This window comes from Pleurodeles waltl, chromosome 1_2 (genome assembly GCF_031143425.1).
Source record: "Pleurodeles waltl isolate 20211129_DDA chromosome 1_2, aPleWal1.hap1.20221129, whole genome shotgun sequence".
Lineage (NCBI taxonomy): Eukaryota > Metazoa > Chordata > Amphibia > Caudata > Salamandridae > Pleurodeles > Pleurodeles waltl.
Genome location: NC_090437.1, coordinates 635,708,891 through 635,780,979, shown reverse-complemented (window position 1 = coordinate 635,780,979; position 72,089 = coordinate 635,708,891).

Below are 72,089 nucleotides of genomic sequence, written 5' to 3'. Positions count from 1 at the left end.
GCCCCAATAATATTGGGGATATGCCCCATTGCATAGAATCTGGCCTTCACAGTGGCCAATCTTCCACCAGGGGGAAAGCTATGGAGCTGCACCTGTGTTTTACCAGACAAGACTCTTGCCAGCACGATTGAGAACATTGGCTGTGACCTTCCTGCTGCCAAGTCACTTGGAAAGAACCTGTCACCAGGAAATGGAGCACTTATAGCACTTGCACAAGAAGGGGGATCCCAGTCCGAGGACGGATAGCAGATATTAGGCAGGCTCCAACTGGGCATTCAGCTCTGTGATTGACGCCCTGTCCAGTCTATAGGTGAGGATAATGTGCCTGTCCTCCAGTGTAGATACATCCACCAGGGGTCTGTACACAGGGGTTTGTCTCCACCTCCTATTCATCCACAGCAGTAGGTACCTAAGAGACAAAAGAGTGAGTAGGCTGTCACAATTTGAACAGCTAAACAACAACATTAGTCCACGTGGTGCACTTATATATTGGGACAGTGTAAATGTCGAAGTATGTGCCTATTTATCCTGTGACGCAGTAACTGTCGATAAGCCTGTTCCCCCCCCTGAAAGGGTGACCGGCTGTCCTGTATGGAGGGACAGGTGGAAGTGAGGTACTTCTGTTGACGTTGGGTGTCGTGGTGGTAGGTGGTCTTGCACCGCCGCGCAATTCCTCGTTGGATAATATTGGGCCCTATGGAGTACAGTGGCCAATGGGGATGTACGCCGGTGGTGACGGTGTATACCGCCGTGGACGTGACCGCCATTTTATGACTCAATCCTCACTTGTTTCCTAACCATCAACAGGAGAAGACCTACACTGTGTGTGCTGCTGTGACCTGTGTCTGGAGCCTACCATGGCCCGTGTGACCGGGGAAAGGCCCCCAGCCTTCACTTCAGAGGAGTTGGAGCGGCTGGTGGATGGGGTCCTACCCCAGTACGGATAGCTGTATGGGCCTCCAGACCAACAGGTGAGTACACTTTGGGAATGATGTATGTGGCATGGATGCAATGAGATGTGTGTGAAGGCATTGTGTAAGAGTTGGTGGGGGGCGGGGGGAATTGTCTGTTGGCAGTGTACATGTTGTGAGATGGCCTATGTGTGTGCCAATGGTGATGGAATCAGGTATGGTGGGCCATTTATGTGACATGCTGGACTGTTTGTTTAATGGAGTTCTCCTGTATGTATCACCTCTGTAGGTCAGCCCCCATCGAAAGAAGGGATTATGGCATGGAGTACCCAGTGTCGGAAACGGTGGGAGGACCTGGGACGCTGGGCACAGAAGACTGCAGAGGCCCAGCTGGGGATGGCCTCACAACGAGGAAGGGGTGTCCGTCAGACCCTGACCCCCCTGAAGGCCCGCATACTTTCAGCATCCTACCCTGAGCTCGATGGGCGCTTGAGGGAATCACAGCAGCCACAAGGGGGTGAGTACAGTGGGTCTCATTACATATTTTGGCTGGTGGGGTTGGTATCTGGGTGGTGGATGTCTATTAGTGGGTACCCCTAAGGCCAGGCCAGGCCAGACATTGCAGCGTGGGTCATCTCTAGGGTAATGGTTGCATGGCAAAAACAGGTAACCTACCTTGTCAGTAGTCCATTCCAGGCATGGCATCGTGGGTCCTATGTGTGCTGCAGTTGGCAGTGGGTGGTCCTCCTCTTGCCTTAGTGACTAGCTATATCCCTGGTAGTGTAATGCATAGTGCTTAGGCCTGTTCCCTGTGTGACAGTGATATGCATGCCAATGGTGGTGTTGGTGCAGTCATTGACCAAGTGTATCCTTTGTCTCCCCCCCTTTCTTGTTTTGTCATCCTGTCCTTGTGTGCATTAGCATTATCTGGCGGAGGACCAAAGGCACTGGTGACAGAGGGAGCTGCATCCCACAGGACCCTAGAGGCAGAGTCCACCAACGACGATGGAACCAGTGGGACGGAGGGCAAGGGGAGCACCACAGCAGACACTGGAGGAAAGAACACAGACTCTGATACCTCCTCCGATGGGACCTCCGTGGTAGTGGCGGACACCTCTGTGACCACCCCAGGTGCAGGTACAGCCACCACCCCCTACACCAGCACCCCCCACCCAGTAGCCCCTCAGCGAGTTTCCGGTGCCTGCTCACCCAGGAGGGTTGGCAGTTCCTTCGCCCCAGGCACCTCAGGCCCTGCCCTAGTGAGCCCTGCTGCCCTGAGTGAGGAGGCTATTGACCTCCTGAGATCCATCTCTGTAGGGCAGTCAAACATTGTGAATTTCATCCAGGGAATGGCATCTCAGATGCTGCAGTGCAATGCATTCCTGGAGGGCATTCAAGGTGGATTGGTGACCCAACAGGGATCGATTCAGGCTCTGGCCTCCTCTCTGATGGCAGCCATTGTCCCTGTTTCTACCGTTCCCCCTTCCACTTCCCATTCTCCTCAACCCCCACCCATCCCAGGCACACATACAGACGAGCATGCGCGCAAGATAACACCAAAGAGTGGCGCAGGCAAATTCAAGCACCACACTTCATCCCACAAGCACTCACGCAAACATAACACCATCCACTGCCTCCACTGTCTCCCCCTCCTCCTCCTCCACCACCTCCCTCCCAGTCATGTCCACACTTACACCTGCATCAACATCCACTACCAGTATCACCACAACAAGCAGAACACACACCTCACTGGTAGACACCTCCACATCAGCCATGCCCGTGTGCCCTCTGTCCTCTCCCACCCTGTCTGTCTCCCCCTCTTAAAGAACACAAACACAAGCATTCACACACCCAACAGCCATCCACCTCACATCAGCGTACTGCCCATGCATTAAAGTCCAGTAGACATACATCTCTAACAACCACTCCCTCGTCCCCCATTTCCATTAGTCCTCCCTCCTCCCACCCACTGTACCTAAAAAGTTTTTCCTTTCCCAAATTGACCTCTTCCCTACCCCTCACCCCCGTCCGTCCCGTATGGGCAGGGTTCCAAGGACACAGCCCAGCACCTCAGCCAAACAGTTCACGGGGACAGTGGTAGCACCACCTACTCGTGGTGTTAAGGATACCACACCTCCATCAAAGAAGGGCAAGGAGCTAGCACCACCAGGGAAGAAGGGAAGGGGCCTGTACCACCTGTAAAGAAGGGGAAGGAGCCTGCACCACCAGGCAGAGAGCAGAAGAGCCCATCCACCCCTGCCAGGAAGGGTAAGGGATCCACTCCCCATGTACTGGAGGAGGCGAACCGCTCTACGCCAGTGGAGGCTGTCAGGCTGACACCTCCACCACCACCAGCTGTCACAGGGCCCCCACCTCCAGCTGAGGAAGTGCAGCCATCAGAAAGTGCAGAGGCTGCCCATGAGGATACTCCATCCACCACCACACTGCAGCCATCACCGCAAGCGGACGTCGTGTAGGCCCCACTCCAGGGGCTGCTGTGTTAGTTGCCCTCTCCAGAACCAGGGTGGAAATCACCCACTCCAGAGACTGTGGACTTGCACTCCCCACGGAGCGCAATGGGCATGTTGCCCCCTCCAGAACCAGTGAGGAAGTCACCCACTCCAGAAACAGTTTTCTTGCACTCCCCAAGACAGAGCAATGGGCACGGAGCCCCCTCCAGTACCAGTGGGGAAATTCCAAGTTAGACCTTGGACTTTGCCCTGTGGCCTTGGGTGCCCTTATGATTTTGGACTGGGCATTGGCCCTTTATGTACATCTGTGAATTTGGTTGGTTCGTGTGGTTGGTTTTGCTATGCTAATAGATTGTCAGTACTTCAGCAATCTGGTCTGTGTTTTACTATGCCATGTGTCGTGTGCCATTGGTTTACGTTTGCAGCTGGCTGTGTGTATGGTGTGTGTATGTCAGGTGTGTGTTGTGCGTGTGTGTGTGTCACTCTCGTTTTCTCCCACCCTCCCTTGTGTGCCAGGCAGCTGTACTCATCGTCGTCATCTTCGTCGGCGTTGCTGTTTTAGGTGTAGCATTACGTAGAAGATCATGGGGAAAACTTGCAGTTCGGGTTCCAAGGCGGTGTAGTTCTTCCCTGTTTCTCCAATGGTGAGTCCTTTCACTTCTGAGCTCTGTTTCCGCTAGGCTTTTGTTGGTGTTGGTACTGCCCCGGAAAAGGTGGAGGTTTGCTGTGTCAATATGGTGGGTGGTACTTTGTCTTCCACCTGGCTGTTGCCGGCTACCGCTGTGGTGAGTGTTGTTTCCGCCCTGGCAGTTGGTGTGACACACTGGCTGTCTATGGGAGTTATCACCACTGTAGGAGGCTGGCCTGGCTTGTAGTGGGTACCAGAGGTACTTAAACCTTGTGCCAGGTCCAGTTATCCCTTATTAGTGTAGAAGAGGTGTTTCTAGCAGCTTAGACTGATAGAAGGTAGCTATGGCAAAGCAGATTAGGCTGAACTAGGAGACATGCAAAGCTCCTACTATACCACTTGTATCATATGCACAATATCATAAGAAAACACTATACACAGAGTTACTAAAAATAAAGGTACTTTATTTTTATGACATTATGCCAAAAGTATTTCAGTGAGTACCCTCAGTAAAAAGGTAAGTAACATACACAAGTTATATGTACACAAACCAAAATTAGGTAAGTAAGAGCAAGAAAAGTAATGCAAACAGTGTAGAATTACAATAGGTTGCAATAGGAGCACATAGGTATAGGAGCAACACAAACCATATACTCCAAAAGTGGAATGCGAACCACAAATGGACCCCAGACCTATGTGAGCTTGTAGAGGGTCAATGGGACTGTAAAAAGACAATGAGGGTTAGAAAAATACCCCACCCCAAGACCCTGTAAAGAAGGAGTAAAGTGCACCTACTACCCCCAGAGAGCATAATAGTCATGATAGGGGGATTCTGCAGGAAGAAAAAGACCAGCAATGCACTGACAATGGATTTCCAGACCTGAGTACCTGTAAGACAAGGGGACCAAGTCCAATAGTCGCGACAGTGTCCAGGGGGGCAGGAGCCCAGGAAACCCCAGATGAAGGTGCAAGGAAGCTGCCTCCAGTTGGAAGAAGCTTGGAGTTCTGCAAGAAAGAAGAGGACTAGGGACTTCTCCTTTGGAAGACGGATGTCCCACGTCGCGTTGAAGCTTGCAGAGGTATTCCCACGCAGAAAGACCGCAAACAAGCCTTGCTAGCTGCAAGGGTTGCAGTAGAAGTTTTTGGGAGCTGCTGAGGACCAGGAAGGACCAGGATGTCGCCTTGTGGAGGAGGAGACAGAGGGGGTGCTCAGCAACTCAGAGAGCCCTCACAGAAGCAGGCAGCACCCGCAGAAGTACCCCAACAGGCACTTAGAAGAAGAGTGAACCAGAGTCCACGTGAAGTTACAAAAGGGGGTTCCACAATGTTGGAGGACAACTCAGAAGGTTGTGCACTACAGGACGGAGTGCTGGGGACCCAGGCTTGGCTGTGCATGAAGAAAATCCTGGAAGAGTGCACAGGAGCCGGAGCAGTTGCAAATCACGCGGTACACAGCTTTGCAGTCTAGCGTGGGGAGGCAAGGACTTACCTCCACCAAACCTGGAGTGAAGAGTCACTGGACTATGGGAGTCACTTGGACAGAGTTGCTGTGTTCCAGGGACCAAACTCATCAGGATGAGAGGGGACCCAGAGGACCAGTGATGCAGTCTTTTGGTGACTGCGTTAGCAGGGGGAAGATTCCGTCGACCCACTGGAGATTTCTTCGGAGCTTCTGGTGCAGGGTGAAGACAGGCTACCCCCAGAGCATTCACCACCTGGAAACAGTCGAGAAAGCCAGCAGGATTAGGCGCTACAATGTTGCTGGTAGTCATCTTGCTACTTTGTTGCGGTTTTGCAGGCGTCCTGGAGCAGTCAGCGGTCAATCCTTGGTAGTAGGTGAAGAGGGAGATGCAGAGGAACTCTGGGGAGCTCTTGCATTCGTTATCTGAAGAATTCCCCAAAGCAGAGACCCTAAATAGCCAGAAAAGGAGGTTTGGCTACCAAGTTAGGAGGATTGGCTACCAAGAGAGGTAAGAGCCTATCAGAAGGATCCTCTGATGTCACCTGCTGGCACTGGCCACTCAGAGCAGTCCAGTGTGCCCCCAACACCTCTGTTTCCAAGATGGCAGAGGTCTGGGACACACTGGAGGAGCTCTGGGCACCTCCTCTGGGAGGTACTGGTCAGGGAAGTGGTCACTCCCCTTTCCTTTGTCCAGTTTCACGCCAAAGCAGGGCTGGGGGATCCCTGAACCGGTGTAGACTGGCTTATGCAGAGATGGGCACCATCTGTGCCCATCAAAGCATTTCCAGAGGCTGGGGGAGCCTACTCCTCCCCAGCCCTTCACACCTATTTCCAAAGGGAGAGGGTGTTACACCCTCTCTCAGAGGAAATCCTTTGTTCTGCCTTCCTGGGCCAGGGCTGCCCGGACCCCAGGTGGGCAGAAACCTGTCTGAGGGGTTGGCAGCAGCTGCAGTGGAGATCCCGGAAAGGCACTTTGGCAGTAGCCGGGTTCTGTGCTAGAGACCCGGGGGATCATGGAATTGTCCCCCAATACCAGAATGGTATTGGGGTGATAATTCCATGATCTTAGACATGTTACATGGCTATGTTCGGAGTTACCATTGTGACGCTATACATAGGTAGTGACCTATATATAGTGCACATGTGTAATGGTGTCCCCGCACTCACAAAGTCCCGGGAATTTGCCTTGAACGATGTGGAGGCACCTTGGCTAGTGCCAGGGTGCCCACACACTAAGTAACTTTGCACCCAACCTTCACCAGGTGAAGGTTAGACATATAGGTGACTTATAAGTTACTTATGTGCAGTGGTAAATGGCTGTGAAATAACGTGGACGTTATTTCACGCAGGCTGCAGTGGCAGGCCTGTGTAAGAATTGTCAGAGCTCCCTATGGGTGGCAAAAGAAATGCTGCAGCCCATAGGGATCTCCTGGAACCCCAATACCCTGGGTACCTCAGTACCATATACAAGGGAATGATATGGGTGTACCAGTAAGCCAATGTGAATTGGTAAATTTAGTCACTAGCCTGTTAGTGACAAATTTGGAAAGCAGAGCGAGCATAACCACTGAGGTTCTGGTTAGCAGAGCCTCAGTGGGACAGTTAGGCATCACACATGGAACACATACAGGGCACATACTTATGAGCACTGGGGCCCTGTCTGGCAGGGTCCCAGTGACACATAGACTAAAACAACATATATACAGTGAAATATGGGGGTAACATGCCAGGCAAGATGGTACTTTCCTACAACCACCATGGTCATAATTTGGCGGAACTTACTGCCAGCCACTTTATCACTCACTGCCAGGGTCATAATGAGGGCCAGAAACGGGTGCTCCAGGTGGGGTGGGCCTCCGCTGTTAATGAACAAACACAACCCTGTAAGGTGTCAAATCCAGGAACCATGGGACACTTCAACTGTCTTTATTTAGCTTGCAAGAGTAAAGGGTGACTCATTTCTGAAGCTACTGTGCCTTACAATGCCTAAAATGTACATGGAAATGGAAGTGTCTTTCAAAAAAGGTCAATAATGAAGGACAAGGCAAATTGCAAAAAAGTTCTGAAAAGAAATGGTTAGATTAAGGATGAAAAGTTTAGGTACAAGAAACACCATCCCTAATAAAGATCTGGACAGGAACTGGCGCAGGCTGCAGAGGGTTCAAATGCTTCCTTAAAATTCAGTTTCAAGTTAAAGCGAAACAAATACATCTGAAGGTGGTGATGACCCCCTACAAGCAATCACTCTTCAACAGTGCTGCAATGCACATTCCACTTGTTTCTTTATTCTTTTATAGGTCCCATACAGGAAAGTGGATCACAAGAAGAGGAAGTGATTCTCAAGAATAGGACCTGCCATCTTTGAATAGAATTATTTCTATTTAAGAAATTGCACAGGTGGCCATCTGCGAACTGGCAGAAAGACAGCAGAGGAAAGGCCATGTCCCCAATGCAAGTCTTGGAGAGGGATTCCAATATGCAAGCCTGTGAGAAAGTAATTCTTTTGGCCCTGATTACCCCATTGTTTTGACTGATACTGGTGGGTTCTTACTCTGACTGTGCCACTGTGCCTGTGGTTCTGCTAACCAGACCTAGGGCCAGTTCTCCATTTAAAAGGTACATGTTAATCAGGCATAGTTACAATTGACATGACGACCTACCTGTAAGTCCCTAGTATATGGTAGGGTATGTAGGTTTAGACGGCTAGTAGATTTAATGGACTCAAGTGTGAGCTGCTGTATGACCTGCTGTCACTTTAAAAACCAGTCCTGCCTTTCAGGCTACTTTTAAACTAAATGTAAATGCAAATTCAACTTTGGAATTAAAGGTACTTCCAAAATCCTAAACCACCTTATTTTCATCACCCCTAAGGTTTACCCTAGGTGCCCCAGGGATAGGTTTCTTGTACCTGTAAGCAGGGACTTTGTAAAATATGTTTTATATGCCCTGATGAGGTAAAACATGCAAATTACATTTTTCCCCATTGTAGTATATTAGCTCCATAGGCTAACATCGGAATACTTTATTAAAGTAAAATTATTTTCATCACCCCTAAGGTTTACCCTAGGTGCCCCAGGGATAGGTTTCTTGTACCTGTAAGCAGGGACTTTATAAAATATGTTTTATATGCCCTGATGAGGTAAAACATGCAAATTACATTTTTCCCCATTGTAGTATATTAGCTCCATAGGCTAACATCGGAATACTTTATTAAAGTAAAATTATTGATAGGAAAGAGCTAAAATGCATTCAAAGACTTGAAATGATACTTAGAATACGTATAAATCTAGCAAATTGCCACTGTTAGATTTATTATAACTATAACAGGAAAGAAGGTATAAAACTTGCTTTTCTGATGATCCAAAATCCTCCCTTCCAGCAGTCCTTCTCTGATTTGCCACCCTCTGTCAGGCTGAGCCAAGCTGCCTTAATGAGGTATGAAGTGGCCAGCATTGAGACAAAGGGATATCTGGTGTGAGGAGATCTGCAAGCTGGAGGGAAAAATGCAGGAAGGGGGCTAGGTAACCAAACTGTTCTTCGAAGAGGGAATGACAGTTAGGACAGGACAGCGGCTCACCACTTAGTTCCTCCACCCCAGCCAGATGGAAGCCCCAGTAATTAGATTAGCAGACGCGATGGAAGGGGAGTGCTAGGGAAACCTATCCACACCAATGGGACAACTTAGTTAGATTTTAACCTCCAGGTGAGAGTTTCTCCATTTTGGATTTTGATGGAATAGTACTTTCTGGGAGAATATGCCACATATTGTTGTGGGCCATTGGAGACCCAAAGGAGAACTTCTGGAAGAAGATCCATAAGTTTGGAGAAGATTGGAGAACTTTTGGTGAAAAGCTCCATAAGGTGACCAACCCGTCGATGAGAGTCAAGTGGGCAACGTTGAACCGCTAGCCTGAAATCCAAATTACCCCATTGAAGCTCTGAAATTTTCATCATCAACAAGACTTTCAGGAGTTGACCAAGGTATTGTGCTGGATCAAGCCGTCATCATAGACTCGCAACCTGCCCTGATGAGGAGCCTCACCTGACAATCACCTGACAGACCCCCAAGAAGTGGTTGATGGTTTCCTAGCCGACAGCAGTCCCAGCGGCCTCAATCTGCTGGCTCACAGTTTTTCTCCCACACACCCTACCCCCACATGCTTGTGCCCTTGGCACCCTCTCCAACTGGGTCATGGTCCCTCAGTGTCTGGAGTGTCAAGTTGCACCTCGGGATCCAGAACTGGGGGGCACAAGATGGTGGAAACTGTGCTAAGTACACAGGTTGGAGGGGCGCATCGTTGGCTGGGATGTTGAAGCAACAGGGCTGGAAGTTGATGTTGCGGGCACAGTGCGATTCACTGTTGCCATCTGACCGGATGCCTGGATGGGCCAGGACCTTCCTCCATGTCCACAACTCCAGGAGTATTGTTGTAACTGAGGGCTTCATCAAGGTGGGGTAGTGGTAGACTCGTCTGTGACATCCATGTGCCCAGTGAAAGCTTGACCTGTTGATGAAGAATGTACATTGTTACTGGTTGAATTATGGCAACAACCTCAAAAGGTTTTGTATTACAGTAAGCAAAGACATTGGAAATAGTTAAGTTGTAGGTTATCCTACTGTGTCAAGTTTCCATGGTATTGGGTTATTTGGCATGACGTGTGAAGCATGCCTAAACTATTTGATTCAAGCAGCTCATGGGATGTGAAGATCAATTGCACTTTGGAGGATGGATTGAACATGACATCTTACCACTAGTGAAGCCAACACAGTGGAGAGGCAATATATGGCTTTGACCATTTGGAGGCCTAGTTGAGTGGAATGCAGGCAAACATAAGACTTTGTTGTATATGTGACTGGAGTCATCATGTACACAGTGTTGTGTTAACGTGTCTGCTGCTGATACCATCTAGTGATGCAGCTTGAGGCATTAGGAATATTTGTTGTACACACTTAGGGCCATATTTATACTTTTTGACGCAAAACTGCGCTATCGCAGTTTTGCGCCAAAAAAATTTGCGCCAGCTAACGCCATTCTGAAGCGCCATGCGGGCGCCGTATTTATTGAATGGCGTTAGCCGGCGCTAGCAGACCGGCGCTGCCTGGTGTGCGTGGAAAAAAACCACGTACACCAGGCAGCGCCGGCGTTGGGGAAAATGGCGTTAGGGCGTCTTAAAATGGGGCAAGTCAGGTAGAGGCAAAAAAATCGCCTCCACCCGATTTGCGCCATTTTTAACGACGCCCAGACGCCATTTACATGACTCCTGTCTTAGTAAAGACAGGAGTCATGCCCCCTTGCCCAAAGGCCATGCCCAGGGGACTTATGTCCCCTGGGCATGGTCTTCGGGCATTGTGGCATGTAGGGGGGCACAAATCAGGCCCCCCTATGCCAATGTTTTTTTTTTTTTAAATAAAAAATTATACTTACCTGAACTTACCTGAATGTCCCTAGGATGGGTCCCTCCATCCTTGGGTGTCCTCCTGGGGTGGGCAAGGGTGGCAGGGGGGGTCCCTGGTGGCATGGGAGGGCCGCTGTGGGCTCATTTTGAGCCCACAGGTCCCTTAACGCCTGCCCTGACCCAGGCGTTAAAAAGAGGCGCAAATGCGGGGTTTTTTGCCCCGCCCACTCCCGGGCGTGATTTTTGCCCGGGAGTATAAATACGACGCATTTGCGTCGCAGTCATTTTTTTAGACGGGAACGCCTACCTTGCATCTCATTAACGGAAGGAAGGCGTTCACGCAAAAAAATTACGCTCATTCCTCATACTTTGGCGCTAGACGCGTCTAACGCCAAAGTATAAATATGCCGTTGGTTTTGCGCCGAATTTGCGTCGAAAAAAACGACGCAAATTCGGCGCAAACGGAGTATAAATATGCCCCTTAGGCTCTCATTATGACTTTGGCGGTCTTTTCAGAAGACCGTTGCGGTGGCGTCTGCCAAAAGATTGCCATGTAGGCAGTAATCTGACTGCCGTATTACGACTCACACCGTGAAGACCACCAAAACACTGCCACAAATTTGACCCCGACAGGAGGGCGGGAAAGAGGTGGTCCCACCACCAGCGCCGCCAGCCTCACACTATTCCACCCACCAGATTATGAGCCACAAATCACCACAGCAGTTCTTTCACAGTGGTGGTGCGAACTGCTGCCCTCAGAACCCACAACTGTCAGAACACACCACCACATTGGTCAGTTTGAATATCCCACACCTGACACACATACTCACACAGACATACCTACTCACTGCAGTATATAACACCCCCCCACACAACCCACAATCTTTTGCTACAAAACGGATTTCCACATACACAGAGAGCAGGCAAATATACTCATATAGCACCATTACACCATAGGCACAGATGCACATCTCACCCAGCACACACAACACAACTGCACTACCAACACAAAACACCCATAGCAAGAACACACATACACACCACAAGCGTCCATCACCCACTATGCACCACCAACACCCCATCAATCACCCTAGACTGCAACCTTACACACAATACCCCTACCCCCCAACACAACCACTACCATGTCCCTACAAAAGCACCCATGGTTCACAGACGAGGAGTTGAGGGTCATGGTAGATAAAGTTGTCAGGGTAGGGCCACAACTGTTTGGAGCACATGTCCAGCAAACCTCGATAGCCAGAAAAATTGAGTTGTTGCAGAGAATAGTCGACATGGTCAACTCAGTAGGCAACCATCCACGCACAAGGGCGACCTTAGGGGGAAGGTGTGTTCCATGGCATCACAACCAGATCGCCGAGCAAAAGACTGGCGGTAAGCCCTCACCTTCTCCCCCACAGTTCACATCTTGGGAGGAGAAGGTCTTGGACATTCTGCATCCTGAGGGCCTGACTGGAATACCTGGTGGACTGCACTCTGGTAAGTACCCACAACTTCCATGTCACACAATTGTCATGTCCTGCATGCTTCCTCGCTGTCCAAATACTCCCCAGTGTACTGCATGTCTCACTACACATCACACCTATCCGCCTAATGCCCCTCTCCTGCATGCCACACCACCCAGCCCAACTGCCCACACAGCCCTTGGCAAAGGCATGGATAGCATTGGCTAATACTATCACTACGACTCCCACAATTCACTAGCCCATCTATGTGAATACCTGGAATGTGCACATCACATCCTTTGAATGCATAATTATTATTGGACTAGCTATACCAACTAGATAGTATGACTGAGGACCACTACATGACAATAACAGCAAAGCAGTGGCACAACACAGTACCTAACAAGGCTAAACACATCTATAGCACTGTGACCAATCCAATTGGCCACTAATTGGGATCCACAACCCAGAAATTAACCCACCCTGGCATGGAAGGTAAGATGGCAGACTTCATGCACATGCACAACAAGCTCATACAGGACAAATAACCTTGCATATTCACATACCCCTCTCCCACTGGGACACCCTGCTGCAATGTCCAGCCATTTACTCTCAGAACTAGCAAGCCTGCATATGCACTAGCTAACAGTGCAGAACAGTCATGTGAACTATCAGACACTACCATACCCATCCACGCAGCCAGAGATACTAAACCTGAATGACACCATCCTAAATGGAGTATGGTACACATGTCACAGACCTACCATCAATGGTATGCTGTGCAGCATATGTCGTTGTCATTGCTGGGAATCATGTCAAGCCACTGTATGCATATGATAAAGAGATAACCAAACATAAGTTCAATATTTAACTCCCTCTCTCACTCCATCCACAGGTACCCCTTCCAGTGACACCATGGAGAGGATACCAGAGACTGCCAGCCTTTTCCAGGATTAAGGCTCTGGTGAGGACAACATGCCTGGATGTCAGATAAACACTGACAAGCAACCTGGCCCATCTGGGGCACCTGGTAAGTCTACGACTCCCTCCCTCACCCTGCCCACATCAATCCCCCCCAACCCCGTGGCTTCAACATCACAGCCAACCCTTTTTCCCCAAACCTGTGTCCCAAGGACTGTTTAAACAATTGTGTGCCCCACAGTACAGGGACCTGAGTTGGCCACTCACACCCCAGACAATAAAGGTCCTGCAGACACTGGGAGTGGGCACACTGTGCCAGGAGCAGAGGCACATGGGGGTAGGGGGCTTGGAGGAAAACAGTGGGCCAAAAGATGGGACCACCAAGGGACCAAGGGAGCATACCAACAATCCCAGGACAAGATGGGTCAGATCATCACCATGTTGGTGGAAAACCAAAGGCTGTAGAGGGAATACCGCCAGGAGGTCTTGCATCAGTGACAGGCACACAGTGCCACCATGGCTTCCAATGCAGGGGTGCTGAGGGATATCATCACCACCTTGCGTGCTTCCTCCACAGACCATCAGGCCCCTACTGCTAGCAACCTAACATCTGAGCCATCCCCATCAGCAGGCAGCTATTGGATTGGAGGCCCTGCCAGGGGAACCACAGCCCTCAGACATCCCTCATTCTATAGCTGTAGAACCCCCCCAAACATGGATGTCCATCCAGATATCCTGCCGGAGCAGATGCTAAGACCCAACCCACTGCCAGGAAGTGACCCTCACCTGATTTGTCTCCGTTGTGTACCACTGAAACACCCTGTTGACTTTTAAATGACATAACTCCATCTAGCCATTGGCACATGGACTTCAGCCCTGTGCAGCCAACAGATGTACCACCTACTCTGATTATTCCATCTACCACGACCTCACTCATCACATGTTGGACAACGTATGCACTGTAATTGTTGTCACAAAATCATGATATGCACAATAAACACCAATGGAACACATTTACTGTATATGTTTCTCCATTACTGCATCAACAAATGTCATGATTGCTAAATGTAATCTGGTTATGTCCCCCTACATCCAACAGGCAGTGTAATGGACAGCAGAGGGAGCGAATCCTCAACAGGAGACACAGTGCAACAGATATGTTCCAGGACAGATGTCAGACAGACCAAACTCCAGCCCACACAAGAGTATAGTCAGTATTCAAACCTTCAGGGTGGAAGCCATGGAGCCACACAAAACACATATGCAGCACATAGATGTTGTGACCAGTGTAGAATACTTCCTAAGCAAGGGCACCAGATATTACCTATACATCACCAGTCACAGAATAATCATCATAAATCACTGTAGTGTCCATCTGTCATATACAACACTGAATTCTCAAATAATTTAGCAATTGCTAGTGACTATGAATGACTCAAGTCATTTGTAGCCGAGACACATATGTCAATACCACAGTCAGTGGGTGGAGTGACATGAGAACAGGAGAATGCAGCAAACATAGCTCAATACTGGTCTGTACATTGGAGATGTGAATCTAGGAAACTTCAGTTGGTACACTTGTTAAAGTTGAGACACTTTTGCTGCGTACCTTACAATCTATCAGTCAGCTCCCCCAACACACACATAGGGATAGGACCCCATTACATCCCCACTGATCAGTCAACTCAGGAGGACTATTGTCAGCAAATCATTTGGATAAACAACAATTCCTAACCCACATTCACCATACCTGTATGTAACTGGAAGTACTGATTGATGAGCTCAGTCCTAGAGTCAGCGGCACCTTCCTCCTCATCACTTGCCGTGTTAGCATTACCAGCCACTGGTCAAGCTGCCTCACCCTCATCAGCTAGCAATGGTATCTGAGACCTCAGGGCTAGACAGTGGAGCATGCAGCAAGCAACTATGATTTGGCATACCTTCTGGGCTAGTAGAGGAGGGCACCTCCAGATAGGTCCAGGCACCTGAATCTGGCCTTCAGGAGGCTAAATGTTCTATTGATTACACGCCTCGTACTCCCGTGGGCCTCATCAAAACTAAGTTCCCACTCCATGGCAGAGTACCTCACTGGTGTTAACAGCCAGGGACGGTTAGGATATCCAGAGTCACCTGTGTGAAAAAATGTAGGACCAGTGAAATAGCAGGTACAGCCATAGGAAATAATGTGGTGACAGGTGCTGCAACAGTGAAACACCTTCAAATGCATCCATATCAATGAGCCAGGCCCCCTCTGTATGTAGTCATGCCATCATTTGTAAGACATTGCTGTTTCTTAACCCCTTCTGTGCCATGGAAGTAATGGTTACGTCCACCGGCAGAGTGCTCCTGTACAGAGGACGTAACCGTTATGTCCTCGGCACTGAGCTCAGAGGGAGTGCTAGAGCTCCATCTGTGGGATTCTCTCCAACCCCCAAACTCTCCCAACCCCCCCAGTGATGTCTGATGACATCAGCTCGCATTCGCTCACCAACCTCATCAGAGGCCACTTCCCCATCGTGCTGGAAGCACAGCTTCCAGTGCGATCGGAAGAGAAATGCTCTGCATTTCTCTTCCGATCATGTGATGGGGGCCTGAGAGGCTTCAAAGGGAAGGAAAGGATTTTTCTTCCCTTTGATGTCTCTCAGAGCATTTCAGAAGCCGGATCGTAAAGCAATACGGCTTCTGAAATGCCCACTATACACCAGGGATTTTTCTGGAACTAGAAATTGGCATACGGGGAGCGACCTCTTGGGCAAGGGTTACTTCCCATAGGGACAATTTTTTTCAAGGCCTTTTCTGCCCCCCTGGGGGAGATCGGCCTATTGTAATTAGGCTGATCTGTCCCCAGAGGGGGCAGAAACCGCTAGGCGCCAGGGATCATTTTTTTGTTGTTTTTTTTGTTTTTTAGAGGTGGGGAGCAACCCCTTAGGCAAGGGTCGCTCCCCTGGGGGGGCAAGTTGTATTTAGACCATTTCGCAGATCGGCCAATTTTTTTAGGCCACTAGGCACCCGGGATTTTTTTTTTGTGCCAAATTCACGCAAGGGCAGCGACCCCTTAGGCAAGGGTTGTTCCCCGGGGTGGGCACATTTATTTTAGGCCATTTATGCCCCCCCAGGAGCAGATTGGCCTATTGTAATTAGGCCGATCAGCCCCAGGGGGGGGGCAGAAACCTCTAGGCGCCAGGGATCTTTTTTTTTTTTTTTTTTTTTTTAGGTGGGAAGCAGCGTATTTCTATTAGGCCGGTCTGCCCCTGGGGGGGGCAGAAACCACTTAGGCACCAGGGAGTGGTGAGTGTGTATGTGTGTGTTTTCTCTAGTGGGGCAGCCCCTTGGGTAAGGGTCGCTCCCCATGTGGGCACATTACTGTTGGCCATAGATAGGCCTATTTTTGGAAGGGCCATCTGCCCCCGGGGGGGGGGGCAGAAAGCCCACCAGAAACCAGGGAAGTTTTTTTCCAAAATAAGAGGGTGGGGTTACGGCCATACTCTCATCCCAAATAAATGGGGCCAAAGCTGTTCTGCCCACCAGTGGGCAGATGGGGCAATTACCCCTGATCCACACCCCGGGGACAGAAAGTCTACTAGATGCCAGGGAATTAAAAAGAAAACAGTGGGGTGCTGGCTACCAACCACTATGGGCCTGGTTATGGCCCCGCCCCAACTGAAGGGGGTAACAGTCTTTCAACTCTCACCGCACTCTAAAACGTCTTATCCCACAGCAAGCAAGAAGACATTTGATTTTTGGGGGTTTTGGTTTTACATCTGGGCCATGAGAGCTTGGCTAGCTCTCAAAATCGTCCTACTTGGAATGGTGAGGGCTGCACTTTATGGACTTTGGGATGCTGCCATGTAGAAAAATCCACAATACCTAGACACATCTGAAAACTAAACGTCTGGGTGATTCCAGGGTGGTTTGTTTCACATGCACCCGCACAATTTTCTTACCCACAATGCCCTGCAAACCTCCAACTTTGCTGGAAATCCCACATTTTTCCCACATTTAGGTGATGAAACCTTCCGGAATCTGCAGGAATCCACAAAGTTCCTACCACCCAGCATTCTCTCATCTATATCGATAAAAATTCTGCTGCACTTGTCAGCCTAAACATTTTTTTTTCAAACTGCCCTTTTGGACCCACTTTGGTTCCCCCTCAATTTCAACATGTGTTTGTCACTTCCCTGTCACAAGCACTTGGCCCACCTACACAAATGAGGTATAATTTTTACCAGGAGACTGAGGGGAACATTGGGTGGTATGAAATTTTTCCCTGTGCGGTGAGCCACACGGAAATGTAGGAAAATGTGACTTTTTAGCTAAATTTGAGGTTTCCGGAGGATTCTGGGTAAGAAAACATTGGGGGATCCACGCAAGTCACACCTCCCTGGACTCTCTAGGGGGTCTAGTTTTCAGAAATGTCTGGGTTTGGTAGGTTTCCCTAGATGGCTGCTGAGCCCAGGACCAAAAACGCTGGTGTTCCCCCCCACCCCCCAGAAAAACAGGTAGTTTTGTATTTGATAATTTTGATGTGTCCAGATAGTGTTTTGAGGCATTTCCTTTCGCGAGAACTAGGCCTACACCCACAAGTGAGGTACAATTTTTATCAGGAGACTTGGGGGAACACTGTGTGGCTCCTCTCTGATTCCAGAACGTTCTGTCACAGAAATGGGATTAAAAAAAAATTTTGGGCCAAATATTGAGGTTTGCAAAGGATTCTGGATAACAGAACCTGGTCAGAGTCCCACAAGTCACCCCATCTTGGAGTCTAGTTTTCAAAACTGTGCAGGTGTGCTAGGTTTCCCTAGGTGCCGGCTGAGCTAGAGGCCAAAATCCACAGCTGGGCACTTTGCAAAAAACAGCTCTGTTTTCTTTGTGAAAATGTGATGTGTCCAAGTTGTGTTTTGGGGCGTTTCATGTGGCGGGCACCAGGCCTACCCACGCAAGTGAGGTAACATTTATATCGGGAGACTTGGGGGAACACAGAACAGCAAAACAGGTGTTATTGCCCCTTGTCTTTCTCTAAAATGTTTCCTTCTAAATGTAAGACAGTGTGTGAAAAAAAGACATCTATTTGAGAAATGCCCTGTAATTCCATGCTAGTATGGGCACCCCAGAATTCAGACATGTGCAAATAACCACTGCTTCTCAACACCTTATTTTGTCGCCATTTTGTAAATACAAAGGTATTCTTGATACCTATTTTTCACTTTTTATATTTCAGCAAATTAATTGCTGTATACCCTGTATGGAATGAAAACCCATTGTAAGGTGCAGCTCATTTATTGGCTCTGGGTACCTAGGGTTCTTGATGAACCTATAAGCCCTATATATCCCTGCAACCAGAAGAGTCCAGCTGACTTAACGATATAATGATTTAAAAAATATGGCATCGCAGGATAACGTTACAGAGTAAAACGTGGAGAAAAATTGATGGTTTTTTTCACCTCAATTTCAATGTTCTTTTATTTCAGCTGTTATTTTCTGTAGGAAACACTTGAAGGATCCACACAAATGACCCCTTGCTGAATTCAGAATTTTGTCTACACTACAGACATGTTTACCTTTCTGGGATTCAGCATTGATTTCTAACCCAGTTCTATCACTAACTGGAAGGAGGTTGAAAGCACAAAAAATAGTAAAAATGGGCTATGTCCCAGTAAAATGTCAAAATTGTGTTGAAAAATTGGGTTTTGTAATTCAAGACTGCCTGTTCCTGAAAGCTGGGAAGATGGTGATTTTACCAACGCAAACCCTTTGTTGATGCCATTTTCAGAGAAAAAAACACAAGTTTTCTTTTGCAGCCCTTTTTTCCCATTTAGTTTTAAAACAAAATTTTTGCTGTATTTTGGCTCATTGCTTGGTCTCCTTCAGGGAAACCCACAAAGTCCTGGTACCTCTAGAATCCCTAGGATGGTGGAAAAAATTATGCAAATTTGGCATGGATAGCTTATGTAGAGAAGAAAAATGAAGGCCTAAGCGCTAACTGCCCCAAATACCGAAAAAAGGCTTGGCACAGGAGGTGAAGACCCCTGGCAGCAAAAGGTTGGCTATGACCTGTGAGATGTACTGGTCTGCCAAAAACATCACTTGAATATTTGTGGAGTGGTAGTTCTTCCTTTTCCTATACATCTGCTCATTGGCACTGGAAGGACCAGGGCAATCTGGATGCCATCAATGGCCCCTTTCACATGATGGTTATGTCCCATATAATAAAAGTCTGCCTTCACATAGGCCAACTCTGCACATTGGGGGAACCATAAGGAGCTGTCCAGATGTTTCAACAATGCACATAGTAAATCCTTCAACACAAGACTGACCATCGGTTGTGACATCCCTACTGTCAAGCCCACTGTATTCTGAAAGGAGCCTGTGGGAAAACAAGTGTAGCACTGACAGGACTTGTACTGTGGGAGGGATGCAACAGGGATTGCTTATGGCTGGTAAGAGATCATGCTCCAACTGTGTGAAGAGATCCATGATGGTCTGATGATTCAGATGAGAGGTCTGGATGATATGTCTGTCCTCCATGGTTGCAAGATCGACTAGTGGACGTTACAGTGTCGGTTGCTCAATCTCCTCATGGCAGTATACCTAGGTAGAAAGGAGGGAATGTACGTTTGAGAAATGCACTTTACATATATATAAGCAGAAAATGTCAAAATAGCACATACCTAACACGGTAGGACATGCGTAGCACTACTGACATATACTATAATGGGCATTCCGAAGCATTTTGAACACCATCCTTGCAGCACAATGCTGAACCTGTAAGTCATATAGGACACATATAACATGTGTAATGTACCATATGTGACTGACTGAGCTGTCTTGCACTGATCATTAGGATAGTAATGGGATATACCAATATAGTGCCACCGCCTATGTGCCTCCGAGTAACTAACCATGCCCATCAACAGATATACTGCCACATCAGGTCACTGTGTCATGTATGTCACATGTCTTTGCACTACCATGATGGTATAACATAGGCCTACTCCGCCATTTGGCTGGATATGTGTAACGCGCACATATTTTGGCACATCAATGCAAGATATGGGCACAAACTGGGGCCAATGGTGATGACCACCAGCAGTGACGGTCCCGTACCGTGGCCGCCATTTTCTGCTTTCTTGCTCACTTGACTCCTGACACTGTTGCTAGCAAGACTTCCACAACCTGAGCTGCTGTGTACTGTCTCTGGGAGCCATCATGCCACACCCTGCAGGTGACAGGGCCCCAGCCTTCATCCCAGAAGATCTGGAGAAGTTTGTAGAAGGGGTCCTACCCCTGTATGCACAGCTATATGGTGCACCAGAGGAGCAGATGAGCCCAATGCCATAGTCATGTGTGATAGAGGTGTATGTGACGGTGAACCGGTTAGGGAGTATATGCATGCAGAGGGCATGACGTGAAGGCGTGTGAGCAGAGAGGTATGTGTGGGCACTTGCTGAGTCCAATGTGTATAGGCCACTCCTGTTGGTATAGCGCCAGTGTACATGATTTTCATCTTTTGTCAGTGTCATCCATGCAGATGAACGCCTATCAGAAGAAAATAATCTGGAATGCCATCACCAAGCAAGTGCGGACCCTGGGGGTCCACAGCCTGCGGAACACACATTGTCGCAAGTGGTGGGAGGACCTGAGACACTGGGCCCGGAAGACCACGAAGGCCCAACTGGGGATGTCCTCCCAACACAGGAGGGGTGACCATCGAAATTTGACCCCCCTAATCGCCTGCATTTTGTGGGTGGCCTTCCCTGAGGTGGATGGGCATTTGAGGGCAGCACAGCAGCCAGAAGGGGGTGAGTACTGACTGTATCTTGGGACATGACTCAGGTTGTATGGGATAAGCTGCCTCACTGTAGCTTATGTGACAATGTAGTCAATGTTGAATGTATGTAGAGTAGTGGGAGCAAGTAGTAACCACCCGGCCTGAGTATAAGTTGTAGATGTGGTTTGATGGTTGCTGTCAATGGATGTACATCTCCCATATCAAGACATCTCCATGTCTGCATTGTAGAGATGGTCTAATGACATTGGCACATATGTGACTTCATCCAGCCTTTACTATGGATGTGAGCTTGTGTTTCACCCTACCCATTGAGTATGACCTGCTCCATCCATATGCATTTAAGCATTTGTGGCTCCAAGGTGTCAGTCCACTCCCAACTCTATAGCACACCTGTGTAAGCAACTGCATGACTCACGTTTTATCACAGGGACTATATACATCAAGTACAGGTAATGGTATTGACTCCATGTGAGGCAGCTGTTACATTTCAGATATGGCCTGTTTAGGACTGGACTAATGGCTTGATAGTTGTATCCCCATATATTGGTCATCTGCCCTCTATAGTGTATGTGAAGGTTGCTAATGTAGGATCATTTGAAATGTACCTTTGATTTGGTCTGATTGCAACCATCATGCATTTCTAAGCGCTAGACCTGTGGGGATGAAAGCTTGAACCCAATGGGATAGTACTCGAGGTGGTAAGTGCCTAAGCAGACCTTATCAATGTCAATATGAAATGTAAATGCCATGTATGCCAAAGCCCTTGCAATTACAGTGCAACATAGGTTAGTTGCTGCCTACATCATGTCTCAATGGTTACTTGGGAGGACATCTCATGAAGTGGGACAATGGGGGTCATTACAACATTGGCAGTAAAAGCCGCTTACCGCCGTGCAGAAGACCGCCAACACACCGCCATGGCCGCGGAAATCCGCCACAGCTATTATGACCCACAGCTCGGAATCCGCCAAAATCCAGACACCCACACAAGTCCGCCACACCAAAGGTCAGTGATAAACTGGCAAAAACAAAACCTCCACCGTCACGCCAACAGAAATCCGCCCACACTATCACAACCCACAAATCCACGCAGCGGTCTTTCAACCGCGGTATTCCATTGGCGGTACACACCGCCGCGCTCAAAATACACACACTCTCACAAAACACAGCCACATTGGACAAGTCCAAATACACACACCTGATACACATACGCACACCACTCTCACACACCCAATACAATATAAAACACCCACCCACATCACCCACAAACCCCTACTACCAAAGATTCCGAAAGAAGGCCAGAGAGAGACACCACAAACAACTACCAAGGATCCACAGGCATAAAATACCATCACCAACACCCACACACAGCCCCGTACTGCTCCGCTGAGGAGGCTGGTGAGTATCGGAGAATTCCTCCAGGGCGGCAGTCATCAGTGACGGGGTCTCGGCCTTCTCACTCATCACAAATGCAGTGTAGTGCCGCTTGCCTTCGGCTGACTCTGCCCTCTGTGAGGGCGTTCTTTATTAGCCCTTGTCTGCTCCATGATTCACATCTGGTTAGAGAACCGCCACTCGGCTGGAGCTGGCCCTGTCTCCGCCTACAATTTGAGTTTACCTTTACATAGATCACAGAGCAAAACCCACTCTTGGCGTGTTTACTACTTTTGTTACGTTGCATGTTGATTACAGTGTAGCCGAACTGTTATCGTTATATGATGTTTTTTGTACACTGTTGAAAGAGGAATGGTTGTGAATAGGGTAGAATGGACAGATCACCGACTTCTGCACCAAGACATAGGTTGCTAATGAACGACGCAGCATTTTATTGCAGTCTGTTTTCACTGGCAAGTTTGTAATTTTATTAATCAGATTTCCTCTGTTTCTTAAATAACACCTCCCTGTAGCGTATCATCTGCTTATTGTCCATCTTCTCCGTTGCTCTCACCCAGCTTCTTCCCTCCATTCATCAATTTCGACCCACCGTATACCGGACACCTCTTTATGGGCTTTTAACCATGCCCATGTCACACACATCAGTTTGGTTGGATCGTGGGCTTGTTTGTTTAGCTGAAGTCATTAAGCACTTCACACTGCGGTGCGCATACGGACAGTCGGACCCAGGCAGAACTTTGCCAGGCCTGTGATGTCAGCAGCCCTTCACTTAAGGAGCAAAGCTGAGGCTAAAAATACATTCACGTGCAAATAATAGGTGTTTCCATGCACAGGAGTTAAAAAAGTTTGCCTCCTTCCATAATCGCATTTCCCACAACGTAAAGAAACACTCTGAAGAAGCAGATGTTAAACTGTCATTTTGAATTTTCTTTCCTTTGGTATTTTCCTGTATACAGTGCTATTTCTAAGTATACATTGTGGGGGTCATTACAACATTGGCGGTAAAAGCCGCTTACCGCCGTGCAGAAGACCGCCAACACACCGCCGCGGTCGCGGAATTCCGCCATGGTCATTATGACCCACAGCTCGGAATCCGCAAAATTGAGACACCCACACAAGTCCACTACACCAAAGTTCAGTGATAAACTGGTGATAACAAAACGTCCACCGTCACACCAACAGGAATATGCCCACACTATCACGACCCACAAATCCACGAGGTGGTCTTTCAACCGCGGTATTCCATTAGCGGTACACACCACTGCCCTCAAAATACGCACACTCTTACAAAACACAGCCACATTGGACAAGTCCAAATACACACACCTGATACACATATGCACACCACTCCCACACACACAATACAATATAAAACACACACCCACATCACCCACAAACCCCTACTACCAAAGATTCCGAAAGAAGGCCTGAGAGAGACACCACAAACAACTACCAAGCATCCACAGGCACAAAATACCATCACCAACAGAACGTCCACGCACCTCACACAACACACCACTACATATCAGCACATCTATCATCACACACACCACCCCGCACATCACCCACACCACCCCATGGCACGGCAAAGACACCCCAGGTTCTCTGAGGAGGAGCTCAGGGTCATGGTGGAGGAAATCGTCCGGGTAGAGCCACAGCTATTCGGAGCACAGGTGCACCACATCTCCATAGCTAGGAAGATGGAGCTATGGCGAAGAATAGTGGACAGGGTCAACGCAGTGGGACAGCATCCAAGAAATCGGGATGACATGAGGAAGAGGTGGAACGACCTACGGGGGAAGGTGCATACCGTGGTCTCAAGACACCACCTTGCGGTTCAGCGGACTGGCGGCGGACCCCCACCGCCTCCCCCACAACTAATAACATGCGAGGAGCAGGTCTTGGTGATTCTGCATCCTGAGGGCCTCACAGGAGTAGATGGAGGAATGGACTCTGGTAAGTCAAATCTTAACTATTACATCCCCTACCCTACCTGCATGCCATCACATACCCCCATCCTCACCCTCACCCCCATCACTCCAACTCCTCACAAATGTCCCAATATCACAAACCACCCATCCCAAAACCAAGCCCTGCATGCAACACCAAAGCATGGACACCCATCACCAAAGCATGGCCACTGCACATACCCATACACCCCATAAACCACCATCACACAAGGTCCCACACAAGAATGCAAGCACTGGGGTACATTGCACACCATGGCACACACAGATGTAATAAACATCCTTTTATACCCCTGCAGGACCCCTACCCAATGTTATCGGACAGGAGGGTCCACACATGTCCACACCACCAACAGAAGAGGCCCACAGTGATGACGGCAGCTCTGTCCAACATGATCTAGATGACCAGCCCGGCCCATCGGGGACCTCTGGACAGTCGGTTCCCCTCACACAGTCACAGGCCACTACAGACCTTTCTCCCTCTGGAAACACCAGCACAGCACCCACCCAGCGGGCCCATAACTCAGTCCCCAGGACACGTCAATCAGCAGTGTGTCCACCACTACAGGGAACCCAAGCTAACCCACCACCCCAACAACAACAGGGACCGGGGGGCAGTGGTAGTGGGCACACGGTCCAGGGGACGGAGGCACAGGAACACAGGGGAACTGGGAGGGCTGCTGTGCGACAGGGGGAGGACTGGCCAAGGGAACACACTCTCCACGAGGCCCTCTCCTCCATCATGGGAGCCTACCACCACTCCCAGGAGACGATGGCAACGGTGCTGGCCAAGTTTCAGGAGACCCAACGGCTGTAGGAGGAACAGTATTTGGGCTTCAGGGAGGAACTCTGAACCATCAATTCCACCCTGGGCACCATCGTAGGGGTGCTGAAGGAAGTACTCAACACCAGGAGGGACACTGTGGCACAACAAGGGGCCCGTGACACTAGCATGGACGATGAACTGCCCATCACCTCCGCCGGCGCTAGTGGACAGGACGCCCCGCCACAGGACCACCACACCAGCACCCTACCCCCTGCAGAGGGAGAACCACCCTGCAAACGGTCCCTGAGATCCAGGACAAAGACAGAGAATGATGCCAAGACCCCCGCCAAGAAATGAGACCACCCTGAATGTTATCTTTCTGTCCTACTTTGGCACCCTGTCCATCTTCAAACTGCTCCAGCTCCACTTCCTATGCCCATTTGGGCAATGCACCTGTGACACTAATAGACCGGACTCTGCCATGGACATTCCTCCACCATACCCCCTCACCATTTTACAACCCCCTCCAATATTGAGCACTTCAATAAACACCCTTGAAGCACAAAACAATCTGGAGTCAGTCTGTGATTTCGAAATTGTGTATTAGCAATTACAGTGACAAAATGCTTTTTCAAATGTAATGTCAACATACCTATGTCACACAGCTCTAGTCCATGAGGAAACAAAGCAGATGTCACACAGTGGGACACACATCTGTGAAATCGTAAGGGAAAGTGACAACTCAGTGACCATACACTGGGTGAAAACGACAGACAGTAGCGAGGTAGTAGTGTTAAAGTACATGTAGTAGGCAGGTCTGTACTCTTACCTGTGTCTCACTGGAAATATTGCAGGATCACCCAGCTCCTGTTGTTCATGTCTTCTTCTTCTGCTTCCTCGTCTTCACTGTCCACAGGCTCCACAGCTGCAACAACACTGCCATCTGGACCATCCTCCTGCAGAAAAGGCACCTGTCATCGCAAAGCTAAGTTGTGAAGCACACAGCAGGCCACGATGATCTGGCACACCTTCCTTGGTGAGTAGAATAGGGATCCACCTGTCATATGGAGGCACCGGAACCTGGCCTTCAGGAGGCCGAAGGTCCGTTCTATTATCTGCCGAGTTGGCCCATGGGCCTCATTGTAGCGTTCCTCTGCCCTTGTCCTGGGATTCCTCTCTGGGGTCAGTAGCCATGACAGGTTGGGGTAACCAGTAGACACACACTAACCTGTAGGGATATCCCCAGACCTAGACAACCATTCTCACTGTCTTGCTTCCAGGTGCTCACCTAATAGCCACACACGGTGCCTCTGGAGTTGTCCCATCACATAAGGGATGCTGCTATTCCGCAGGATGTAGGCGTCATCCACTGAGCCAGGGAACTTGGCATTCAAATGGGAGATGTACTGGTTTGCCAAACACACCATCTGCACATTCATGGAATGATAACTCTTCCGGTTTCTGTACCCCTGTTCACTCCTGCGGGGGGGGGACCAAAGCCACATGTGTCCCATCAATGGCACCTATGATGTTGGGGATATGTCCCAGGGCATAGAAATCACCTTTCACTGTAGGCAAATCCTCCACCTGAGGGAAAACGATGTAGCTCCGCATGTGTTTCATCAGGGCAGACAACACTCTAGACAACACGTTGGAAAACATAGGCTGGGACATCCCTGATGCTATGGCCACTGTAGTTTGAAAAGACCCACTTGCTAGGAAATGGAGTACTGACAGCACCTGCACTTGAGTGGGGATTCCTGTGGGATGGCGGATAGCTGACATCAGGTCTGGCTCCAGCTGGGTACACAGTTCATGGATTGTGGTACGGTCAAGCCTGTAGGTGATGATCACATGTCTTTCCTCCATTGTCGACAGGTCCACTAGTGGTCTGTACACCGTAGGATGCCGCCATCTCCTCACATGTCCCAGCGGACAGTGCCTATGAAGGACAACAGCGAGCACAGAGCCAACCAACTTAGAGGTATGTACACACAGCTTACACAGAACACGAATCATAATCCGAAAAGTGGCCTGTATGTGTGTTGAGGCTAGGCCTAGGTATGTGTGACACAGTTAAAAATGAAGCCATGTGGGCCCCTGAAATGGCGGCTGCCTGACCCATAAAGTGGGACAATAGGATGTGAGGTAACTGCGCTAGCGTTGTACACTGTAGCGGTAGGCGGTCGAAGACCGCAGCGCAATGCTGCATTGGTTAACATTGGACGCTATGGGTCCCAGGAGCCAATGACGATGTACGCTGCTGACGTGACCGCCATTTTATATCTGTTCAATCACTCGATACCTGATCTTCGACAGTAGAGGACCTACACTGCAAGTGCTGCTGTGACCTTGGTCTGAAAGAGACAATGGCTCGAGTGTCTGGGAAAAGGGCCCCTGCCTTCACATCGGAGAAGTTGGAGAGACTCGTGGATGGGGTCCTCCCCCAGTACACGCTACTCTATGGTCCTCCAGACAAACAGGTAAGTACACTGGGAGCATGCTGTATGGGCTATGCCTGTGTGGAGTAGGGTGGATGAAAGATGGGGGGGCGAGAATGAGGCATGCATGAAACGACGATGAATGCATGTGCCACATGGCAAGGGTAGGGATGGGGGCCAATGACTGTAAGGATGTAGTTGGTAATAAAATTTCTCTTCCCCCTGTAATAATCATGTAGGTCAGCGCCCACCAGAAAAAAGATATTTGGCGTGACATCGCCAAGGACGTCCGGACCTTGGGGGTCTACCACAGACGGAGCACCCACTGCCGGAAAAGATGGGAGGACATTCGCCGCTGGAGCAAGAAGACGGCGGAGGCCCAGCTGGGGATGGCCTCCCAATATGGGAGGGGTGCCCATTGCACCATGACCCCCCTGATGTTAAGGATACTGGCTGTGGCGTACCCGGAGTTGGATGGGCGCTTGAGGGCATCACAGCAGCCACAAGGAGTACACTCTCATCCTGCTGATTTTGCGTGCAGTGTAGGTGTCTGGGTGGGGGAGGTGGGCTGTGGGTTTCCCTAGGCCAGGGTGAGTTTAGTAGGTAAGGTCCCTCCGAAAGGCAGGCCATGTGGCACCCCACCCCACCTCTGTAGAGTGCCAAGTACATCTAGTAATGCCCCTGTGTCATCCATGTGTGCAGATGTCGTCCATAGCCTTGTAGGCCATGTCCCAGGGATTGAACAGTGGAGCCCAAGAGCGCCCCGTAGTGCAGGGGGCTTCTGTGTCTGTCGTGTCCACCAACGGTAGCGGTAATGCATGCACTCAACATGTCTTTCTTCTGTTGTCCCCCCCCCCCTTTTTGTGGTCTCCCTGTTCAGGGAGACCACAAAACAGGGCACCGCCACACCAAGCACCGCTGGCCCATGAGCGCCAAGGGCACTGCCGCTACTGAGTCCGTCACGAGCAGGATGAAGCACTCTGGGCACAAAGCCCCCTCCAGAACCAGTGGAGACTGTCATCCACTACCTCTGTCCTTAGCAGGATGAAGCACTCTGGGCACAAAGCCCCCTCCAGAACCAGTGGAGACTGTCAACCACTACCTCTGCCTTTAGCAGGATGAAGCACTCTGGGCACAAAGCCCCCTCCAGAACCAGTGGAGACTGTCATCCACTACCTCTGTCCTTAGCAGGATGAAGCACTCTGGGTACAAAGGCCCCCTCCAGAACCAGTGGAGAATGTTATCCACTTGAGAGACTATGGCTTTGCGCTCCCCAGGATGCAGCAGTGGGCAACCCACCCACTGTAGAGACTTGAGAGACTGTGGCTTTGCACTCCCCAGGATACAGCATTGGGCAAGCCACCCAATGTAGAGACTTGAGAGACTGTGACTTTGCACTCCCCAGGATGCAGCAGTGGGCAACCCACCCACTGTAGAGACTTGAGAGACTGTGGCTTCGCACTCCCCAGGATGCAGCAGTGGGCAACCCACCCACTGTAGAGACTTGAGAGAATGTGGCTTTGCAATCCCCAGGATTGAACAGTGGACATGTGGCCCCCTGGTGGATTTGGCATCGTGCACTCAACCGGCTGAGTGCCCCCCCTTTCCCTTCCCCTGAGGTGCCTGTTTTCTTGCTCTCTGATGCCCCTGCAGTGTTCCCTCTGTCATGGTCGGGGATCTTGTGTGGGCCTCACCCATACCGTGATGGCCCTGTGTTCCACGGACTTTATTGGAGCACTACCTGGACTACTAAGCTTGGTGTATAGTTTGTTTATCGTGTATATATATATATTTTTGCGTACTTGATTTTAATATATTACAATGGTTACACTCATTTGCTTTTGTCTTTGCATTCTTCCGGGGGGTTTGGGGGGTGTTGCTGTAATGTATCATGCTGTATTGGTGTGTGTGTTGTAGTGGGTGAGGGTGGGGGTGTTGCGTGTTGCATGTGTGTGTCCCTGTTTTTATCCCTCCCCCTTCCCCTGTGTCGTAGGTGCAGTACTCACCATTGTCTTCGCCGCCGGCGTTCGTGCTCCTGGTAGAGGAGCAGGAAGATAATGGCTGGCAGGATGTGCATCTCTGGTTCCATGGCATCCGGATTCCTTGTGGGATGTGTAGAGGTGAGCGTTTTCCCTTTGAAGTCCTGATTCTGCCGTGTTTTTGTCCGCGGTGAATCCGCCCCTGAAAAGGTGGCGGATTGGTAGGTTGTGATACTGTGGGCGGTACTTTGTCTTCCGCCTGTCCGTTGGCGGTGACCGCTGCGCTGTTTGTTTGTACCGCAGTGGCAGTTGGAGTGTTAAAGTGGCTGTCTTTGTTGGTGGTTTCCGCCACGGTCGTAATTCCAATTTTTTTACCGCCGGCCTGGTGGCGGCCTTAGTGCCGATTTAACACCGTCCGCCAGGGTTGTAATGACCACCAATGTCTGGTACCCTTGGACTAGCTGAAGTGGGTGAATGGGACAGGATTGGGTATTGTATGACTTATGAGATTTTTATGTAAAATCAATGTTGTATTTTCTCTCCTGAGGCTGCCCTATGTTGTAGTGGGATGTGTTGTCAGTGCAAAGGCAGTGGTGTTAGTCTATGTGTGCATAATGCTTACATTTATTTTCATCTGAGATGTGTGTTATCTGGACTTAAGTACAGGTAATCACAATTCTGGAAAGGTGTGAGTGAGGGTGGTGTTATTGTGTTGTGAAGTCCTACTGGTGAAACTGCATGTGTGGTGGAATTGTAAGTGGACCACGAATTCATATGTGTGTTCCTGAGGTTTATCAGTTGCGACGTTGTACTCAGTGATGGAGTATGGATGATTAATATGTGCAATATGGGTTATTGTAGATGCACTTAGATGTATGATTAGTTGGGATGTATATGTGTTCTGTGTCTGCAGATCTTCCTATGTAATTGGGTCGGACTAATCACATGCATGTACCCCAGACTTGTATTGTACACATCAGATATCACCATTAAGAGTATCTAACATGTAGTGGCTTAATCTGTTATTGGATTTATATTGGCATTACTGTACAGAGTATTAGGTCAGCCATGTAATGTGACAGGCAGATGCTGTGTGGTGTGAGTGGAGTAATTGTCACTGTCATAGCTATTGAACAAAGGACATGGATTAATCTGCTGTCATAAGTGTACATACCTGATGTCTTTGGTTCAGTCAGCTGCACTATCAATGGGTGATAGGAGTATGGTGAGGTATGATATGAAATCAGGGAGACAGTTGCACTTCATCCAGGACATGTTGTTCATGCAGACATGGCTACGGTGGTGATCATGTGGATGACTCCAGTCATCCTGACTTACTTGGATGTAGATTTAAGTGTGAAGGTTGGCATACAGGGAAGGGTAGCGGTGACATGTTGTGATATGATATAGGAAATGTGTATTGGCACCTGAGATAGCCTAGCCAGGTTATGTATTGTCACAGATGTGTGAACTAGATGTGAATTACACAAAGTTTGTCCTTTGTTTTTGTTTAGTATTATTAAATGTGTTGTTTTCATTCCCACTTTATCATGTGAACAAGGGTACAGCTGAAACGCGTTGGATGGGAAATCTTTTCCTGAATAAAAGAAATTACAGCATCACAAAGGTGTCCTGGCCTTTCCTTACACTTGAGGAAATTCTTAATATATATATATCTAGGGTACTTTTAATATATAATGTAACTTAATAGAGTTTTGTATTAGGTGTTTAAATATTTTTACTAATTTGATAGGGCTATTCATATATGTAATATTTTTGAAGTCAAACACATTCCCTACTGTTGCTTAGACAGGAGTGGGAATAATAAATCTAGCCCCTCAAAAGTCCAACACTTTCCCTACTTTTGCTTACACTGGAGTGGGAATAGTAAATTTAACCTCTCTGAAGTCCAACACTTTCCCTACTGTTGCTTAGACTGGAGTGGGATTAGTAAATCGAAGACCTCAGAACTTCAATAATTTCCCTACTCTTGCTTAGACAGGAGTAGGAATAGTAAATCTAACCCCTCCAAATTCTAACACTTTCCCTACTGCTGCTTAAACTGGAGAGAGAATAGTAGATCTAACCCTTCTAAAGTCTATTGCTGTTTCTACTGTTGTTTAGACTGGAGTGGGTTCAGCAAATCTAACCCCTCTGAAGTTCAACACTGTCTCTAATGTTGCATAGTCTGGAGGGGGAATAGTAAATGTAACCCCTCTGAAGTCCTACACTTCCCCTATTGTTCCTTAAACTGTGGTGAGAATACTACATCTAATCTTTGCAGAGCCAAACAGTCTTCCTAAAACTGGTAAAAAATAAATTTGTATTATTATTCCTATATTTTCTACATTTAATATTGTTGGTTTTCATGTTTTCATGTTTTCTAATGACTATATTCTTTTTAATAAATGGGTTTTTGGAGGCTAATAGTTTACAATTTTGTATATTAGTGAAATTAATTAATATTTTTTTTAATGTTGTTTTTAAGTTGTGTATGTATCACACATACGCGTGTGTCTGTGTATACTGATATATGTTTTCATAGTTAATTGAAAATATTGCAAAATTAAAATTAATGTAGGCCCTCATTATGACATTGGCAGTAAATCTCACTTACCACCACGCTGACTGCCATCAACATGCCGCTGCCGCGGATATACGTTCAACATACTATGACTCACACACACCAATCCGTCACTATTCAGACACATACACAATTCCACCAGCCCAAAGGTAAGTGATAAACTGGAGGTATCAAAACCCACACTGTTATGCCAACAGAACTATGCCTATCACATTATGACCCACGAATCACCACAGCGGACATTTAGTGGTGGTAAACCATTGGCTGTACATGCCGCCATGCTCAAAATACACACACACAAACAAAACAACACCACATTGGACAATTCAAACAACACACACATGACACCCATACACACACCACACCCACACCACTATAAAACACACACCCACATTACCCACAACCCTTTATCAATACAAACCATTGGCACGAGACAGACACCATGAACACAGACAAAACCAGAGCCACCCACCACTTACACCTATACACCACCAATGCACCCCAAATCACACACCCGACCACATCACCCTACACACCCTCTCCTACACAACTCACACAACTCACACAACACCCATGACACCACAAAGAAACCGCTGATTCTCAGAGGAGGAGCTAAGGGTCATGGTGGAGGAAATCATCAGGCTAGAGCCACAGCTATTGGAAGAACAGGTGCAGCAGATATCGATAGCTATGAGGATGGAGCTATGGGGGAGAATCTTGGACAGGGTCAACGTCGTGGGAAACACCCAAGAACCAGGGATGACATCAGGAAGAGGTGGAATGACCTACGGGGGAAGGTACGTTCCATAGCAGCAAGACACCAGCTTGCTGTACAGAGGACTGGCGGTGGACCCCCAACTCCTTCCTCACAACTAACAACATGGGAAGAGCAAGTCTTGGCAATCATGCATCCTGAGGGCCTGGCCGGAGAAGGAGGAGGACTGGACTCTGGTAAGTCAACTCTATACTTCTACTACCCCTCTACCTGCATGCCATCACATACCCCCACCCTCACCCTCACACCCATCACACTACCACTTTCCACACACCCCACCATCACATCTCACTCATCCCAATGCAAAGCCCTGCATGCTGTACCAATGCGTGGACATCCCTCACAGCCTTGCATTGACACCTATCACTAAAGAAAGCACACTAGAGGGAATCAGCTGCCAGGGCAAATAACCAAAGAGTGCAAACCAAAGATGCACAATGCACAATATGTCAGACACAGAAACAGTAACACAGCATTTACATCCTCACAGGTACCCCAGCCCATGTCAGCGGAGAGGAGGTGCCAGCAATATCCAGTCCCCCAACAGAAGAGACCCACGTTGATGACAGCAACTCTGGTCTTCTGGATCTGGATGACCTACCTGACCCATCAGGGACCTCTGGACAGCCGGTTACCCAGGCCAAGTCAAACACCACCACAGAGCCTCCCCCATCAGGAAACACCACAACAGCACCCACCCAGCGTACCCATACCTCTGTCCCCAGGACATGTCAATCAGCAGTGTGTCCACCTCTACTGGGACACCAGGCCACACCTCTCCCCCAAGACAATCAGGGACATGGGGTCAATGGCAGTGGGCACACAGATCAGGGGACACAGGCACAGGACAACAGGGAAACTTGGAGGACTGCTGTGCGCCAGGGGAAGGACAGGCCCAGGGAACCTACTCTCCAGGAGGCACTTGCAGAGATCCTGGGAGCATTTCAACATTTCCAGTACACAATGAGCCTGATCCAGGATAATGTGCAGGAGAACAGGTGGCTGCAGTAGGGACAGTACCAGGGGATCAGGGAGGACTTGCAGGCCATTAACAACACCCTAGTCTCCAGAGCAGGGGTGCTGGCCGACATTGCCAATATAATGAGGGAGGCAGACTCACAACAGCGGGCCCCGCCACTAGCCAGACATCTGAACTGCCTTCCACCTCTGCTGCTACGAGTGGACAGGAGGCCCTACTACAGGACCAACAGGCCACCAGCACCCCTCCCCCTGCAGAAGGAGAACCACCTTGCACATGTCCCCTGCGATAAAGACTGAAGCCAGAGACTATTGCCAAGGCCCCCACCAGGAAATTAGACTCTCCTGATTGTCACCCTTGTGTCCCACTCTGTCACCCTGTCCACCTTGAACTGCCATTGCTCCCCTTTCTATGTCCCCTTGGACAGTGCATCTGTGCTACAAATTGACTGGAACACGGTCTACGGCAGGCAGAGCACCCACTGTTGGAAATGGTGGGAGGACCTGAGACGCTGGGCACGGAAGACAATGTAGGCCCAGCTCTGGATGACCTCCCAACGAGGAAGGGGTGCACGTCAAACTCTGACTCCCCTGATGGCCTGCATACTGGCAGTGGCCTATCATGAACTAGATGGGTGCTTGAGGGCATCACAGCAGTCACAAGGGGGTGAGTACAGTGCCCATCATTAATACTAATGCCTGGTGGTGAGGTATCTGGGTGGTGGATGTGTGTCAGTGGGTGCCCCTAGTCCAGGCCTGACATTGCAGCGTTCGTCCCCTGGTGACTAGGGTATAGGAGGGCAAATTTAGTTACCTAGCTTGAAGGCATCCACTACTGGTCAGGGCTGCGTGGGTCCCAGGTGTGATGCATTTGGCAGTGTGTGCCCCTCCCCATGGCTTGGCTGCTAACTATTTCTCTGCCAGTCCTATGGCATATTGCATAGGGCTGTTTCCTGTGTGTAAGGGTGCTGTGTATGCCAACGGTGGTGTTGGTGCTGCCCTTGACCAAGTGTATCCTTTGTCTCTTCCCCCTCTTCTTGTTTTGTCACCCTGTCCTTATGTACATTGGCATCATCTGGTGGAGGAGCAGAGGCACCAGCAACGGAGGGAGCTGCATCCCACAGGACCCAGGAGGCAGAGTCCACCGACACTGAGGGCACCAGTGGGACGGAGGGCAAGGGGAGCACCACGGCGGAGACTAGAGGGGACAGTTCAGACACAGATACCTCCTCCAATAGAAGCTCCCTGGTGGTGGCGGACACCTCTGTGACCACCCCAGCTACAGGTACAGCTGCCACCCCTGTACCAGCACCACCCTCACAGCAGCCCCTCGTCGAGTTTTCCGTGCCCACTCACCCAGGAGGGTGGGCATCTCCTTCGCCCCAGGCACCTCAGGCCCTGCCCCAGTAAGCCCTGCTGCCCTGAGTGAGGAGGCTATTGACCTCCTGAGATCAATCTCTGTAGGGCAGTCAGCCACTGTGAATGCCATCCAGGGGCTGGCAGCCCAGATGCAACAGACTAATGCATTCCTGGAGGGCATTCACATTGAATTGGCGGCCCAACAGAGATCAATCCAGGGTCTGACCTCCTCTCTGATGGCAGCCATTGTCCCTGTTTCCAATCTCCCCCCTCCAACTTCCTCTTCCCAATCCCATACTCCTCACCCCCAAACTATCCCAAGCAGACGGGCATGCACACAAGAAAACACACAAGAATGGTTCAAGCAAACACAAGCACCACACTTAATCCCACAGGCACTCACACAAACACCATCCAGATGCAGACTTACCAACAGCCACAATTTCCACTGTCTCCCCCTCCTCCTCCTCCTCCTCCACCTCCCTCCCAGTTCCGTCTACACTCACACCTGCATGCACTACACCATCATCCACTACCAGCATCACCAGCACACATAGCAAAACACACACCTCACTGGCAGACACCTCCTCAACAGCCATGCACACGTCCCCTGTGTCCTCTCCCACTGTGTCTGTTCTCCTCTCCTAAGGTACACAAACGCAAGCACTCGGACACCCAACAACCATCCACCTCACAACAGCATACAGGCCATGCACCTGCACCCAAAAGCAGCAGATAGACACCTCCAACAACCACTCCCTCTTCCTCCACTCCCATTACATCTCTCTCTTCCCACCCCAATCCCCCTAAAAAGCTTTTCCTTGCCCAACTTGACCTCTTCCCTACTCCTTACCCCATCCTGCACGTCTGGCCAAGGTGGCAAAAACCCAGGCAAGCACCTCAGCCACCCAGTCCACTGGCCCAGTCATTACCATACCCACTCGTGGTGGTACAGGAGCCAGGGCACATGTCCTGAGGGTTAAGGAGCCTGCACCAGGCAGCCTCAAGGAAAAGAAGCCTGCCCAAACTGCTGCCAGGAAGACTAAGGAGCCTTCCCCAGCTGACAGGAAGAGCAAGGAGCCAGCACCACCGGGCAGAAAGGGCAAGGGGCCCGGGGCAGGAACTGTGACGGGGCCCCCACCACCAACCATGGCTGTGCAGCCGTCCGAGGCTGCAGGGGATGGACAGGAGCCTCCCACTACCAGCAGCACCAGCACCCCCCACCTCCAGTGGGCAGCGGTCCGAGGCTGCAGGGGATGGGCAGGAGCCTCCCCCCACCAACAGCACCAGCACTGCCATCTCCTATGAGTAGCTGTCACCGCTGGCAAACAGTATGTAATCCTGCCTCCATGGGCTGCTGTGCGGCCTGCCCCCTGCAAATCCAGTGGGTATGACACCCACCTGAGAGACTGTGGCCTTGCACTCCCTAGGATCAAGAGCAAAGGGCATGATGCCACCTCCAGAACCAGTGGGTAAGATGCCCACTTACCCCAACCTCCCCAGGATCAAGAGCACAGGGCACGACGCCCCACAGAACCAGTGGGTAAGACACCCACCTACCCCAGCCTCTCTAGGATCAAGAACACAGGGCACAGTGCCCTCTTCAGAACCAGTGGGTAAGACACCCAGCTACCCCAGCTTCCCCGGGATCGTTAGCACAGGGCACGATGCCCCCTCCAGAATCAGTGGGTAAGACACTCACCTACCCCAGGCTCCACAGGATCAAGAGCACAGGGGATGTTGTCCCCTCCAGAGCATGTGGATAAGTCAACCACTTGAGAGACTGTGGCCTTGCACTCCCCAGGACCATGCACAGGGCATTTTGCCCCCTCCAGAACCAGTGGTCTTGTTTCATATCCTGGTTGACGTGCCCCCATCCCCCTGAGGTGCCTGCCTATTTGCCAACTGATGCTCCTTCAGTGTTCTCTCCGTGTTGATGCAGGTGACAAGTGCATCGTCCCACTCCACGAAAACTGAGGACTGGGCAGTGTACTGTACATTTGTAAATATCTGTTACATTGGCCAAATTATTATTCATGCTGTGTTGATCTTATTACACTCAATTTAGTAAGTTTGTTTTGTCCTTGCATTATTCATCCGATTTAGGGGGAATAACTTGTTTTCTTGTGCATCTGGTTGTGTGTATGGGTTGTGTATGTCGGTGTGTGTGGTGCAAGTGTGTGTCACTGTCATTTTCATCCCTCCCTCCCTTGTGTGCTAGGCGGATGTACTCACCGTCGTTGTCTTTGTCGTTGTTGGTGTTCGTGGTGGAGCAGCACGTAGAAGAGCATGGGGAAGACATGCAGCTCAGGCTCCATGGCAGCTTGGTTGTTACCTGTGTCTCCAATGGAGAGTCCTTTCACTTCTGTGCAGTGTTTCCGCCAGGCTTTTGATGCCATTGGTACCGCCCCAGAAAAGGTGGCAGATTGGCATTTCATAATATGATGGGCGGAACATTGACTTCCTCCTGGCTGTAGGCGGCTACTGCCCTGGTGCCTGTTGTTTTTGTCCTGGTGGTCGGTGTGGTAAAGTAGCTGTCTTTTGGAGATCTATCCGCTATGGTCATATTTTGGCAGTATTTACCGCCAGCCTGTTGACAGAATTACGGCCATTTTTACACCAACCGCTGGGGTTGTAATGAGGGCCATAATGTAACATAAATACAATATGTGGCATCTATTTACTTTCATTACATCAATTTTACATATGAAAATATTCATAATTTACTACTTTACACAGCACACAGTATATATGTTAGAAAAAATATGTTTCTCTTATTTCTCTATGTTCTTTTGCAATATTATTGTCAACAATATTTTTTCAATATTTTTGTCATTTCCATTATAATATAGCAACACAATATTGTGTTAAACAATATGTTTGACAAAAACATTTTGGCAACGATATTGTTTGTACCAATACTGTATCATAGATCTTCTACAAACCTGCTCCTCTGTGGATTCTCACCAAACATGTACAGGTAGTTTCCCATTCTAGAAAAGTACACACTGACCTAAAAAAACTGTTTGCACCTTTAGAGGTTTTTTCATTTCATTACTTAAACACATTTGAAATATCATGGTTTTTGGACATTTAACCGCCATGCTCTCTCCTTTTAGTGTGCCATCTTTAAGAGCTACTCCCCTTCTTCCAGGAAGAAGGGGAGCAGCTACTTGTAATCTTCTTCCAGGAAATCCTGCTCAGGCAACTAGGCAATAAGCAGAGATGTTTAGGGCAGCTTTGTGTAGCTGCATTCCTGTTCAGGATTGTTCAGGCCAATCAGAGCCTTGGGTGTTCCGCCTGATCCCATTCTGTAGCCCCATGTCTTTTTTATCACACTTTGTAGCTAAACAAAAACTGCATTTCACATTACCTACTGACATTCCCTGTCTTAATCAGTTGCCTTTGAGCAATATAACTAAGCAAGACTATTTTACTATTTGTTGCTCTTTTTTCTTCTGGGCATACTTGCACATTTTAAAACTGCCCTTTGAATGAATCTTTTATCACTTCTGGATATCCCTATAAACCTACTACAGTGGTGTCTTTTCTGATTGGGCAGGTCCCTGACTACAATGATGTCAATTTTGACTGCAAAGATATGTTGCTTTTTCTGCTTCCGAAACCACATCACTGACTCACTGGCATGATGACTATATGACTATATAGAATTTAGAGGTTTACCGCATGACAAAGGAGAGTCCATTTTCTTGTTAGAGCCATTGCCATTTCTAAGTATGGTCTAAAGACCAACTACTGGGTTCTGCAAACATCCCTTAGCAGAAAACATTTTGATGTTCTTTGTTCTAGAGAATCAACAACTGGGTTCTGCAAACATCCCTTAGCAGAAACCTTTTTGATGTTGTGTGTCCCTGCAAATCCACTACTGTGGTGTCTAGTTTTGCAGGGTGGAGCTATTTTCACTTTTGGAGGTTCATCATAGCTGGTCTACAAGGAAGTAAAGCTTCCTTGTCAGTGGTATTGCCAGTTCTGTATACACCTCATAGTCTCTTTTGTTGACATACATTTTTCTTCCCTCGTAGAGTTAGTCTCATTTCTGGGTGGATGTCTGGGATGTACTATTGAATCACATATTGTAACTCATTGAGTAGCAGTGTCACTTTTTCTGGATAAACACCATGGGCTTTTCCTTGGCTAACACCCAACTTGAATTTTGTTCTGCTCTGAAAGAACTCCTTTATCCCATCAAAGTGCATGTTTATTCTTCAACTCCACCATGTTGCTTAGTATCTATTGCAGTAGACTATGAAAAGGGAATTTTGCTGTCTCCAACAAGCCCTGGACAAATCATGAAGAGAAAATGTTATGAAACAACTACCATCACATCTTTTTCAGAAACCCACCACAGACACCAGGATGACTAAAAGTATCACTACCCCACTCAACCACACTCATAACTTCATGCATTGTTACATTTACTAAAACATTCACAAAGCTCCTTTGTATGCCTGCTCTTCAACACATTCCATCTTTTTCTACAGGGATCCTGAAATCTCACTCAGCTCTTTAGGCAAGCTTTGCCCTATGCTACTGAACAGTGTTCTTGGTTTGATTGTGTTTGGTATGTTCTCCCTGTCACTCTACATACCAAACAAAGTCAAACATAGTCAAGTTACCCTAACTCTTTCTTAGTTCATCTCTGTCCTCGTTTGTCTGAGTCTGACCATCTAGACAGCTTTCATAGCTTTCACCCCCTCAATTTTATTCTTGTACACACTCTTTGATTTCCCATATGATCCTTACCTCTATCAATCACCCCTTCACCTGAACCTTGATCTTAACTTTCCCCTTGACTGTGGCAACTTCTCATAGCCTATCCTAATTGAGAGCCCAGGGGAAGCAATGAAAAGGAGAGACAGGCAGGCAGCAAGCACGCAATGGGGCTGAGAGTCCTTTGAAAGCAGCAAATCATTTATAGCAAATAGCCAGACAGCAAGCACGCACATAATAGGGCAGAGAGCCTGGTGAAAGCAGTGACAAGGAAGGACAGGCAGGCAGCTATTATGCACACGACATAGCTGAAAGCCCTGGGGAAGCAGTGAATGATTTATAACAGAAAGGCAGGCAGCAGGTACACGCACAAAGGGCTGAGAACCCAATGAAAGCAGTGAGAAGAAAGCACACTCGGACAGCAGGTATGCACACAATGGGGCTGAGAGCCCAGGGAAAGCAGTGAGAAGGAGAGACAGGCAGACAGCCGGCACTCACAGAACAGGGCTGGGAGCTCAGGGAAAGCAGTGAGAAAGAGGGACAGTTAGGAACCAGGCACACACGCAACAGGGCTAAGAGCCCTCAGAAAGCAGTGAGAAGGAACGACAGGGCAGGCAGCATGCAAGCACATCACAGGACTGCGATACGGGAAGAAAGCAGTTATATGGAGGGACATGCAACAAGCAGACACACACAGAATTGGTCTGAAAGCCCGGGGAAAGCAGTGAGGAGGGGCAGACAGGAAGCAGGCACACACACAACAGGGATCTGAACCCCAGGAAAGAAGTGAGAGGCAGGGACAGGCATGTGACAGGCATGCACACAACATGGCTGAGATCCCAGGGAAAACAGTGAATTATGTATGATGGAAAGGCAGGCAGCAGGCACAAACACAATGGTGCTAAGAGCCTGGGAAAAGCCATGAGGAGGGACAAGCAGACATCAGGCATGCACATAAAAGAGCTGTGACCCTGGGGAAAGCAGTGAGTAGGAGGGAAAAGCAAGCACACACAAAACAGGGCTTAGAACCCAGGGAAATTAATTAATCATTCAAAAGAGAAAGGCAGGCAGCAGGCACGCATGCGTTAGGGCTGAGAGCCTGGGGAAAGCAGTGTGAAGGATGGACAGACAGGCTGCAGGCTCACACACAATGGGACTGATTGACCAGGGAAAGCAGTGAGAAGGAGGAACAGGCAGGCGGCAGGCACACACACAGCGGGGCTCTTAGCCTGGGGAAAGCAGTGAGAGGGAGGGACATGTAGGGGGGAGGCACACACACAACAGGGCAGGAAACGTAGGGAAAGTGGTAAATCATTCATAATTGAAAGGCAGACAGCAAGCACTCAAAGGGTGGGGCTGAGAGCCTGAGGAATGCCATGAGAAAGAAGGGCAGGCAGGCAGGCAGCAGGCCTGTGCATAATGTGGGTGAGAGCCCAGGTAAACCAGTGAGAAGGAGGGACAGCAGGCATGCACACAACGGGCTTAGAGTCTAGGGGAAGCAGTGAATCATTCATAACAGAAAGGCAGTCATGCCCATGACGTGGCTGAGAAACTGGAGAAAGCAGTGAGTAGGAGGGACAGGCAGCAGACACACACACAATGGGCTTGAGAGCCTGGGGAAAGCAATGAGAAAGAGGGACAGGCAGGCAGCAGGCATGCACATAACAGCGTTCTGAGCCTGGGGAAAGCAGTGAGAGGCAAGTTCATGCATCTAAGAGGCATGCACACAACAGTGCTCAGATCCCAGCAAAAGCAGTGAATTATTCCTAACAGAAAGGCAGGCAGAAGGCACGCACACAACACGGCTGAGTGCCTAGAGAAAGCCATGATGAGGGAGAGGCAGGCATCAGGCATGCACACTAGGGAGCTTAGAGCCCGGGGAAAGCTGTGAGTAGGAGGGATGGGAAAGCACCACACAACGGGATTTAGAACCCAAGAAAAGCAGCAAATCATTCATAAGAGAAAGGCAGGCAGCAGGCACGCATACATAAGGGCTGAAAGCCTGGGGAAAACAGTGTGAAGGATGGACAGGCAGACATCAGGCTCACACACAGGACAAATGATTGTCTGGGGAAAGCAGTGAGAAGGAGGAACAGGCAGGAGGCAGGCACATACACAACCGGGCTGAGAACCCAGGGAAAGCAGTGAATCATTCATAACAGAAAAACAGGCAGCACACACACAGGGCGGGGCTGAGAGCATGGGTAAGCAGAGAGAAAAGGGACAGGCAGGCAGCAGGCATGCACATAACAGGTCTGACAATCCGGGGAAAGCAGTGAAAAGGAGGGACAGACAGACAGCAGGCAAGCACAACACAGAGTTTTGAACCTGGGCAAAGCAGTGACTGGCAGGGACAGGCATGTGACAGACATGCACACAACAGGGCTGAGATCCCAGGGAAAGCAGTAAATTACTTACAACAGAAAGGCACACAGCAGACAGGAACACAATGGGCTGAAAGCCCGGGGAAAGGCAAAAGGAGGGATAGGTAGGCATCAGGCATACAAACAAAGGAGCTCCTAGCCTGGGAAAAGCACTGAGTACGAGGGACAGACAAGCACACACGCAACAGTGCTTGAAACCCAGGGAAAGCTGTGAATCATTTATAAGAGAAAGGGAGACAGGAGGCACACATATGACAGGACTGAGAGCCCGGGGCAAACAGTGAGTAGGAGAGACAGATAGGCAGCAGGCTAGCACACAATTGGGCTGAGAGTTCAGAGAAAGCAGTGACAAGAAGGGACAGGCAGGCACACACACAACGGGGCTTAGAGTCCGGGAAAGCAGTGCATCATTCATAACAGAATGGCAGGCACCAGTCACACATGCAACGGGGCTGAGAGACCTGGGAAAGCAGTCAGTAGGAGGGACAGGCCCTAAGACATGCACACAACAGGGCTGAGAGCTCCAAGAAAGCAGTGAGAAGGAAGGATAGGCAGATAGCAGGCACACAAATAAGAGGGGTGATAGTCCGGAGAAAGCAGGGAAAAGGAGAGACAGACTGCCAGAAATGGGACTGTGAGCCCGAGGGAAGCAGTGAGAAGGAGGGGCAGGCAGGCAGCAGACACACGCACAATGGGACTGCGAGCCCCCAGAATGCAGCTAATAATTCACAACAAATAGGCAGGCAGCATGCATGCACATGACGGGGCAGAGAACCTGGGGAAAGCAGTGAGAAGGAGGGGCATACAGAGAGCAGGCACATACATGATGAGGCAAAGAGCCTGGGGAAAGCAGTGAGAAGGAAGGACAGGCAGGCAGCTATCATGCACATGACAGAGCTAAAAGCCCAGGGGAAGCAGTGAAGCATTCGTAACAAAGGAATTTAGCAGGTATGCACAAAAAAAGGGCTGAGAGCCCAATGAAAGCAGTGAGAAGAAAGAACACTCAGACAGCAGTCATGCACTCAATGTGGCTGACAGTCCAGTGAAAGCTGTGAGAAGTTGGGGCAGGAAGACAGCAGGCACTCACAGTACAGGGCTAGGAGCCCAGGGAAAGCTGTGAGAAAGAGGGACAGTTAGGACCTAGGCACAAACACAACGGGGCTGAGAGCCCACAGAAAGCAGTGATAAGGAGGTGCAGGCAGGCGGCATGTACAAGACAGGGCTGAGAGCCCCGGGAAAGCAGTGACAAGCAGGGACAGGCAGGCAAACACACCACAGGGCTGAGATCCTGTGGGAAGCAGTGATGAAGAGGGACATGCAACCAGCAGGCACACACACATTGGGGCTGAGAGCCCAGGAAAGCAGTGAGAAAGGGAGACAGGGGGGCAGCAGGCATGCACACAATGGGTCTGACAGCCCAGGGAAAGTAGTGAGAAGGAAGACAGGCAGGCAGCAAACATGCACATAACAGGTTTCTAAATCCAGGGATAGCATTGAGAGGCAGGGGCAGGCATGTGACTGGCATGAACACAACAGGGCTGAGATCCCAGGGAAAGCAGTAAATTACTTTTAACAGAAAGGTAGGCAGCAGACACCAACACAATGGGGCTAAAAGCCTGGGGAAAGGCAAGAGGAGAGCAGTGAGTAGAAGGGACAGACAAGCACACACACAACAGTGCTTTGAACCCAGGGAAAGCTGTGAATCATTCATAAGAGAAAGGCAGGCCAGAGGCACACATATGACAGGACTGAGAGCCGGGGGCAAACAGTGAGTAGGAGGGACAGATAGGCAGCAGGCTTACACACAATGGGGCTGAGAATCCAGGGAAAGCAGTGACAAGCAGGGACAGGCAGGTAGCAGTCACGCACAGAATGAGGCTCTGAGCCTAGAGAAAGCAGTGAAAGAGAGGGACAGGCAGGTGGCAGACATACACACAACAGGGCTGAGAGCCCAGGGAAAGCAGTGAATCATTCATAACAGAACGGCAGGCAGCAGGCACACACAGGACATAGTTGAGATCCCGTGGAAAGCCATCAGAAGGAGGGACAGGCAGGCAGCAGGCATATACACAATGGTGCTGAGAGCCCAGAGAAAGCAGTGGCAAGAAGGGACAGGCAGGCACACACACAACGGGGCTTAGAGACCGGGGAAAGCAGTACATCATTCATAACAGAATGGCAGGCACCAGGCACACTTGCAACGGGCTAAGAGACCTGGGAAAGCAGTGATTAGGAGGGACAGGCAGAAGGCACGCACACAACTGGGCTGAGAGCTCCAGGAAAGCAGTGAGAAGGAAGGAAAGGCAGATAGCAGGCACACAAACAACAGGGCTGAGAGTCCGGAGAAAGCAGGGAAAAGGTGAGACAGGCTGCCAGCAGGCATGCACATAAAGAGATTGTGAGGCTGGGGGAAGCAGCGAGAAGGAGGGACAGGCAGGCAGCAGACATGCACACAATGGGAATGAGAGCCCTCAGAATGCAGCTAATAATTCACAACAAATAGCCAGGCAGCAAGCATGCACATGACGGGCAGAGAGCCTGGGGAAATCAGTGAGAAGGAGGGGCTTTCAGAGAGCAGGCACATACGTGATGGGGGAAAGAGCCTGGTGAAAGCAGTGAGAAGGTGGGACAGTTAGGCAGCTGTCATGCACACGACAGAGCTAAAAGCCCAGTGGAAGCAGTGAAGCATTTGTAATAAAGGCAGATAGCAGTTACGCACACAAAAGGGCTGAGAGCCCGATGAAAGCAGTGAGAAGAAAGAACACTCAGACAGCAGGCATGCACTCAGTGGGGCTGAGATTCCAGGGAAAGCTGTGAGACATAGCGGCAGAAAGACAGCAGGCACTCACAGGACAGGGCTATGGAAAGCTGTGAGAAAGAGGGGAAGTTAGGGCCCAGGCACAAACACAACAGGGCTGAGAGCCCTCGGAGAGCAGTGATAAGGAGGTACAGGCAGGCAGAAGGCATATACATGACAGGGCTGAGAGTCCCAGGAAAGCAGTAACAAGCAGGGACAGGCAGGCAGCAGGCAAACACACCACAGGGCTGAGCTCCCGTGGGAAGCAGTGAAAAGTAGGGACATGCAACCAGCAGCCACACACACAATGGGTCTGAGAGCCTGGGGAAAGCAGTGAAGAGAGGCAGACAGGCGGCAGGGACACACACATTGGGGCTGAGAGCCCGGCAAAGCAGTGAGAAAGGGAGACAGGGGGCAGCAGGCATGCACTCAATGGGTCTGACAACCCACGGAAAGCAGTGAGAAGGAAGACAGCCAGGCAGCAAACACGCATATTACAGGTTTCTAAACCCAGGGAAAGCTGTCACAAGCAGGGACAGGCATGTGAAAGGCATGCACACAACAGGGCTGAGTTTCCAGGGAAAGGAGTGATAACAGAAAGGGAGGCAGCAGGTACGCACATAACGGGGGTGAGAGCCTGGGGAAAGCCATGAGAAGGGACCAGCAGGCATCAGGCACGCACACAAAGGAGCTGCGAGCCTGGGGAAAGCCATGAGGAGGGACCAGCAGGCATCAGGCATGCACACAAAGGAGCTGCAAGCCTGGGGAAAGCAGTGAGGTGGAGGGACAGGCAAGCATGCACACAACAGTGCTTAGAACTCAGGGAAAGCAGTGAATCATACATAAGAAAAAGGCAGGCAGCAGGCACAAATGCAACAGGGCTGAGAACCTGGGGAAAGCAGTGATAAGGATGGACAGGCAAGTAGCAGGCTCACACACTATGGGGCTGGGAGTCCAGAGGAAGCAGTGAGTAGGAGGAACAGGCAGGCGGTCGGTATGCACACAATGGGGCTCTAAGCCTGGAGAAAACAGTGAGAGGAAGTAACAGGTGGGTGGCAGGCACACACACACACAACGGGTTTGAAAACCTAGGAAAAGCAGTGAATCATTCATAATTAAAAGGCAGGCAGCAGGCACTCACAGTGCGGGGCTGAGAGCCAATGGAAGTCAAGAGAAAGAGGGACAGGCAGGCAGCAGGCATGTGCACAATGTGGATGAGAGCCCAGGTAAAGCAGTGAGAAGGAGGGAGAAGCAGGCACGGACACAACAGGCTTAGAGCCTGGGAAAGTAGTGAATCATTCATAATAGAAAGGCAGGCACGCACACGGCGGGGCTGAGAGACAGAGGAAAGCAGTGAGTAGGAGGTACAGGCAGCAGACATGTACCCAACAGGGTTGAGAGCCCAGGTAAAGCAGTGAGAAGGAGGGACAGGGAGGGAGATGGCACACACACCACCAGGTTCTGAGCCTGGGGAAAGCAGTGAGAGGCAGGATCAGGCAAGTGACAGGCATGCACACAGCAGGGCTGAGATCCCAGAGAAAGCAGTTAATTATTCCTAACAGAAAGGCAGGCAGAAGGCACACACACAACGGGGCTGAGAACCTGGAGAAAGCCATGAGGAGGGTCAGACAGGCATTGGGCATGCACATAAAGGAGCAGAGAGCCCAGGGAAAGCAGTGAGTAGGAGGGATAGGCAAGCACACACACAATAGCGCTTAGAACCTAAAGAAAGCAGTGCATCATTCATAAGAGAACGGCAGGCAGCAGGCACGCATATGACAGGGCTGAGAGCCCGGGGAAAGCAGTGAGAAGGAAGACCAGGCAGGCAGCAGGCAAGCACACAATGGGGATTCAATCCTGGGGAAGCAGTCAAAGGGAGGGACAGGCAGGTGGCAGGCACATACACCGTGGGACTGAGAACCCAGTGAAAGCTGTGAATCATTCATAACAGAAAGGCAGGTAGCAGGCACAAACAGAGCGGGGTTGAGAGCCTGGGTGAGCAGTGAAAAATGGGACCGGCAGGCATGCACGCAACAGGTCTGACAGCCTAGGGAAAGCAGTGAATAGGAAGGACAGGCAGGCAGGCATGCACACAACAGGCTTACAGTTCAAGGAAAGCAGTGAATCATTCATAATATAAAGGCAGGCAGCAGGCACCCGCACAACAGGGCTAAAAGACTGGGAAAAGCAGTGAGTAGGAGGGACAGGCAGCAGACACGCACACAGTGAGGATGAGAGCCTGGGGAAAGCAGTGACAAGGACAAGGAGAGACAGGCAGACAATAGGCATGCAAGCAACAGGGCTGGAGGCCGGGGAAAGCAGTGAGAAGGAGGGACAGACTGCTAGCAAGCATGCACACAATGGGACTGAGAGCCCGGGGGAAGCAGTGAGAAGGAGGGACAGGCAGGCAGCAGGCATGACCACAATGGGGCTGAGAACCCTTAGAAAGCAGCAAATCATTCTTAAAAAATAGACTGGAAGCAGGCACGCACACTATGGAAGGACACAAGGAAAGCATGAAAGTGGAACAGGCATGAAACAGGCATGCAATGACCGGGAAGAGAGCCTGATGAAAGCAATGAGAAGGAGGCACAGGCAGGGGCTTTAATGCATACAACATATCTGAGATGTCTGGGGAAGTATTGAAACATTCATAACAGAAGGCAGGCAGGTTGGCAGGCACACAACAGGGCTGAGAGCCCAATGAAAGCAGTTAGAAGGAAGAACACTAAGGGAACAGGCATGCACACAATGGGGTTGAGAGCCCAGGGAAAGCTGGGAGAAGGAGGGCAGGCAGGCAGCAGGCATGCAGAGGATGGGGCTGAGAGTCCGGGGAAAGCAGTGAGAAGGAGGGATAGGCAGGCAGCAGGAACCCACACGATGGGGCCAAGAGTCCAGAGGAAGCAGTGAGAAGGAGTGACAGGCTGCCAGCAGTAATGCACACAACGGGTTGAGAGCCCGGGGAAGCAATGAGAAGGAGGGGCAGGCAGACAACAAGCACACACACAATGGGGCTGAGAGCCCTTGGAAAGCAGTGAATTATTCATATTAAATAGCCAGGCAGCAGGCATGCACATGAGGGGGCAGAGAGACTGGGGAAACTAGTGAGAAGGAGGGACAGGCAGACAGCAGGGATGCAAACAACAGGGGTCAGAGTCAGGAGAAAGCAGGGAGAAAGAGGGGCAGGCTACCAGCAGCCATGCACACAACAGGGGTGAGAGCCTAGGGGAAACAGTGAGAAGGAGGGACAGGCAGGCAGCAGGCACACACACAATTGGGCTGCAATACCGGTGAAAGCAGTGATAACGAGGGACATGCAACCAGCAGACACACACACACAATGGATCTGAGTGCCCAGAGCAAGCAGAGGGGAGAGACAGATAGGCACAGGTATACACACAACGGGGCTGAGAGCCCGGGTAAGCAGTGAGAAATGGGATAATGCTGACAGCAGGCATGCGAACAATGAGTTGTAGAGCCTGGGGAAAACAGTGAGAAAGAGGGACAGGCAGGTGGCAGGTATGCACACAATGGTGTTCTGAGTACGGGGAAAGCAGTGAGAGGCAGGGGCAGGCATGTAACAGGCATGAACACATCAGGGCTGAGATCCCAGGTAAAGCAGTGAATAATTCCTAACAGAAAGGCAGGCAGCAGGTACATACACAACAGGGCTGAGATCCTAGGGGAAAGTCATGAAGATGGACTGGCAGGCATTAGGCACGAACACAAAGGAGCTGAAAGCATTGGAAAAGGAGAGAGTAGGAGGGACAGGCAAGCACACACACAATGGGGCTTAGAATCCAGGGAAAGTAGTGAATCATTCATAAGAGAAAGGCAGCCAGCAGGCACACGTGTGATAGGGCTGAGAGCCCGGGAAAGCAGTGTGAAGGATTGGCAAGCAGGCAGCAGACTCACACACAATGGACTGAGAGCCCTGGCAAAGGAGTGAGAAGGAGGAACAGGCAGGCAGCAGGCATGCACACAACAGGGCTCCAAGAGCAGGGAAAGCAGTGAGAGAGAGGGACAGGCAGGTGGCAGGCATACACATACGCACATCAGGGCTGAGAACCAGGTAAAAGCAGTGAATCATAACAGAAAGCCAGACAGCAGACATGCACAGGGTGGGGCTGAGAGCCTGTGGAAAGCCATGAGAAGGAGGGACAGGCAGACAGCAGGCATGTGCACAATGGGGCTGAGAGCCCAGGAAAGGCAATGAAAAGGAGAGATAAGCAGGCACACACTCAACGGGCTTAGAGCCTGGGGAAAACAGTGAATAATTCCTAACAGAAAGGCAGGCACACACATGACTGGGCTGAGAGACTGGGGAAAGCAGTGAGCAGGAGGGATAGGGAACAAACACACACACAAAGGGGCTGAGAGACCAGGTGAAGCAGTCAGAAGGAGGGACAGGCAGACAGTAGGTATGCAAACAAGGGGCTGAGAGCCCGGGGAAAGAAAGGAGAAGGAGGGACAGGCTGCTAGCAGGCATGCACACAAGGGGCTGAGATCCCGGGGGAGCAGTAAGAAGGAGGGACGAGCAGGCAGTAAGTACACACACAAGGGAGCTGAGAGACCACAGAAAGCAGCAAATCATTCATAACAAATAGGTTAGCAGCAGGCATGATAAACCGGGGCTGAGAGCCTGGTGAAAGCAGCGAGAAGGAGGGACAGACAGCCAGCTGTCATGCATACTACAGATCTGAAAAGTCTAGGGAAGCAGTGAATCATTCGTAACTGAAAGGGAGGCAGCAGGCACGCACAAAACGGGGCTGAGAGCCCAATGAAAGCAGTGTGAATGAAGAACACTCAGGCAGCTCTGAGAGCCCAGGGAAAGCAGTGAGAAGGATGGATACACAGGCAGCCGGCATGCCACAATGGGGCAGAGGGCACAGGGAAAGCAGGGAGAAAGGATGGACAGGACGGCAATAGGCACGCGCACAACAGGTCTGAGAGTCTGGGGAAAGCAGTAGGAAGATGGGTTAGGCAGGCAGCCAGCATGAACACAACAGGGCTGGGAACCCAGGGAAAGCGGAGAGAAGGAGGAACAGGGAGGCAGCAGCCATCCACATGATGGAGCGGAGAATCCAGTGAAAGCAGTGAGAAGGAGGGACAGGCAGGCAGGAGGACGCAGGAATGTACACTACGGGCCTGACAGCCCAGGGAAAGTGATGAAAGAAGGGGACTGAAGTCAGCAGGCACTCAGATGATGAGGCTGAGAGCCCGAGGAAAGCAGTGAGAAGGATGGACGTTAGGCAGCAGACACTCACACAACAGGTCTGAGAGCCCATGGAATGCAGTGAGAAGGAGAGACAGGAAGGAAGCAGGCATGCACACGATGGGCATGAGAGCCTGGGGAAGGCAGTGCAGGACACACAAGCAGCAGAAACACAGACGATGGGACTGAGAGGCCAGGGAAAACAGTGAGAAGGAGGGACAGGCAGGCAGCAGGCACGCACACAATGGGGCTGAGAGCCCAGGGAATGCAGTGAATCATTTAAACCAGATTGAAAGGCAGTAGGCATGCACACAATGGAGATGGGAGCCCCTTGTAATGGGTGAGAAGAAAGGATAGGCAGGCAGCAGTCATGCACATGACAGGTCTTAGAGCCAGGGGAAAGGGGGGAATCATTCATAACAGAAAGGCAGGCCACAGACACGCACACAATGGAGCTGAGAGCCCGGGGAAAGCAATGACAAGAAGAAACACTCAAGAAGCAGGCACACACACAACAGGACTGAAAGCCTTGGAAAGCAGTGAGAAGGAGGGACAGGCAGGCAATAGCCACGTGAACAACAGGGATGAGAACCTGGAGAGAACAGAAAGAAGACAGGACAGGCAGGCAGCAGGCATGCACATAATGCACCTCAAAGCCTAGGGAAAGCAGTGAGAAGGAGGGACAGGCAGGCAGCAGGCATGCACACAACTGTGCTGAGAACCCAGGGAAAGCAGTGAGAATAAGGGACGGCAGGCAGCAGGTACTCAGACGATGGGCCTAAGAAGTAGTGGAAAGCAGTGAGAAGGAGGGATGGCAGGCACCAGTCACCCTCACTATGGGGCTGAGAACCCAGTGAAAGCAGTGAGAAGGAAGGACAGAAAGGCACACACAATGGGGCTGAGAGCCTGAGGAAAACAGCCAATGATTCATACCAGACAGACAGGCATGCACATGATTGGGCTGAGAACACAGAAAAAGCACTGAGAAGGAGCTAGAGGAAGCAGCAAGCATGCACACTTTGGGGCTGAGAGCTCAGGGAATGCAGTGAATCATTTATACCAGTAGGCATGCACACAACAGGGACTGGAGTCCGAGAAAAGCAGTGAGAAGAAGACAGGCAGGCAGCAGTCATGCACATGACAGGGCTTGGAGCCCGGGGAAAGCAAGGAATCATTCATAGTAGAGCTGCAGGCAGCAGACACGCACACAATGGGACTATGAGCTCAGGGAAAGCAGTGAGAAGAAGAAACACTTAGGCAGCAGGCCCAAACACAAATGGGCTGAAAGCCCAGGAAAGCAGTGAGAAGGAGGAAAGGGCAGGCATGCATATGATGGGGCTGAGAACCCAGGGAAAGCAGTGAGAAGGAGGGACAGCAGGAAGCAGACACTCAGACAATGTGGCTGAGAGCCCAGTGAAGACAGTGAGAAGGAGGGATAGGAAGGCAACATGCACACACACAATGGGGCTGAGAGCCTGAGGAAAGCAGCTAATGATTCATACCAGACAGACAGGCAGCAGACACACACATGATGTGGCTGAGAGCCCAGAAAAAGCAGTGAGAAGGAGGTACAGGTAGCAGCAGGTATGCACACTATGGGGCTGAAAGCCCAGGGAATGCAGTAAATCATTTATACCAGATAGAAAGGCTGTAGGCATGCACACAACAGGGATTAGAGCCCGGGAAAAGCAGTAAGAAGAAAGGACAGGCAGGCAACAGTCATGCACATGACAGGGCGTGGAGCCTGGTGAAATCAAGGAATCATTCATAATAGAACAACAGGCAGCAGACATGCACACAATGGGGCTGTGAGCCCAGCGAAAGCAATGAGAAGAAGAAACACTCAGGCAGCAGGCACAAACACAACAGGGCTGGAAGTACGGGAAAACAGTGAGAAGGAGGAAAGGGCAATCATGCATATGACGGGGCTGAGAGCCAAAGGAAAGCAGTAAGAAAGGAGGGACAGGCAGGCAAGAGCCACGCACACAACAGAGCGGAGAGCCTGGAGAGAGCAGTAAGAAGACTATAGAGGCAGGCAACAGGCATGCACACAACGCATCTCAAAGCCTAGGGAAAGCAGTGAGAAGGTGGGACAGGCAGGCAGCAAGCATGCACACAACTGGGCTGGGAACCACCCAGGGAAAGCAGTGAGAAGGAGTGATGGGCAGGCAGCAGGCACTCAGAGAATGGGGCTAAGAGCCAGAGGAAATCAGGGAGAAGGAGGGACGGCAGGCACCAGTCACACTCACAATGTGGCTGAGAGCCCAGTGAAGACAGTGAGAAGGAGGGACAGGAAGGCAACAGCCACACACACAATATGGCTGAGAGCCTGAGGAAAGCAGCTAATGATTTATATCTGACAGACAGGCAGCAGGCACACACATGATGTGGCTGAGAGCCCCTAAAAAGCAGTGAGAAGGAGGTACAGGTAGCAGCAGGTATGCACACTATACGGCTGAATGCCCAGGGAATACAGTGAATCATTTATACCAGATAGAAAGGCTGTAGGCATGCACACAACAGGGATTGGAGCCCGGGAAAAGCAGTAAGAAGAAAGGACAGGCAGGCAGCAGTCATGCACATGACAGGGCATGGAGCCCGGGGAAAGCAAGGAATCATTCATAATAAAACGTCAGGCAGCAGACACGCACACAATGGGGCTGTGAGCCCAGCAAAAGTAGCGAGAAGAAGAAACACTCAGGCAGCAGGCACAAACACAACAGGGCTAAAAGTCTGGGAAACCATTGAGAAGGAGGAACGGCTAGGCGTGTATATGATGGGGCTGAGAGCCAAGGGAAAGCAGTGGAAAGGAAGGACAGCAGGCAGCAGGCATTCACACGACGGGGTTAAAGACAAATGGAAAGCAATGAGAAGGAGAGTCAGGCAGGCAGCAGCCATGCATATGACAGGGCTGACAGCCCAGCAGAAGCAATGAGAATGGAGGGACAGGCAGGCAATAGGCATGCATACAACAGGGCTGGGAGCCTGGGGAGACCAGTGAGAAAGAGGGACAGGCAGGCAACAGACATGCGCACAATGGGGCTGAGACCCCAGGGAAAGCAGTGAAGAAGAGGGGCGGCAAGCAAGAGGCACTTAGACAACGGGGCTAAGAGCAAGAGAAAAGAGTGAGAATGAGAGACGGCAGGCACCAGTCACCCTCATGACGGGGCTGAGAGCCCAGTGAAGACAGTGAGAAGAAGGTACAGGAAGGCAACAGGCATGCACACGATGTGGGTGAGAGCCAAGAGAAAGCAGTGAGAGGGAGAGCCAGGTAGGCAGCAAGCATGCACACAATTGGGATGAGAGCCCAAAGGAAGCAACCAATCATTCATACCAGATAGACAAGTAGCAGGCAGGCACACAATGGGGCTGAGAACCCAGTAAAAGCAGTGAGAAGGAGGGACAGGCATGCAGCAGGCACGCACACGATGGGGCTTAGAGCCCAGGCAATGCAGTGAGAAGGAGAAACAGGCAGGAACCAGTCACTCACATGACAGGGCTGAGAGTCTAGGGAAAGCACATAATCATTCATAACAGGAAGGTAGACAGCAGGCATGCACGCAACAGGGCTACAGCCTGGGAAAGCAATGAGAAGGATGGAGAGGCAGGCACGCAAGGGATGGGGCTGAGAGCCAAGCAAAAGCAGTGAGAAAGAAGGACAGGCAGGCAAACACACTACAGGGCTGAGAGCCAAAGGAAAGCATTTAGAAGGAAAGACAGGCAGGCAGCAGGCACGCACACTACAGGGCTGAGATTCCATGGAAAGTATTGAGAAGGAGCGACAGGCAACAGGCATGGAAAAGATGGGAACGAGAATCTGGGGAGAGCGGTGAGAACGAGAGACGGCAGTCAGCAGACACACAATGGGGCTGAGAGTCCATTGAAAGCAATGAGAAGGAAGGAGGCAGCAGACACATACACAATGTGGCTGAGAGCCCAGGGAAAGCAGTGAGAAGGAAGAACAGACAGGCAACAGTGTAGGAGGCTGACTCTCTATATTGTGTACAAAAGAAACTATGTACACTGTACAGAAAGTCTGAGAAACCCCACTTTAGTATCCAGAGGCAAAAATAGACCACCTAGTGATCTATTTTTGTGTACTGTGGGTGTACAGTTAGGCTAATCCAGGAGATGGGCTGAGCATTTGTTGCACTCACAGTATTAATAAATATGAACACACACTCAGAAGAATAACTTGAGAACAATTTACAAAAATACTTCAGATTTTATGTAATTATTTAGACCAAGTTCATCAAAATCAGGTAAGTTATGATTTTTCAAAGTTTAGCAAAAATAGGCCCTCATTACAACATTGGTGGTAACTAACGCCTACCGAGACGGCTGCCAACATACTGCTGCTGTGGCTACCAGCCGCCTACGCGTAGCATGACTGCCAACGGTGTACCACCAGAATGCTGGCGGAACTCCGCTGACGGTCATGGCAGTGGATGGCGGTAAGGCGGCGCTGCTGACAGCAGCACCGCTACGCCAGCAAAACACCGCCGACCATATCATGTCCAATGATATGGCCTGGCGGTGTTTTGCTGGTGGACTCTGCTGCTGACAACAGTGCGGCGGACCTTCTCCAGCCGGGGGACCCTCTGCAAGCAGGTAAGTCGGGTTCTCTGACAGGAGAGGGGGTGGGGGTGTTGTGTGTATGAGGGGTATGTGTGTGTATGTTTTAGAATGCGTGCATGCGGGTGTGAGTCGCATTGAATGAATGCGTGAATGAGTGATTGTGAGTGTTGTGTGTTGTGAATTCATGTGTGTGACAAGGTATGTTGGTGTGTGTTGCAGTGTGTGGGTATGTATGTGTGCATGTGTGGGTGGTGGTGGGTATGTGTGTGTGCATGTGTGTATATGGGTGCGGGTGAAGGTGTGTATATGTGCAGGGGCAGGAGAGGGAGGGGGAGGGTGGCGAAGGACTCTGGGGAGGGGAAGGGGGCAGGGGAGACCCCTATTAGTCCCAGGGAAGGGCTTCTCTGGCACTGAGAGTGCCTACCACCATGGTTTTCTTGGCAGTAAGTTTGGCACGAAAACCATGGCGGTAGGCCGGGTCGTAATCCTGAGGGTGGGATTGTGACAGCCGCCGGGCTGGAGACCGAAGTCTCCAGCCCAGCGACATTTACCACCATGGCGGTCGGTGTGTTAAAGTGTCGGTCTTTGATGGCAGTTACCGCCAGGGACGAAATCCCATTTTTTGAACCACAGGGTCTCCCGCCAGGAACAGGATGGCGGTAGGGGGTGCCGCGGGGCCCCTGGGGGCCCCTGCAGTGCCCATGCCCATGGCATGGGCACTGCAGGGGCCCCCGTAAGAGGGCCCCGCAAAGTATTTCAGTGTCTGCCATGCAGACACTGAAATACGCGACGGGTGCAACTGCACCTGTCGCACCCCTGCAACTACGCCGGCTCAATTCTGAGCCGGCGTCCTCGTTGCAGGGGCATTTCCTCTGGGCCGGCGGGCACTCTTTTGGAGAGTGCCCGCCGGCTCAGAGGAAATGTTAGAATGGCCGCCGCGGTCTTGTGACCGCGGTGCGGTCATTTGGCGGCGGACGGCCTCCGCCGTCCGCCAAGATTAGAATCAGGCCCTTAGTCTTTTGTGCATAACTATGCACCATAGAAATCAATGGGAGAAAACTTTAAAATTGCATGTAAAATCAAGCAGTGCTCTCACAAGTGTCACCCTTTATTTCTAGGTCAAGGTCGTCAACATGTTCTGTGGGCCAGCCGGAGAAGTTTGGGTGGCTCCCAGTTTCAGTAGCAGCAGCGGCTGAAAGTCTTGGAGCTGGTCTGCCACGGAGAAGGAGGCCACATGGAAACAGATCACACAGGTGCACTTAAAGCTAAGTCTTGTGTGTCCCCTTGGAGGGTTGAGGTTACAAAGGGTTATGGACCTCTAGAGCACAGCTGGTTCTCTGATGCAGGAGCTAAGGAGGCTCAGTTCAGAGCAGATAGGTCAGGCAAGGATTGTGCCTCAAAAAGCCTTTGGAGCCAGGTGCATGTCACTTTGAGGGTTTATTGCAGGTCAGCAGGCCCACTCTGGGGATTGATCCTTGGGTGTCCTGAGGTACTTCGACTGGTGCATCCTTCTGGTCTGTAGTGGACTTTTCTTCTGGGTGTCCGATGTTGGGGGTCTAGTTCACAAGGCTAGTGCACCTCACTGAAGGTCACATTGTCGCCAAACTTGGCACACTTTCAGGGTTTCTCCTCTGAGCCTATTGGATGGAATTTAGTCAAGCTGCTGTGTCCAGTTCCTTGGTCAGCAGCTGGTCAGTGAATTGGACTTCACTGTTTTCTTGCCTCCGGTGTGGAGGGAGTGATGCCATACCTCAAAAGGGGGGTTCTCAGTGATTTTTAGAAGTCAGGCGGTCCTCTGTGATTTCTTAGATTTAGTTAATTGTCCAGTCGTCCACTCAGTGACAATTTTCGAGTCCTGGGTGCAGCAGGCAGGGTTTGGTGCCTTTTTCTTCTTGCAGTAGGACATCTGTTCTTGCTCTTCGGGTCTTCTTTTCTGCTGGGATTCTTGTGTCTATTGATTGAGATCTGCAGGTCTAGGGATGCCCACTAAATACTGTATTTAGTGAGTATTAGAGGGAGTATCTCGTAGTGGCCAATTGGTCACTTACCTTTGGTTGACTACACCCACTATGTGACCACTTCCTGTGGGAAGGGGTCATATCACTAAGCCTGATTGGATATTTTCCTGCCATCCAAGATGGAGGAAAATGAAATGGAGTGGTCATCTTGCCTGCCACACCTGACTGTAATGGGGAGTGGCCATCTGCTGCTAGTAGCAAACGGCTGGAGTGGTGTTTCAAAGGTGGCATGGCCTTGAAACGTCCTGCCAGAGAAGCATCCATTCCAGGGGGAGAAGGTGTGACACCTCTGCACAGGAAAGACTTTGAGCCTGATTTACGAAAAGTGGTGCTGCACCCAGTGTGAGCCGTATCTAAGATACAGTGGACCATGGCAATAATTAGGGGAGCTTGCGTCAAAAAAGTTTACACTAGTTCGAAACTCTGCAGGATTAGCATCAAAAATATTAATGCTAATCCTGCAAAGCCCATTGAATACAATGGTGTGTCTCCTTTTAACGCCTGCTCTAAGGAGGTGTTAAAAGTGCCAAACAAATGATGCAAAGAAATCTCTTAGATGTCTTTGCGCCATTTTTTCAGCCCGCCTAATGAGGGAAATGCCCCCTCTTCATACATTATTCCTGGCGCAGGCATAATGTACCGCAAAGTGTTGCAAAGTGACACGATGCATTCATTGCTCCACTTTGTAAATTTGGTGCGTCAATTTTGGCCTCCTATGGCTACATTAGCATTAAAAAAAATGACACTAATGTGGAGCAAGGATGGGCTAGGCACAAAGGGCTCTTAACTCAGCCCCTTTGTCTTCTGGTCCCAGAGAGCAGGAGCTCTCACCCCAGGAATCCAGAATCATGTCTGGTGGTGGCAGGCTGGTTAGGACCAGCCAGCAACCATCCCAGGGTGTTGTAGGTTTTGAAGTAGCACCTCCAAGGTGGCACCTGGATACATTCTATAATACGTCCAACACTGGTACCAGTGAGAATATATTCCTCTGAATTATTTGACACCAAACAACCCAGGGTTCAGAGTAGCCATCATGTACCTGGGGAATTTGTAATGACCAGTGTCCAGCTCATTTATTCACTATGGATTCCCTGTATACTTACTATGTCTTAAGATTTTGTGAAGACACAGTAGGGGCATAGTTGCTCATGCAAACATATGCCCTCACATGCATTACAGAGCACCCTGCCTTAGGGCTGTATGGCCTGCCAGAGGGGTGAATTACCTATAGTGCATGCACTGATAGTGGACAGGGCCTCTTGTTGAGTGCCATGTCGAGTTTATAACTTTTAATTACAGAAGGTCATGCACTTGTACTGGCAGTCTGCATGAGGCTGGTGTGGGGGTCTCCCATAGTGCACCTACAGCTCTGGGGGACCCTTTTCAGTACCTATGCCCTTGGTACCATGGGTACCATTTACTATGGACATACAAAGGTGGCTTAAGTGCCAAACATAGTACAGTTTTGGGGAAAGAGACCTGGCCCTGGCTACCCGTTTAGCCGGGGCCCAGGGCGCTTACAGTTGAAAACATCAGGTTTCAGGCAAAAGGTTGGGGGAGTACAAGCAGAAGACATGCACACAAGGAGACTGAGAGCTAAGGAAAAGCAGTGAGAAGGAGGGGCGGCAGGACACAAGTACTCACATGATGGGGCTGAGAGCTGTGGTAAGCAGTGAGAAGGACGGACAAGCAGGCAGCAGGCACACTCATTACAGGAATGAGAGCAGAGGGAAAGCAGTGAGAAGGAGAGACACGCAGGCAGTAGGCATGGACGCAATGGGGCTGAGAGACAGGGAAATGCAGTGAGAAACAAGGACAGGCAGGCAGCAAGTATGCACAGAAGGGGGCTGAGAGTCCAGAGAAAGCAGCAAAAAGGAGAGACGAGGGACAAACAGGCATGCACACAATGGGGTTGAGATCCCAGGGAAAGCAGTGAGAAGGAGGGACAGGTAGGGAGCAGGCACGCGCACAATGGGGCAGAGAGCCCAGGGAAAGCAGTAAAAAGGAGGGGCAGGCAGCAGGCAGGTACCCAATGGGACTTAGAGCCCGGGGAAAGCAGCAAATCATTCATAATAGATAGAGAGGCATGTACAAGACAGGGCTGAGAGCCCCGGGAAAGCAGTGACAAGTAGGGACAGGCAGGCAAACACACCACAGGGCTGAGATCCTGTGGGAAGCAGTGATGAAGAGGGACATGCAACCAGCAGGCACACACACATTGGGGCTGAGAGCCCAGGAAAGCAGTGAGAAAGGGAGACAGGGGGGCAGCAGGCATGCACACAATGGGTCTGACAGCCCAGGGAAAGTAGTGAGAAGGAAGACAGGCAGGCAGCAAACATGCACATAACAGGTTTCTAAACCCAGGGATAGCATTGAGAGGCAGGGGCAGGCATGTGACTGGCATGAACACAACAGGGCTGAGATCCCAGGGAAAGCAGTAAATTACTTTTAACAGAAAGGTAGGCAGCAGACACCAACACAATGGGGCTAAAAGCCTGGGGAAAGGCAAGAGGAGAGCAGTGAGTAGAAGGGACAGACAAGCACACACACAACAGTGCTTTGAACCCAGGGAAAGCTGTGAATCATTCATAAGAGAAAGGCAGGCCAGAGGCACACATATGACAGGACTGAGAGCCGGGGGCAAACAGTGAGTAGGAGGGACAGATAGGCAGCAGGCTTCCACACAATGGGGCTGAGAATCCAGGGAAAGCAGTGACAAGCAGGGACAGGCAGGTAGCAGGCACGCACAGAATGAGGCTCTGAGCCTAGAGAAAGCAGTGAAAGAGAGGGACAGGCAGGTGGCAGACATACACACAACAGGGCTGAGAGCCCAGGGAAAGCAGTGAATCATTCATAACAGAACGGCAGGCAGCAGGCACACACAGGACATAGTTGAGATTCCGTGGAAAGCCATCAGAAGGAGGGACAGGCAGGCAGCAGGCATATACACAATGGTGCTGAGAGCCCAGAGAAAGCAGTGGCAAGAAGGGACAGGCAGGCACACACACAACGGGGCTTAGAGACCGGGGAAAGCAGTACATCATTCTTAACAGAATGGCAGGCACCAGGCACACTTGCAACGGGGCTAAGAGACCTGGGAAAGCAGTGATTAGGAGGGACAGGCAGAAGGCACGCACACAACTGGGCTGAGAGCTCCAGGAAAGCAGTGAGAAGGAAGGAAAGGCAGATAGCAGGCACACAAACAACAGGACTGAGAGTCCGGAGAAAGCAGGGAAAAGGAGAGACAGGCTGCCAGCAGGCATGCACATAAAGAGATTGTGAGGCTGGGGGAAGCAGCGAGAAGGAGGGACAGGCAGGCAGCAGACATGCACACAATGGGAATGAGAGCCCTCAGAATGCAGCTAATAATTCACAACAAATAGCCAGGCAGCAAGCATGCACATGACGGGCAGAGAGCCTGGGGAAATCAGTGAGAAGGAGGGGCTTTCAGAGAGCAGGCACATACGTGATGGGGGAAAGAGCCTGGTGAAAGCAGTGAGAAGGAGGGACAGTTAGGCAGCTGTCATGCACACGACAGAGCTAAAAGCCCAGTGGAAGCAGTGAAGCATTTGTAATAAAGGCAGATAGCAGTTACGCACACAAAAGGGCTGAGAGCCTGATGAAAGCAGTGAGAAGAAAGAACACTCAGACAGCAGGCATGCACTCAGTGGGGCTGAGATTCCAGGGAAAGCTGTGAGACATAGCGGCAGAAAGACAGCAGGCACTCACAGGACAGGGCTATGGAAAGCTGTGAGAAAGAGGGGAAGTTAGGGCCCAGGCACAAACACAACAGGGCTGAGAGCCCTCGGAGAGCAGTGATAAGGAGGTACAGGCAGGCAGAAGGCATATACATGACAGGGCTGAGAGTCCCAGGAAAGCAGTAACAAGCAGGGACAGGCAGGCAGCAGGCAAACACACCACAGGGCTGAGCTCCCGTGGGAAGCAGTGAAAAGTAGGGACATGCAACCAGCAGCCACACACACAATGGGTCTGAGAGCCTGGGGAAAGCAGTGAAGAGAGGCAGACAGGCGGCAGGGACACACACATTGGGGCTGAGAGCCCGGCAAAGCAGTGAGAAAGGGAGACAGGGGGCAGCAGGCATGCACTCAATGGGTCTGACAACCCACGGAAAGCAGTGAGAAGGAAGACAGCCAGGCAGCAAACACGCATATTACAGGTTTCTAAACCCAGGGAAAGCTGTCACAAGCAGGGACAGGCATGTGAAAGGCATGCACACAACAGGGCTGAGTTTCCAGGGAAAGGAGTGATAACAGAAAGGGAGGCAGCAGGTACGCACATAACGGGGGTGAGAGCCTGGGGAAAGCCATGAGAAGGGACCAGCAGGCATCAGGCACGCACACAAAGGAGCTGCGAGCCTGGGGAAAGCCATGAGGAGGGACCAGCAGGCATCAGGCATGCACACAAAGGAGCTGCAAGCCTGGGGAAAGCAGTGAGGTGGAGGGACAGGCAAGCATGCACACAACAGTGCTTAGAACTCAGGGAAAGCAGTGAATCATACATAAGAAAAAGGCAGGCAGCAGGCACAAATGCAACAGGGCTGAGAACCTGGGGAAAGCAGTGAGATGGATGGACAGGCAAGTAGCAGGCTCACACACTATGGGGCTGGGAGTCCAGAGGAAGCAGTGAGTAGGAGGAACAGGCAGGCGGTCGGTATGCACACAATGGGGCTCTAAGCCTGGGGAAAACAGTGAGAGGAAGTGACAGGTGGGTGGCAGGCACACACACACACAACGGGTTTGAAAACCTAGGAAAAGCAGTGAATCATTCATAATTAAAAGGCAGGCAGCAGGCACTCACAGTGCGGGGCTGAGAGCCAATGGAAGTCAAGAGAAAGAGGGACAGGCAGGCAGCAGGCATGTGCACAATGTGGATGAGAGCCCAGGTAAAGCAGTGAGAAGGAGGGAGAAGCAGGCACAGACACAACAGGCTTAGAGCCTGGGAAAGTAGTGAATCATTCATAATAGAAAGGCAGGCACGCACACGGCGGGGCTGAGAGACAGAGGAAAGCAGTGAGTAGGAGGTACAGGCAGCAGACATGTACCCAACAGGGTTGAGAGCCCAGGTAAAGCAGTGAGAAGGAGGGACAGGGAGGGAGATGGCACACACACCACCAGGTTCTGAGCCTGGGGAAAGCAGTGAGAGGCAGGATCAGGCAAGTGACAGGCATGCACACAGCAGGGCTGAGATCCCAGAGAAAGCAGTTAATTATTCCTAACAGAAAGGCAGGCAGAAGGCACACACACAACGGGGCTGAGAACCTGGAGAAAGCCATGAGGAGGGTCAGACAGGCATTGGGCATGCACATAAAGGAGCAGAGAGCCCAGGGAAAGCAGTGAGTAGGAGGGATAGGCAAGCACACACACAATAGCGCTTAGAACCTAAAGAAAGCAGTGCATCATTCATAAGAGAACGGCAGGCAGCAGGCACGCATATGACAGGGCTGAGAGCCCGGGGAAAGCAGTGAGAAGGAAGACCAGGCAGGCAGCAGGCAAGCACACAATGGGGATTCAATCCTGGGGAAGCAGTCAAAGGGAGGGACAGGCAGGTGGCAGGCACATACACCGTGGGACTGAGAACCCAGTGAAAGCTGTGAATCATTCATAACAGAAAGGCAGGTAGCAGGCACAAACAGAGCGGGGTTGAGAGCCTGGGTGAGCAGTGAAAAATGGGACCGGCAGGCATGCACGCAACAGGTCTGACAGCCTAGGGAAAGCAGTGAATAGGAAGGACAGGCAGGCAGGCATGCACACAACAGGCTTACAGTTCAAGGAAAGCAGTGAATCATTCATAATATAAAGGCAGGCAGCAGGCACCCGCACAACAGGGCTAAAAGACTGGGAAAAGCAGTGAGTAGGAGGGACAGGCAGCAGACACGCACACAGTGAGGATGAGAGCCTGGGGAAAGCAGTGACAAGGACAAGGAGAGACAGGCAGACAATAGGCATGCAAGCAACAGGGCTGGAGGCCGGGGAAAGCAGTGAGAAGGAGGGACAGACTGCTAGCAAGCATGCACACAATGGGACTGAGAGCCCGGGGGAAGCAGTGAGAAGGAGGGACAGGCAGGCAGCAGGCATGACCACAATGGGGCTGAGAACCCTTAGAAAGCAGCAAATCATTCTTAAAAAATAGACTGGAAGCAGGCACGCACACTATGGAAGGACACAAGGAAAGCATGAAAGTGGAACAGGCATGAAACAGGCATGCAATGACCGGGAAGAGAGCCTGATGAAAGCAATGAGAAGGAGGCACAGGCAGGGGCTTTAATGCATACAACATATCTGAGATGTCTGGGGATGTATTGAAACATTCATAACAGAAGGCAGGCAGGTTGGCAGGCACACAACAGGGCTGAGAGCCCAATGAAAGCAGTTAGAAGGAAGAACACTAAGGGAACAGGCATGCACACAATGGGGTTGAGAGCCCAGGGAAAGCTGGGAGAAGGAGGGCAGGCAGGCAGCAGGCATGCAGAGGATGGGGCTGAGAGTCCGGGGAAAGCAGTGAGAAGGAGGGATAGGCAGGCAGCAGGAACCCACACGATGGGGCCAAGAGTCCAGAGGAAGCAGTGAGAAGGAGTGACAGGCTGCCAGCAGTAATGCACACAACGGGTTGAGAGCCCGGGGAAGCAATGAGAAGGAGGGGCAGGCAGACAACAAGCACACACACAATGGGGCTGAGAGCCCTTGGAAAGCAGTGAATTATTCATATTAAATAGCCAGGCAGCAGGCATGCACATGAGGGGGCAGAGAGACTGGGGAAACTAGTGAGAAGGAGGGACAGCAGGGATGCAAACAACAGGGGTCAGAGTCAGGAGAAAGCAGGGAGAAAGAGGGGCAGGCTACCAGCAGCCATGCACACAACAGGGGTGAGAGCCTAGGGGAAACAGTGAGAAGGAGGGACAGGCAGGCAGCAGGCACACACACAATTGGGCTGCAATACCGGTGAAAGCAGTGATAACGAGGGACATGCAACCAGCAGACACACACACACAATGGGTCTGAGTGCCCAGAGCAAGCAGAGGGGAGAGACAGATAGGCACAGGTATACACACAACGGGGCTGAGAGCCCGGGTAAGCAGTGAGAAAGGGGATAATGCTGACAGCAGGCATGCGAACAATGAGTTGTAGAGCCTGGGGAAAACAGTGAGAAAGAGGGACAGGCAGGTGGCAGGTATGCACACAATGGTGTTCTGAGTACGGGGAAAGCAGTGAGAGGCAGGGGCAGGCATGTAACAGGCATGAACACATCAGGGCTGAGATCCCAGGTAAAGCAGTGAATAATTCCTAACAGAAAGGCAGGCAGCAGGTACATACACAACAGGGCTGAGATCCTAGGGGAAAGTCATGAAGATGGACTGGCAGGCATTAGGCACGAACACAAAGGAGCTGAAAGCATTGGAAAAGGAGAGAGTAGGAGGGACAGGCAAGCACACACACAATGGGGCTTAGAATCCAGGGAAAGTAGTGAATCATTCATAAGAGAAAGGCAGCCAGCAGGCACACGTGTGATAGGGCTGAGAGCCCGGGAAAGCAGTGTGAAGGATTGGCAAGCAGGCAGCAGACTCACACACAATGGACTGAGAGCCCTGGCAAAGGAGTGAGAAGGAGGAACAGGCAGGCAGCAGGCATGCACACAACAGGGCTCCAAGAGCAGGGAAAGCAGTGAGAGAGAGGGACAGGCAGGTGGCAGGCATACACATACGCACATCAGGGCTGAGAACCAGGTAAAAGCAGTGAATCATAACAGAAAGCCAGACAGCAGACATGCACAGGGTGGGGCTGAGAGCCTGTGGAAAGCCATGAGAAGGAGGGACAGGCAGACAGCAGGCATGTGCACAATGGGGCTGAGAGCCCAGGGAAGGCAATGAAAAGGAGAGATAAGCAGGCACACACTCAACGGGCTTAGAGCCTGGGGAAAACAGTGAATAATTCCTAACAGAAAGGCAGGCACACACATGACTGGGCTGAGAGACTGGGGAAAGCAGTGAGCAGGAGGGATAGGGAACAAACACACACACAAAGGGGCTGAGAGAACAGGTGAAGCAGTCAGAAGGAGGGACAGGCAGACAGTAGGTATGCAAACAAGGGGCTGAGAGCCCGGGGAAAGAAAGGAGAAGGAGGGACAGGCTGCTAGCAGGCATGCACACAAGGGGCTGAGATCCCGGGGGAGCAGTAAGAAGGAGGGACGAGCAGGCAGTAAGCACACACACAAGGGAGCTGAGAGACCACAGAAAGCAGCAAATCATTTATAACAAATAGGTTAGCAGCAGGCATGATAAACCGGGGCTGAGAGCCTGGTGAAAGCAGCGAGAAGGAGGGACAGACAGCCAGCTGTCATGCATACTACAGATCTGAAAAGTCTAGGGAAGCAGTGAATCATTCGTAACTGAAAGGGAGGCAGCAGGCACGCACAAAACGGGGCTGAGAGCCCAATGAAAGCAGTGTGAATGAAGAACACTCAGGCAGCTCTGAGAGCCCAGGGAAAGCAGTGAGAAGGATGGATACACAGGCAGCAGGCATGCCACAATGGGGCAGAGGGCACAGGGAAAGCAGGGAGAAAGGATGGACAGGACGGCAATAGGCACGCGCACAACAGGGCTGAGAGTCTGGGGAAAGCAGTAGGAAGATGGGTTAGGCAGGCAGCCAGCATGAACACAACAGGGCTGGGAGCCCAGGGAAAGCGGAGAGAAGGAGGAACAGGGAGGCAGCAGGCATCCACATGATGGAGCGGAGAATCCAGTGAAAGCAGTGAGAAGGAGGGACAGGCAGGCAGGAGGACGCAGGAATGTACACTACGGGCCTGACAGCCCAGGGAAAGTGATGAAAGAAGGGGACTGAAGTCAGCAGGCACTCAGATGATGAGGCTGAGAGCCCGAGGAAAGCAGTGAGAAGGATGGACGTTAGGCAGCAGACACTCACACAACAGGTCTGAGAGCCCATGGAATGCAGTGAGAAGGAGAGACAGGAAGGAAGCAGGCATGCACACGATGGGCATGAGAGCCTGGGGAAGGCAGTGCAGGACACACAAGCAGCAGAAACACAGACGATGGGACTGAGAGGCCAGGGAAAACAGTGAGAAGGAGGGACAGGCAGGCAGCAGGCACGCACACAATGGGGCTGAGAGCCCAGGGAATGCAGTGAATCATTTATACCAGATAGAAAGGCAGCAGGCATGCACACAATGGAGATGGGAGCCCCTTGAAATGGGTGAGAAGAAAGGATAGGCAGGCAGCAGTCATGCACATGACAGGTCTTAGATTTAGGGGAAAGGAGGGAATCATTCATAACAGAAAGGCAGGCCACAGACACGCACACAATGGAGCTGAGAGCCCGGGGAAAGCAATGACAAGAAGAAACACTCAAGAAGCAGGCACACACACAACAGGACTGAAAGCCTTGGAAAGCAGTGAGAAGGAGGGACAGGCAGGCAATAGCCACGTGAACAACAGGGATGAGAACCTGGAGAGAACAGAAAGAAGACAGGACAGGCAGGCAGCAGGCATGCACATAATGCACTTCAAAGCCTAGGGAAAGCAGTGAGTAGGAGGGACAGGCAGGCAGCAGGCATGCACACAACTGTGCTGAGAACCCAGGGAAAGCAGTGAGAATAAGGGACGGCAGGCAGCAGGTACTCAGACGATGGGCCTAAGAAGTAGTGGAAAGCAGTGAGAAGGAGGGATGGCAGGCACCAGTCACCCTCACTATGGGGCTGAGAACCCAGTGAAAGCAGTGAGAAGGAAGGACAGAAAGGCACACACAATGGGGCTGAGAGCCTGAGGAAAACAGCCAATGATTCATACCAGACAGACAGGCATGCACATGATTGGGCTGAGAACACAGAAAAAGCACTGAGAAGGAGCTAGAGGAAGCAGCAAGCATGCACACTTTGGGGCTGAGAGCTCAGGGAATGCAGTGAATCATTTATACCAGTAGGCATGCACACAACAGGGACTGGAGTCCGAGAAAAGCAGTGAGAAGAAGACAGGCAGGCAGCAGTCATGCACATGACAGGGCTTGGAGCCCGGGGAAAGCAAGGAATCATTCATAGTAGAGCTGCAGGCAGCAGACACGCACACAATGGGGCTATGAGCTCAGGGAAAGCAGTGAGAAGAAGAAACACTTAGGCAGCAGGCCCAAACACAAATAGGCTGAAAGCCCAGGAAAGCAGTGAGAAGGAGGAAAGGGCAGGCATGCATATGATGGGGCTGAGAACCCAGGGAAAGCAGTGAGAAGGAGGGACAGCAGGAAGCAGACACTCAGACAATGTGGCTGAGAGCCCAGTGAAGACAGTGAGAAGGAGGGATAGGAAGGCAACATGCACACGCACAATGGGGCTGAGAGCCTGAGGAAAGCAGCTAATGATTCATACCAGACAGACAGGCAGCAGACACACACATGATGTGGCTGAGAGCCCAGAAAAAGCAGTGAGAAGGAGGTACAGGTAGCAGCAGGTATGCACACTATGGGGCTGAAAGCCCAGGGAATGCAGTAAATCATTTATACCAGATAGAAAGGCTGTAGGCATGCACACAAGAGGGATTAGAGCCCGGGAAAAGCAGTAAGAAGAAAGGACAGGCAGGCAACAGTCATGCACATGACAGGGCGTGGAGCCTGGTGAAATCAAGGAATCATTCATAATAGAACAACAGGCAGCAGACATGCACACAATGGGGCTGTGAGCCCAGCGAAAGCAATGAGAAGAAGAAACACTCAGGCAGCAGGCACAAACACAACAGGGCTGGAAGTACGGGAAAACAGTGGAAGGAGGAAAGGGCAATCATGCATATGACGGGGCTGAGAGCCAAAGGAAAGCAGTAAGAAAGGAGGGACAGGCAGGCAAGAGCCACGCACACAACAGAGCGGAGAGCCTGGAGAGAGCAGTAAGAAGACTATAGAGGCAGGCAACAGGCATGCACACAACGCATCTCAAAGCCTAGGGAAAGCAGTGAGAAGGTGGGACAGGCAGGCAGCAAGCATGCACACAACTGGGCTGGGAACCACCCAGGGAAAGCAGTGAGAAGGAGTGATGGGCAGGCAGCAGGCACTCAGAGAATGGGGCTAAGAGCCAGAGGAAATCAGGGAGAAGGAGGGACGGCAGGCACCAGTCACACTCACAATGTGGCTTAGAGCCCAGTGAAGACAGTGAGAAGGAGGGGCAGGAAGGCAACAGCCACACACACAATATGGCGGAGAGCCTGAGGAAAGCAGCTAATGATTTATATCTGACAGACAGGCAGCAGGCACACACATGATGTGGCTGAGAGCCCCTAAAAAGCAGTGAGAAGGAGGTACAGGTAGCAGCAGGTATGCACACTATACGGCTGAATGCCCAGGGAATACAGTGAATCATTTATACCAGATAGAAAGGCTGTAGGCATGCACACAACAGGGATTGGAGCCCGGGAAAAGCAGTAAGAAGAAAGGACAGGCAGGCAGCAGTCATGCACATGACAGGGCATGGAGCCCGGGGAAAGCAAGGAATCATTCATAATAAAACGTCAGGCAGCAGACACGCACACAATGGGGCTGTGAGCCCAGCAAAAGTAGCGAGAAGAAGAAACACTCAGGCAGCAGGCACAAACACAACAGGGCTAAAAGTCTGGGAAACCATTGAGAAGGAGGAACGGCTAGGCGTGTATATGATGGGGCTGAGAGCCAAGGGAAAGCAGTGGAAAGGAAGGACAGCAGGCAGCAGGCATTCACACGACGGGGTTAAAGACAAATGGAAAGCAATGAGAAGGAGAGTCAGGCAGGCAGCAGCCATGCATATGACAGGGCTGACAGCCCAGCAGAAGCAATGAGAATGGAGGGACAGGCAGGCAATAGGCATGCATACAACAGGGCTGGGAGCCTGGGGAGACCAGTGAGAAAGAGGGACAGGCAGGCAACAGACATGCGCACAATGGGGCTGAGACCCCAGGGAAAGCAGTGAAGAAGAGGGGCGGCAAGCAAGAGGCACTTAGACAACGGGGCTAAGAGCAAGAGAAAAGAGTGAGAATGAGAGACGGCAGGCACCAGTCACCCTCATGACGGGGCTGAGAGCCCAGTGAAGACAGTGAGAAGAAGGTACAGGAAGGCAACAGGCATGCACACGATGTGGGTGAGAGCCAAGAGAAAGCAGTGAGAGGGAGAGCCAGGTAGGCAGCAAGCATGCACACAATTGGGATGAGAGCCCAAAGGAAGCAACCAATCATTCATACCAGATAGACAAGCAGCAGGCAGGCACACAATGGGGCTGAGAACCCAGAAAAAGCAGTGAGAAGGAGGGACAGGCATGCAGCAGGTACGCACACGATGGGGCTTAGAGCCCAGGCAATGCAGTGAGAAGGAGAAACAGGCAGGAACCAGTCACTCACATGACAGGGCTGAGAGTCTAGGGAAAGCACATAATCATTCATAACAGGAAGGTAGACAGCAGGCATGCACGCAACAGGGCTACAGCATGGGAAAGCAGTGAGAAGGATGGAGAGGCAGGCACGCAAGGGATGGGGCTGAGAGCCAAGCAAAAGCAGTGAGAAAGAAGGACAGGCAGGCAAACACACTACAGGGCTGAGAGCCAAAGGAAAGCATTTAGAAGGAAAGACAGGCAGGCAGCAGGCACGCACACTACAGGGCTGAGATTCCATGGAAAGTATTGAGAAGGAGCGACAGGCAACAGGCATGGACAAGATGGGAACGAGAATCTGGGGAGAGCGGTGAGAACGAGAGACGGCAGTCAGCAGACACACAATGGGGCTGAGAGTCCATTGAAAGCAATGAGAAGGAAGGAGGCAGCAGACACATACACAATGTGGCTGAGAGCCCAGGGAAAGCAGTGAGAAGGAAGAACAGACAGGCAACAGTGTAGGAGGCTGACTCTCTATATTGTGTACAAAAGAAACTATGTACACTGTACAGAAAGTCTGAGAAACCCCACTTTAGTATCCAGAGGCAAAAATAGACCACCTAGTGATCTATTTTTGTGTACTGTGGGTGTACAGTTAGGCTAATCCAGGAGATGGGCTGAGCATTTGTTGCACTCACAGTATTAATAAATATGAACACACACTCAGAAGAATAACTTGAGAACAATTTACAAAAATACTTCAGATTTTATGTAATTATTTAGACCAAGTTCATCAAAATCAGGTAAGTTATGATTTTTCAAAGTTTAGCAAAAATAGGCCCTCATTACAACATTGGTGGTAACTAACGCCTACCGAGACGGCTGCCAACATACTGCTGCTGTGGCTACCAGCTGCCTACGCGTAGCATGACTGCCAACGGTGTACCACCAGAATGCTGGCGGAACTCCGCTGACGGTCATGGCAGTGGATGGCGGTAAGGCGGCGCTGCTGACAGCAGCACCGCTACGCCAGCAAAACACCGCCGACCATATCATGACCAATGATATGGCCTGGCGGTGTTTTGCTGGTGGACTCTGCTGCTGACAACAGTGCTGCGGACCTTCTCCAGCCGGGGGACCCTCTGCAAGCAGGTAAGTCGGGTTCTCTGACAGGAGAGGGGGTGGGGGTGTTGTGTGTATGAGGGGTATGTGTGTGTATGTTTTAGAATGCGTGCATGCGGGTGTGAGTCGCAGTGAATGAATGCGTGAATGAGTGATTGTGAGTGTTGTGTGTTGTGAATGCATGTGTGTGACAAGGTATGTTGGTGTGTGTTGCAGTGTGTGGGTATGTATGTGTGCATGTGTGGGTGGTGGTGGGTATGTGTGTGTGCATGTGTGTATATGGGTGCGAGTGAAGGTGTGTATATGTGCAGGGGCAGGAGAGGGAGGGGGAGGGTGGCGAAGGACTCTGGGGAGGGGAAGGGGGCAGGGGAGACCCCTATTAGTCCCAGGGAAGGGCTTCTCTGGCACTGAGAGTGCCTACCCCCATGGTTTTCTTGGCAGTAAGTTTGGCACGAAAACCATGGCGGTAGGCCGGGTCGTAATCCTGAGGGTGGGATTGTGACGGCCGCCGGGCTGGAGACCGAAGTCTCCAGCCCAGCGACATTTACCACCCTGGCGGTCGGTGTGTTAAAGTGCCGGTCTTTGATGGCAGTTACCGCCAGGGACGAAATCCCATTTTTTGAACCACAGGGTCTCCCGCCAGGAACAGGATGGCGGTAGGGGGTGCCGCGGGGCCCCCGTAAGAGGGCCCCGCAAAGTATTTCAGTGTCTGCCATGCAGACACTGAAATACGCGACGGGTGCAACTGCACCCGTCGCACCCCTGCAACTACGCCGGCTCAATTCTGAGCCGGCGTCCTCGTTGCAGGGGCATTTCCTCTGGGCCGGCGGGCACTCTTTTGGAGAGTGCCCGCCGGCTCAGAGGAAATGTTAGAATGGCCGCCGCGGTCTTGTGACCGCGGTGCGGTCATTTGGCGGCGGACGGCCTCCGCCGTCCGCCAAGATTAGAATCAGGCCCTTAGTCTTTTGTGCATAACTATGCACCATAGAAATCAATGGGAGAAAACTTTAAAATTGCATGTAAAATCAAGCAGTGCTCTCACAAGTGTCACCCTTTATTTCTAGGTCAAGGTCGTCAACATGTTCTGTGGGCCAGCCGGAGAAGTTTGGGTGGCTCCCGGTTTCAGTAGCAGCAGCGGCTGAAAGTCTTGGAGCTGGTCTGCCACGGAGAAGGAGGCCACATGGAAACAGATCACACAGGTGCACTTAAAGCTAAGTCTTGTGTGTCCCCTTGGAGGGTTGAGGTTACAAAGGGTTATGGACCTCTAGAGCACAGCTGGTTCTCTGATGCAGGAGCTAAGGAGGCTCAGTTCAGAGCAGATAGGTCAGGCAAGGATTGTGCCTCAAAAAGCCTTTGGAGCCAGGTGCATGTCACTTTGAGGGTTTATTGCAGGTCAGCAGGCCCACTCTGGGGATTGATCCTTGGGTCTCCTGAGGTACTTCGACTGGTGCATCCTTCTGGTCCGTAGTGGACTTTTCTTCTGGGTGTCCGATGTTGGGGGTCTAGTTCACAAGGCTAGTGCACCTCACTGAAGGTCACATTGTCGCCAAACTTGGCACACTTTCAGGGTTTCTCCTCTGAGCCTATTGGATGGAATTTAGTCAAGCTGCTGTGTC